At 45.2% G+C, this 71,240-nt stretch overlaps 4 protein-coding genes and 1 long non-coding RNA gene across 12 annotated transcripts; 2 read left to right on the top strand and 3 right to left on the bottom strand.

Moving 5' to 3' along the window:
- Positions 1 to 17,001: 17,001 nt before the first annotated feature.
- Positions 17,002 to 18,413, bottom strand: LOC124660305. The gene is made up of 2 exons (XM_047198117.1): positions 18,280 to 18,413; positions 17,002 to 17,183 (listed from the first exon to the last, which is right to left on the bottom strand). Exons 1-2 carry the CDS (start codon positions 18,411 to 18,413, stop codon positions 17,045 to 17,047), a joined length of 273 nt encoding a protein of 90 aa, XP_047054073.1. The 3' UTR covers positions 17,002 to 17,044.
- A 1,681-nt stretch (positions 18,414 to 20,094) lies between these two features.
- On the bottom strand, positions 20,095 to 24,800 carry LOC124667851. 8 transcript variants are annotated; one of them, XR_006991432.1, is made up of 6 exons: positions 24,658 to 24,800; positions 24,005 to 24,145; positions 23,117 to 23,309; positions 22,125 to 22,307; positions 20,687 to 20,849; positions 20,095 to 20,449 (listed from the first exon to the last, which is right to left on the bottom strand). It is a non-coding gene; the product is annotated as an uncharacterized LOC124667851 (long non-coding RNA). The 8 variants fall into 8 exon arrangements; XR_006991433.1 differs by lacking the exon at positions 24,658 to 24,800 and adding an exon at positions 21,568 to 21,779 and having other exon boundaries at positions 24,005 to 24,647; XR_006991437.1 differs by lacking the exon at positions 24,658 to 24,800 and adding an exon at positions 20,606 to 20,651 and having other exon boundaries at positions 20,731 to 20,849; positions 24,005 to 24,647.
- A 16,375-nt stretch (positions 24,801 to 41,175) lies between these two features.
- Positions 41,176 to 43,097, top strand: LOC124668402. Its single transcript, XM_047205549.1, has 4 exons — positions 41,176 to 41,323; positions 42,462 to 42,573; positions 42,847 to 42,900; positions 43,024 to 43,097. The coding sequence occupies exons 1-4, from the start codon at positions 41,178 to 41,180 to the stop codon at positions 43,036 to 43,038; spliced, it is 327 nt and encodes a 108-aa protein (XP_047061505.1). The 5' UTR covers positions 41,176 to 41,177; the 3' UTR covers positions 43,039 to 43,097.
- Positions 43,098 to 52,397: 9,300 nt separating this feature from the next.
- LOC124664376 lies at positions 52,398 to 53,867 on the bottom strand. The gene is made up of 2 exons (XM_047201911.1): positions 53,734 to 53,867; positions 52,398 to 52,667 (listed from the first exon to the last, which is right to left on the bottom strand). Exons 1-2 carry the CDS (start codon positions 53,865 to 53,867, stop codon positions 52,529 to 52,531), a joined length of 273 nt encoding a protein of 90 aa, XP_047057867.1. The 3' UTR covers positions 52,398 to 52,528.
- Positions 53,868 to 56,704: 2,837 nt separating this feature from the next.
- Positions 56,705 to 62,698, top strand: LOC124664375 (DNA (cytosine-5)-methyltransferase DRM2-like). Its single transcript, XM_047201910.1, has 12 exons — positions 56,705 to 56,710; positions 57,284 to 57,376; positions 57,467 to 57,575; positions 57,658 to 57,704; positions 57,793 to 57,909; positions 58,697 to 58,801; positions 58,881 to 58,989; positions 59,077 to 59,123; positions 59,217 to 59,372; positions 61,196 to 61,295; positions 61,372 to 61,430; positions 61,520 to 62,698. The coding sequence occupies exons 1-12, from the start codon at positions 56,705 to 56,707 to the stop codon at positions 62,696 to 62,698; spliced, it is 2,127 nt and encodes a 708-aa protein (XP_047057866.1).
- Positions 62,699 to 71,240: the final 8,542 nt, after the last annotated feature.

The following is a 71,240-nucleotide window of genomic DNA, read 5'->3' as shown; positions in this document are numbered from 1 at the left end:
TTTTGTTCTTCGTACTCTGCGTTTAGATTCAGTGTTTGGGGCCAGCCCCGGCCGATGCGCATGCACCGCGCTGACCCACGCGCTTTTCCTTCCGTCGGCCACGCGTCGCCCGCTCAGCTCAGCCCTGTAGGAGCGCCAACCGATCCGTTTCCCTAGCCCGCGCGTTGCGCTGCTTCATTTTCTCGCTGCGCCCCTCTCGCTTCGTTTCTTTCATCCTCTCGCTTTGCTCGGGCAAGAGGCACGCGGTCGATTCCACCTCCATGGACGTTATGGTTGGATTGACGACCACCGGCACCAGAATCGGGCCGGATTGACCCGTCTCATGGCCGCCAGTCTCGTTGCCATGCTCGCAGGAGGCTCATATTCATGGGGATGAAGACATAGGAGAAAAGAAAATGAAAAGTGATGACCATCTGACATGTAGGCCCTAATGTAGATTCGTTTTAGTCTCTAGTTTTAGGATTGCTATTATCCGAAAGCTACAAAAGTAGTGTGGATACTCTTTCTTTCCTTTTTATATACTTCCTATGATCCAGATTAATTGAACACAAGCTCACCCAAAACACACCCATACACCACCCTAGAGAAGAGAAGCCAAAAATACCATGGTATAAGAATAGGCGTCGAGTGGCCATTGGCGTAATAGAATGAAGCAGCCTCTAAGGACACCTGCTTTTAGGCAGCTTTGAGGTTCAGAATAATGGCATAGATGGAATCATGGAAAGCATGACTGTGTAACACAAATTTCATAAGCAGTATACGATTAAATCATCTATATACAGATATATGAACATGTAGTTGGCGGTATGTGATGTTTCTTAAGCAGAACTATGCAAGCGTTGGGGAAATTCATGGCGTACTCCACCATATTAACGACAGGGAAGGGGTGTGTGTCGACCTTCATGGCGTACTGGTTGAAAATTAACCGCCCTTTTTCTATCGCCATTTGGATCTGCTGACGCCACACCCTGCAGTCGTTAGTGGTGTGGGTGAACGTGTTATGCCACTTGCAGTATGGCTTTCCGTTCAGCTCCTGCACCGTAGGGATCTTGTGGCCTTCGGGTACCTTTATATGCCGCTTCCCGCGCCGGTCTCGCGAGGTGCTCCGCCACGTCAGCCTGCCTCCACACGGTGTGGCGGCATGGCCCACCACCGCGGCCGCCACGTCAGCATGCCTCCACACGGTGTGGCGGCATGTCCCACCACTGTGCCGTTTCCCGCGCTGGCGTAACATGCTGCCACCCATGCCGGCGGCAGGTCCTGCCACCACGGCACACGGCGGCATGTCGCCACGTGTCGCCTGGGATCCTGCCGCCACGTATAGGGTGGTCTTTTTTGGCAATTCCGTTCACAGGCAAGTGGTCCTTTTTGGCAAAACTTCCAAAAAGTAGACCTATTATGATAAAAAAAATACTCACAACCAAATTTAGATAAATCTAAGACAACTTTCATGGAAGGAAGGGAGTCATGCTAGTTGAACATGCGCGATATCCTTATTTATTCATCCACTGTACCAGAAAACTAATCTACAAGGACGTAGTCATGCTAGTTGAACCGCGGTGATTCCAGCTGAAAATCCAATAATCTCTGGAAAATTTGCAGAATTCTTCAGGAAAAAAGAAATTAGTGAGGTTTTACGTTTGAGCAGAGTAGTAGACTAGTACAACAGCCAGTTTCTTCTTTTCTCATGCAGTCGCTTGGCAACTCACCCTCTTCCTGTCCTCTCTCGGTCAAATAGCTAGCTGTTTTTTCTCAAAGAATTCAAACAAAAACCTTTCATGAACAAGTCATGCACGTCACTTCCGCTGTCACAAATAGTTTAAACAAGATAGAAAACATTATCTGATTCAACTGATGTTTCACCATCACGAAACGGCCTGGATGTGTTGAAACTTCAAAGCGCTTAGGAAAAAAATGTGTTCAGTTTACTTGTTCGTCCCGAACAGGGAATTAGGGGCTGAGGGTTCTTTTTTCATACGATGGTAGAAAGATTTTATTCATTCAATGATAAGTACAGGTCAAAGGCGTACATAAAGCCTTTCAGATCTAGATGTTCAGATGTTCTTTGAGTTGAGCAAGCTAATCTGCATCTCATGGGTGTCTTATTTATGTTTTTGCGGGAGGACTGACATGTGTGTCCATGTATGAACAACGGTACAACGTATTATGGGAACATCAACACTATGATCTCAAGCACTGCCATTGCTGGAAATGTGAAGCGTTATATAAAATTAACATCTAGATATCAACTGAACGGAACACAAAGTCCGACAAGTTTGACGCCGCCAAAGAAGCAAAGAAGCATCAAGTGCATCCCTCTGACCTGAAGAAGACGATCAATGCGCAGGCAGATCTTGCTGTCGCATAGGAAGGTGCGCTCTTCGAGTTCCCCCATGAGCGCTGGGAAATATTTGCATGGGAGCCATCCGACATGCCAGGTATTCCCAGGGAACTCGCTGAGCATGCCCTCAATGTTTATCCTAAAGCCAAGCCTATCCAACAGACACTGCGTCGTTTTTCAGAACCAAAAAGAAAAGCCATCGGAGAAGAAATTAATTGACTTCGTAAAGCCGGGTTTATTCGGGAACTTAAGGAGGCCAAATGGGTAGTCAACCCAGTCATGGTGCCAAAGAAGGATACGACGGCTCTTCGCATGGGCATCGACTTCACAAGCCTCAACAAGGATTGTCCGAAGGATCATTTTCCATTGCCTCGCATCGACCAGATAGTTGATTCTACAGCAGGATGTGATCGCCTCTCCTTTCTAGATGCTTACTTAGAATATAATCAAATCAAGCTCAAAGAAGAAGATCAGGAGTTAACAGCGTTTATTACACCAGATGGTGTCTACTGTTACAACGTTATGACTTTTGGACTAAAAACGCGGGTGCAACCTGTCAACGATGTATGCAAGCTTGTCTTGGGAAACAAATTGGCCGGAATATCAAGGTTTATATCGATGATATCATCGTCAAGACCCGAAACGCCGCCACATTAATGGACGACATGCGTGAAACTTTCGACAACCTCGACCGCTACAAGATAAAGCTGAACCCGAAGAAATGCTTTTTCGGAGTACCAGGAGGCCAAGTACTCGGGTACTTTATTTCAGGTGGAGGAATAGAGGCAAATCCTCTGAAAATCAAGGTTGTCCTCGATATGGAACCACCAAGGAACTTGCAGCAGGTGCAGCAGCTAGCAGGACGCGTAGCAGCTCTCAGCAGGTTCATCGCAAAGTTAGGAGAAAACGCATTGCCCTTCTATCAGCTAATGAAGAAATCGGAAAAGTTTGGGTGGACCACAGAAGCACTGGAAGCTTTTGACAATCTGAAGAAAGTTCTCTCGACCTCGCCAGTTCTCGTAACTCCGCATGATAAGGAGTCGATGTTACTTTATATCGCTGCAACCACTCAAGTTCATAGTCGAGCGCTTGGAAGTAGGAAAAGTTCACGGCGTGCAGTGCCCGTCTACTACCTCAGCGAGGTACCCACATCAGCAAAGCAGCGATACCCTCACCACCAGAAGCCGGCACATGCCGTCTGGAGAATAGCACGGAAACTACGGCACTACTTTGCTGAACATCCGATAATCATTGTCACTGAAGCTCCACTTAAAAACATACTCACCAATCCATATGCCATAGGCAGAGTGTCTCAATGGGCTATCGAGTTAGCACCATATGACATTTCTTACGTAAATCAAACAGCCATCAATTCCCAGATCCTTCCTGATTTCTTAGTCGATTGGATTCAGTCACAAATTCTGCATGCACCCGATATGTCGGCTCTTGGATAATGTATTTCGACGGTTCAAAGCAAAGTACAGGCGTAGGAGCTGGAGTAGTGTTGATTTCTCCGCAAGGCGACAAGATGAGATACGTGTTGATGATGAACTTCGCTCCGCCGACAAAACAACGAGAAGGAATATGAAGCACTCGTTACACGGCATGCGTATGGCTAAAGCATGTGGTGCTACTAGACTCGGATATTTAGGGAGATTCAAACCTTGTGGTCAGAAGTCGATGAATTTGTGCGATGTCCTCATCGATAATATGATTGCTTATCGACAAATGTACCAATCAATGGAAGCAAAGTTTGAAGGTTGCGAGTTAAAACATATCGGCAGGGCCAGTAACGAAGAAACAGATGCTTTGGCAAACATCGGTTCCACGTGCTCCGTGATCCCTAACAGATTTTTCTATGAAGAAATCAACCAGATTTCTATCAAGGTCAAAACATCGGCACCTCTAGTAGAGTCGATCATCGGGTTACGCCTCAAGGTGCTGCCGAAAACATTATTACTCGGACTCGAGCAACAAGTTCTTCTCCTTGAGCCTATATGGACTAAGGATCTGCTAACATATTTACTTCGGCAGGAGTTACCGGATGATCCGGTCGAAGCAAGGCGTACTCGTACGTCGCTCCAAATCATTCACTATAGTAGCTGGTGAACTTTATAAATGAAGCATTTCTGGCATCTTCCAACGGTGCATCGCCATCAACGATGGAAAGGCTCTGTTGCGAGAGATACATGAAGGCACATGCGGACATCATGCAAGAAGTCGAGCATTTGTGGCTAAAGCTAGCATACGGAGTGTTCACAACAGCACGAAAATTGCGCCACTATTTTTCGGCACATCCGATCATAGTGGTCAATGAGGCTCCTTTATCAAATATACTGAACAATCCAGAAGCTACGGGTCGTGTCTCCCTTTGGGGAATAGAACTTTCCCCTCGGGACATCATGTATGAAAAAAGAAAAGCAATCAAGTCGCAAGTTTTGCCGGACTTCATCGCAGAGTGGATGGAGCTGCAGAACACAGGACCCCTGCCCTGTCGAGAACTTGGACCATGAATTTTGACGGGTCCAAAAGAGTAGAAGGAGCTGGAGCAGGAGTCATACTTATATCACCTGAAGGCGACAAATTGAAGTATATCCTTCGGATGACGTTCCCTAACGCATCTAACAATGAAGCGGAATACGAAGCCCTCATACACGGGATGAAGATGGCAAAAGCATGCGGCGCAACTCGACTAAAAATCTTTGGCGACTCACAATTGGTGGCCCAGCAAGTTATGAACCAATGTGATGCAGTCAATGATAGCATGATAGCATATAAGGAGGTGTACAATGAACTCGAGAAGCTATTCGATGGATGCGAGGTAAACCACATCAGTAGATTGAGCAACGATGAAGCCGACGTCCTCGCAAACATCGGGTCGCGAGTGTCTCCCGGTCCCGCCAGGAGTGTTTTGGGAAGAAATATCGGAGAGATCTACAAAGTCAAAAAAGGTGCGAGAAAAGGAAAAACCTCGACACCCCTCGCAGAAACCACGGAGGATGAAGATGAACAAGAGCTTGTGATGATGGTACAGGTTCCTTGGATGCAAGCATATGTATCATACATCCTCAGGAAAGAAATACCCGACGATCCAGTTGAAGCAAGGCGAGTAATTCGACGGTCTAAAGCCTTCAAGGTGGTCAAAGGAGAACTATACAAGCGAAGTATTTCAGGTGTTCTGCAAAGGTGTGTAACACCTGAAGAAGGAAGAGTAATTTTGAAGGACGTGCACGAAGGAATATGCGGCCACCACGCGAGTAGTCGAGCTATCGCGGCCAAGGTTTTTCGGGCGGGCTTCTACTGGTTGACAGCAATCGAGGACGCCAAAGAAATAGTAAGGACTTGTGATGCGTGTCAAAGGTTCGCCGCAAAACCTCACTCTCCAGCAGCAGAACTAGCACCAATACCTTTGTCGTGGCCCTTTGCACAATGGGGACTCGATATGGTGGGCAAGTTACATAAATCATGGCCAGGAGGAAAGGAATACATGCTAGTAGCTGTCGACAAATTTACAAAATGGATAGAAGCGAAGCCGATAAATTCGCCAGATGGAGCATCCGCAGTAAAATTCATAAAAGGCCTCGTCTTCAGATTTGGAGTGCCTCATAGCATCGTCACGGACAATGGCAGTAACTTCACATCCAACGAATTCAAAGATTACTGCAAAGAAGTGGGTATCAAGCTGCACTTTGCGTCGGTTGCACATCCTCAAACCAACGGGCAGGTCGAGAAAGCCAATGGCATTATCCGCAATGGCATCAAGAAACGTCTGTTGGGACCACTAGAAAAAGCTCGACATACCTGGCCTGAAGAACTACCAAGTGTGTTGTGGAGCATCCGAACAACACCAAATACAGCGACACAAGAAACACCGTTTTTTCTGGTCCATGGCGCGGAGGCAGTCCTTCCAATAGAAATAGAGCACGACTCCCCTAGAGTCACAGCATATGATGAAGAAGCGTCAAGGACAGCATTGGAAGACGATGTAGATGCACTCGACGAAGCTCGAGACGAAGTATTATCAAGGGTCACCAAATATCAACAGGACTTGAAGAATTACCACGGTCGACGTTTGCGGCCAAGATCTTTTCAAGTGGGGGACTTAGTTCTTCGGCTCACGCAAAAAAGTCATGAAAAACTCGAGTCACCATGGCTTGGTCCCTATATCGTCACGGAAGTAATTGGAGGAGGAGCATACGGGATAAAGGACAAGAAGACGGGGGTGGAGGAGCAAAACCACTGGAACGTGGCGCAACTCAGGCGGTTTTACGCCTAGAGCTAAAATATAGTCCTTGTAAAAACTTCAATGTACTGAAACGCCCACGAGTTTTCAGACGCACTCTTTTCCTTTTTCGGGGCACCGAGTGGGGCCGGGAAAGGTTTTTAATGAGGCGGGCTCGTGGCGCTGCAATATAATAAAGATAGTGGAGATATACTTCTTATTTTTCGACACGCTCGGGGGCTCAACGCCCAAGTCTCAAAATATATACAGTATAGATTCACTGAAATATTTCGCCTTGGTACATTAATACCTCGCTAAATATAACAAAATCGAAAGCCAGCAATCATAAATATAGTGTACACATCAAAAATCGTAAGTGCCTTGGTTTAAAAACCTCGCCATGTAAATATAGAACTTCGACATCAAAGATACTCGAAGATTGGCAATCCATCCAAAGGACAAACAAGGATGTCTTATTACAACAGACAAGATAGATTTCAAGGAGGGAAAATAGTGCAACCTTCGCTCAGTTAGGCTCGGGGGCTTCAACAATATAAAGGACCTCAGCAATATACAACAAATTCCTTCGGAAATATAAAAAGAGGAGGGAAAACAAAAAAGAGTGAGATACAAGGTTTCCAATATAATACAAGTCAGTTAAATCCCAAGATAGTATCTACGGACAAGCCCCTGGTTGTCTTATGTTCAGCATAAGAACCCTTGGTAAAAAACTCCGAGTCCATCCGAAGAAGTTCATCTATCATCGATTCAGCTACAGGAGCTACCATTGCATCGATTGAGTCAATATCATTCTTCCGACGCGTTTTCTTGGCCAGGCAACCAGCAACAATCTTCGTCAGGTCCAACTTTGGATAACAAATGTTTATCATAATCATGGCAAATCTCGCTCCAGCAGTGAGTTGAGCCCGCACAAAGTTATGGATGCGAGGAGCATCTCTGAATACCTCCAATAATTCGGGAAGAGTTTTTGGAACCTCGTTTCGCGGAAATAGATTCCTATAGACAAGGGTTAATGTCGCCGTGCAAAAGCTGAGAAAGTCGCGCACTTGGCAAGCACGATCTTGGAACCTAACAATTTGTTGGGTTCGTTCAGGAGTGGCCCAGAATAAACACCCATGATTAAGAGAGAGATTAACAAGAAGATTTGTCCTCTCATTCACTCTCTGATCTTCGGCAGCAGAATCAAGAACTGAGCCTGTTAAAAGCGACAGGGCAAGAAATTGGAAGAAAGGCACAGCAAGATAAAGAGGAGGCATCAAAAGAAAGCAAAAACATACCTAGCATATCTGTGCTAGCTTCCAGCATTAGCTCAAGCATACTATTTTCTCGGGTTGTGGCTCCCTTTGCTTCCAGTATAGCAGCGTCCTTAGCAGCCATAGCTTCTTGGGCTTGTCGCAAAGCAAGTTGTTCTCGTTCAGATACTTTCCGAGATTGTTCCATCATGGCCAAAGTTTGTTTCTTCATAGACTGAAGTTGTTGTCGAAGTTCTTGCAAATCTTCCGACAAATGTCCGCTTGGTGAACTCTCGAGGAGACTATGGTCGACTAGTAATTTCTTCGAGAAGGAAGATGCAGGTGAAGCAGCGGCAGAACAAGGAGGGGTCGAGTAATTATCAAATATTAACTGGAAAAGAAAGACCCAGGATCAATGAAAAGCACGAAGAGAAATTTCATTACTTGCTAGAAAATTTACACAGATATTACAAACGAAAGTTTCCTAGGAGGACTAAGAGAGTAATTGTCGCCAAGGCTAAAATGGCGACAAGAGCAAAAGAAACAGAAAAAGAAACAAGGAGGCATGCAACTAGACCTCCGGCCTCGAGGAGCTAGGAGTCGAAGCTGGCTTGATCCCGAGATACGCCAAGATCTTCTTTGTGTTGGGCTTGGCCGCCTTAATCAGTGACTTCCATCTCGACTGTTCTATCTGATCGGTGTCGCCAACTTTCATCCAGTCAACAGTCTCTTGGCTGTCAGCAACCAGAGCAACAGTATTTTCAACAGCCACCTTCATATTTTCATGGCGCATCTTCAGTCCAAGGTCTTCCGACGAATTGAAAAGCTTGGCAAGGGCAAGGAAAGTCGAAGGTTCCTCTTTCTTCGGAAAGAAGTAGGGGAACAACGCCGACAAACCTGCACTGGCATTGGCCACGCCTTCACGAATTTCGCGCCCATGAAACTCCAAAAGAGAAAGTGCGTCAAGGAGAGGGTCATTGACGGGATTCTCCAGATCAAAATCTTGGTCTGTTTGGGCTGCCACATGAGACAAAACATTAGTCGAAAACCAAAACACAGGAAGTGCAATAAAATAGAAGGAATTAAGGATATTACTCAGCGTACGTCGACTTTGCGATTTCAAACGCTTGATGACCCCTTGCTCACGTGCAGCTTGTGCAGCCTTCTGCTCGTCTAAAGCAGATTCAGCATCTTTGAGCCTTTGCTGCAGTTCCTCGACACTAGCGGCCTTTGCTTTGGCATCATCAGCCTCAGCTCTAGCTTCGCTAGCGGCAAGTTCAGCTTTCTTGCGAGCCGCCTCACTTCGCTCAAGTTTTCGAGCAAGTGTGTCGGCGCGTTCGTTGGCCTCTGCAAGTTTCTCTGTCAAGATATGGAAAAGAGAGCGAAGAAAGATCAAAAATAGCGACAAGCAGCAGGAGTAAAAAATCAAGGAAAAACAGCAAGTATAAAAGTCGTTACCTTCGGCTCTACTGGCATACTCGCGGTACCCAATAAATTGGGACCCGATGCGGATAAGATCCTTGATCATAGGCTGTCAAAGAAGAAGAACGAAGGGGAAAATACCGGCATTAAAAAAAGTAAGGGTCCACAAAAGCAAAATAGAAGAAATATAGACATCGACAAACTTACATCATCCAAGAGCTGCGACGAAGAGCTGCTCAATGGAGGAGGAGGCTCAACGATCATTTCAACCCTTGCCCTTTTTGGCGAAGGGACAAGGGGGCTTGAAGGAGGAGTAGATGTATCAACATTCTGTTGAGGAGGCGACGATTCTTCTCCTTCAACAGGCTTCTCTGATATAACTAAAGTGTGTGACGTGCTCGTCCGAGGAGCTACGTCATGAGGTGGTACTTCTTCCTCATCATCACTGCGAGTAAGGATCAATAGCATAAAAAGCAAGATAAGAAAAAAAAAAAAACTTCGACTACAGAAATAAGAGAAAATCAAGGTAACTTACGAGCTGACGAGGGATGCAACATAAGGATCATAAGTTGCCTTCGGATGGGAAGGAACAACTTCCTCGGCTTTGGATGCGCCAGAATCTTCGACATCGTTCCTCCTCCTTTTCCTTTGTGGGGAAACAGCGGGAGGAGGAGATTGGACTGACGTGGTGTCCTCGGAAGATCCTGCAGACTTTCGAGAATCCACGGGATCATTCACAAAGGATGGAGCTTCTTGATTGTCGTCAGTAACAATGCCCATTTCTTCGACTTCTCCATCCTCAGGAAGAGGAGGAAGGGAAGCCATAGTAGGGTGATTCTACAAGAAAATAGCGACAAAGGGAAAAATAGAGAGATATCAATGCAATGAGATGCAGGGAAAATTCAGAACAAGATAAAATTCGAGAAGACAAAATACCTCGGGGAGAGGATTGGTGGAGCTGTAGGGTTCCACGCGACAAGAGGAAGGAATAGGATCCCTCTTACTCAGCGAGGTAATTCTTCGAATAAGCTTCTCCAAGTCCTTCACAGAAAGATCATTGGAGAGCCTATTGGCGTCATTGGCACCAGAGTACGTCCAGAGGGGATTTTTGCGAGCCTGAAGAGGCTGCACTCTAATCCTAAGAAAATAGGCAGTGATTTGGACACCAGATAATTCTTTGCCTCGAGTATTTTGAAGCTGATGAATACGAGACATAAGAGCTTCTGTCGCCTTTTTCTCTTCTTCGGAAGCTTCAGCGTCCCAGGAGTAGCGGCGTTGAATTTTTGCGTTTCCGTCGAAAGGAACTATGTTGTGTTCCACGGAATTGGCGCTTTCTTCGTGTATATAGAGCCACCTTTTGCGCCATCCTTGGACAGAGTCGGGAAATTTGACGTCGAAATAATCGACATCGGTTCGGACACGGATAACTACGCCACCTATGTTGTAGGTGGCGTTGTGAGCGCCATTGCGGCGAAGGCAGAAAATGCGCTTCCAAAGAGCCCAATTGGGAGCGACTCCAAGAAAGCATTCGCAAAGCGTGATAAAAATAGAAATGTGAAGGATGGAATTGGGGGTCAGCTGGTGCAGCTGAATCCCATAGACAAAGAGAAGACCGCGGAGGAAATCATGGATTGGGGTAGAGAGGCCGCGGATGAGATGATCAACGAAACTAACCCGATACTCCATTGGAGGCTTGGGGTAGCTTTCTTCGCCGGGAAAGCGGATGGCGTCTTCCTTCTTCATCGGGCCGAGCCTCTTCAGCATATTGACATCTTGGTTGGAGATTTTCGATCTCTCCCACTCAAGATCCTCGGCGGCCATCTTGGATTCCGGAGTGCTGTGGCGAGTCAGACGCGCACGCGGTGGCATCAACGGCAATGGGCAGAGCAATGTATGCGAGTGCGGAAAATCAGAGAGAGTTGGGCGCAGGGGAAGATTTGCGAAGAGGAACAGGTGAGCGGCGCAAGCGAGGGGATGAACGGAGGTTGAAGACAGGTTTATATAAGAATTGGGTGAAGCAGTGGGCCGTTGGATGAAGAAATCGTGTGGTGAGAATAGATCTTCTAGATACAAGGGTAAAACAGTATTTTTACTGAGATAGGCGTTACCGTTCGTGCACCAGAAAAAGCGGAGGACGTGTGTCCCCCACTTGCACGACGTGTCAACGTGGTGGGAACAGTGGACCCACAAGGCAGAAAAATTTCGACTATTAACAGAGCTGAAGAGAATTTGACAAAGTAAAATATGTCGACAAGGAAAATAAAAGGAGAATGGCGACAGGAGAAATTATTTGAATATTTCGGGAGCCTTTGGTCAGAAACAAGTTTTTGCCCAAATGCTCGGGGGCTACTTCGAGAAAAGAAATATTTCGACTGTGGCAAATATAGAAATTGTGGGAGCCTACAACCAAGCACAAGTTCTTGGCTGTAGCCTCGGGGGCTACTCCCATCGGGAGCGCTGTTCGCGCACCCGATAGATAAAAAAAAAAAAAGAAGAAGAAAAGAGAGAGAAAGAATATCGGGAGATAATGGCAATACAGCGACAAGGTGGACTAAAATGTTGAGCCTACAACCAAGCACAAGTTCTTGGTTGTAGCCTCGGGGGCTACTCCCATCGGGAACGCTGGTTCGCGTGCCCGATGAAATATAAAAAGGAAAAAGAAAGAAAGATAGAAAAGCAAGAGAGTATATTTCGAGTTATAATTAACTCTACATATACTCCCATCGGGAGATTAATATAAGTCATATTTGACTCGATAAAATGTGCCATTCCAACAGCCGGAAAAGCACTCGACAATATATTCTCGTAACGCCAATGTTGCGATCAATTTCTGAATGCCGCAAATTTGCGAAGGTAAGACCCCGGATCCATTCTCGCTGGGCGTGGCATCGCCGAAGACTGCGCTCTGCTACTTTTATCCGTATCAACGGATACGAAGAAAAATCCTAACGGACGCGTTAGGTACTCGATAAATTTAACTCGGGACTCGACGGAATGGTAAGACCTTAAGCGGCACCTGTCGAAGTTTGCACCAGTATCCCGAGATCATGTCCAGGGACGTGATCTTGAAGTAGGTTTTTGCGGATTGCCACTAGAGCAGTTAACTAGTACCTGATCCGTCAGATGAACTAGCCCCAACTACCAATATCCCTGTACAAATATAGAAATTTATATAAAGAAATATAGAAAAGTTTACATTGTGGAATAAGAATAAGCAGTGGAGATTTTCCCTGATTCTACGATTCAAGCAAAATCTCGGGGGCTACTGACATAGGCATCCCAAATGGGCCTGCCAAAGATAGTACCCGGGGTTTAACGAAGGCCCACTACCCGAAGAATAAGAAGGTTCGAGAGCCCAAGATATATTAAGGAAAGTAGAATTGTAATAGGAAGTGTTGTTTGTAAATCTGGCGGGATGAGTTAGAAACCGTCCCGGACTCTGTAACTTGTACAAAACGAAACCCTCGGCTCCGCCTCTTATATAAAGGGGGAGTCGAAGGACGAGGAGATCATCGAATCATTGTCTGCAAACCCTAGTTTTCATAATCGTCGAGTACTTTTCGGCTGAAACCTTCGAAATCTACTTGCCCTCTACTTCTAACTAAACCCTAGCCTACAATCCATAGGCATTGATAAGTTAATCCCTTGTCACTTATGCACATCTATTGCTCCACCTGCTACTACAGCAGAATTCTTTGAAATTAAACCTGCTTTACTAAATCTTGTTATGAGAGAGCAATTTTCTGGTGTTAGTTCTGATGATGCTGCTGCTCATCTTAATAATTTTGTTGAACTATGTGAAATGCAAAAGTACAAGGATGTAGATGGTGAAATTATAAAATTAAAATTGTTTCCTTTCTCCTTAAGAGGAAGAGCTAAAGACTGGTTGCTATCTCTGCCTAGAAATAGTATTGATTCATGGACTAAATGTAAGGATGCTTTTATTGGTAGATATTATCCTCCCGCTAAAATTATATCTTTGAGAAGTAGCATAATGAATTTTAAGCAATTAGATAATGAACATGTTGCTCAAGCATGGGAGAGAATGAAATCTTTGGTAAAGAATTGCCCAACCCATGGACTGACTACTTGGATGATCATCCAAACCTTTTATGCAGGATTGAATTTTTCTTCACGGAACCTATTGGATTCAGCAGCTGGAGGTACCTTTATGTTCATTACTTTGGGGGCGGCAACGAAGCTTCTTGATGATATGATGACAAATTACTCTGAATGGCACACGGAAAGAGCTCCACAAGGTAAGAAGGTAAATTTTGTTGAAGAAACCTCCTCCTTGAGTGATAAGATTGATGCTATTATGTCTATGCTTGTGAATGGTAGATCTAATGTTGATCCTAATAATGTTCCTTTAGCTTCATTGGTTGTCCAAGAAGAACATGTTGATGTGAACTTCATTAAAAGTAATAATTTCAACAACAATGCTTATAGGAATAATTCTGGTAACAACTATAGGCCATATCCTTCTGCTAATGGTAATAGTTATGGTAATCCTTATGGGAATTCTTACAACAATAATAGGAGTGTACCCCCTGGTCTTGAAGCCGTGCTTAAAGAATTTATTAGTACACAAACTGCTTTTAACAAATCTGTTGAGGAAAAGCTTGATAAAATTGATATTCTTGCTTCTAAGGTTGATAGACTTGCCTCTGATGTTGATCTTTTAAAATTGAAAGTTATGCCTAATAAGGATATTGATAATAAGATTGTTACTACAGCAAATGCCATCCAAGTTCGAATTAATGAGAATATTAGATTGATGGCCGAATTGCATGCTAGGTGGGAAAGAGAAGAAAATGAAAAACTAGCTAAAAAGAATAATGTAGCTAAAGTTTGGACTATTACCTATCATCCAAGTAGACCTATTATGATAAAAAAAAATACTCACAACCAAATTTAGATAAATCTAAGACAATTTTCATGGAAGGAAGGGAGTACTTCTTGGTGGATCTCACACAATTTTTCTTCTGAAACCATTTGTGATTGTCTCCTACATTCCACACCTTTTTACAAAAAATAATCCGTGTGTGATGCATCATGCACGATTTTTCCTGAAGGTACACGGCTCTCTGATATCGCAACCCAAAAAATGCAAAGGGTATGCGACTCCTAACATTCTATAAGGTTTAGCCCTTTCCATATGCGAACAGGGACCTTAAAAGGGCTGATATGTAGCACTACTGTAGGAAGATAGATGATGTTTTCTGATGAGATGATCATCTTGTCGTACCCAAACCAACCAATGATATTTTAGTGAGATGGAGAGCGACACAAATCTATAAAAAGAGGCGCAAGAAAGCGGCGATTTGGAATCCTAGTAGTGGCGCCGCCGCCAACTCCACTTGCTCTTTGTATGCAACTATAAATTCTGGTGGAGTAAGTATAGCCATTTCTTATCGATGCCTCTTTGGAAAGCGACACAAACTCTATAAAAAGGAGGATCTATGTAAGCAGCGATTTGACAATACATTTGTTCGAACCATTTGCATTGACAGCAGCGCAGATACAATAACTTTGATGTATTGACCAAGAACTTGAAGATCGGCAGAATTTGGTGCCTGTGGTGTGTACAGGGCAAGATGCTAATACATGCGCGATATCCTTATTTATTCGTCCACTGTACCAGAAAACTAATCTACAAGGACGTAGACATGCTAGTTGAACCGCGGTGATTCCAGCTGAAAATCCAATAATCTCTGGAAAATTTGCAGAATTCTTCAGGAAAAAAAGAAATTAGTGAGGTTTTACGTTTGAGCAGAGTAGTAGACTAGCACAACAGCCAGTTTCTTCTTTTCTCATACGATGGTACAAAGATTTTATTCATTCAATGATAAGTACAGGTCAAAGGCGTACATAAAGCCTTTCAGATCTAGATGTTCAGATGTCCTTTGATTTGAGCAAGGTAATCTGCATCTCATGGGTGTCTTATTTATGTTTTTGCGGGGAGGACTGACATGTGTGTCCATGTATGAACAGAGGTACAACGTATTATGGGAACATCAACACTACGATCTCAAGCACTGCCATTGCTGAAAATGTGAAGCGTTGTGTAAAATTAACATCTTGATATCGACTTAGCTGCTTCACTGAATCATTGTGGTGTCACTTTGGCTCCAGATAGATTGTTGTATTTGATCCTGACCTTCCAGCATACGCCGTCGACTACCTAATTGCGTGGTCCATACGACGGAACACACACTCGTGCGGTCCGTGGCTCGACGAAACCGATAAAACCAAACAGGTGACGAGCAGCTAGCTGAAGAAGTGAAGAGCTAAACTGGACCTATATACAGCACAACAAGGTTATTCAAGCACAACAAGCTAACTGAGATTTTCTGAAGAAGTTTTTCCTGTTCTGAGAGGTGCCAAAGGCCTTTTATGTGTTGGTTTGGAGGTTTTAATGCATTTTGGAAGTGTTAAGTTTTAACCCAAGCAGACAAGGAGGTTCAGCTCACCTTGGGAGACAGAGTAAACACTAAGCAGAACACCAAATAACCTGATGGCACTAAGCGAGGCAGTAAACAATGAAGAAAAGCTGTGAAGAGTAAGCTCTAAGTAGGGCATTTTGGTAGTTATCTTCCGGTTTGGTGTTCAGGTGAGTGTTGGGGCACTAGCTGAGTTTTTATGTTGTCTCTTTCGTTTGTGCAGTTGCTGAACTGCCTGTAAGACTCTTTATTTGTGTTCCGTGACTTGTTTGTATTCTGGCCGTTGAGGCTTTATTAATTTAAAGCCGGGCTCTGTCTAATTAAGTATCAATTGAGATATTACGAGTAGAACACATGTACAAGTCTGCAGGAACAAATATTAGTGCAGACCTGGATCACCAAATGAGTGTCCCTTCAGGAAAGGCCTCCAAGCACATGTTCAGAAAGCAAAACAGAATGTAATATTCATCGTCGAAATAGCCAAATCACTGTTACTACAGGGAAGACGTCGTAGCACAACTTCAGAAAGCTATAGGTAATACAAGATGATTAATGTATAGGTAATACATCGTCGAAATAACCAAATCAGTGTCACTACAGGGAATGTAACATTTAGATTTGAGTATATACCTGAATATGGAGCAGTAACTCCAGAGGACCAGCAGCAAAGAACGGCAAACACTGATTAACTGGAGAAGGAGCCAACAAAATCTTCAAATATATCTTGAGTTCCGACAACTGGAGGGGGTGAGAGGCAATTGGAAGAGGCCGGGCTATTAAACTCACCTGCTAGCGGATTTCTTTTCTCAGGCTTGAAGCAAGAATGAGCTGGTGGTTCAGCTCGAATATAATCGTAGGTGGTGACTGGGCTTTCTTCCTGCTAGCTGGGAGAAGAGAAAAGAGGTAAGGATGATGATATATACACTGTGTCTTTGTTCTTTGGACACGGGACCAACTAAAGATTCGTTCCATCCAACTATTTGCAGCAATATCAAAAGAACTGAAGGAGAACTTCCTTTTGATTTCTTGATTTGATTGAACCTGATGCCTTGCCTGAGCCAGTACCGAGCAAGCGCAAAGCACTTTCTGGAACTCGGATGCCCAAACTACATTAGTTCATCGGTTTTCACAGCAACCATTCACCAAAACCAGTACCAGCAGACGTGACACGACAAACGTCAGCCAAGGGCACAGAAGCAGTACCATAGATTTATGATTCGCGAGAAAATATGTATGGCACGATCTGCTCGTACCACAATTGCCGACATGCATCCCCTAAAAGGGAGTCACGATTGTACAGTTTTACAAACGGCTATCGCAGTTAATCTAAGCTTGTGAACCAAATTAAGAGACATTGCACAAGCTAGTCGTCGTCCTTGATCCTCTTGAGCAGCCTGGCAGCCCACCTGCGCAGCCTTCTCTTCAGCGTGAAGCCCACTGCAACCCCGACCACGAAGCTGATGGCACCGACCTTTGTGCAAGTGGACAGAGACACAACCCGGCTGCAACACAGGAGATTTACCAAATGTATATCAGCTTACAGAGAGCTATAATAAGCATGAGCTCTGCTGCTGTAGGTTTACATGGACACTAGCTTACAATTGCAGTTTAAATCTAGAAAACAAAACTCGAAAGTTGATGGAAAGGTGGAAAACAAAGCAGGACTCTACTAATTAACATGGATGGACGAGTCTATCCGGCGGACATCAACAACTAATTTGTTCAGGAGATGTAGACCACCCTCCACAATGCCCCTGCTACTTCCCCAGCTTTCGACCGGATGTTTGAACTTGTGATTAGATTCTTCACAATGCTTCAAACTAGGGAATTTTGAAGAAAAAAAATCATGCTAATCCAAATCAATAATTTCAAACAAACCTCATAAAACCAAACTTTCACCTAGGGATATCGAGCAACTTTCAATCAACAAGGATCCCCACAACAAGTTTCTGCTATAATTCAAAATCAATCAGCCAGTCAACATATTTTGGGTGTGGTTTGTCGTAGGTTGAGGATGCCAATCCACCATCCTTGTCGAAGCAGGACTTATGCAGAAGCACCGCAGGGTGCTCGAGGATGAGTATGGGGCACGAGGGGCGGGGGCATAGTGGGAGTGTTAGTGGCTGATAAGACTAAATGTTCATTAGGGAAGGCAAAGGAAAAGTAAGAGGCTACCATTGTAAAACTGGGATAGAGAACTTTTTTTGCAGGAATCATATAGGAGCGAGGGCATCGTGATCTAGTGTGAGTCTGGCATCTGCAATCACCTAATGTCTCATTGCTACTGAGAACTAAATGTCAAATATCTCATGTTCAGAAGTTCTGCCGGTTCAGTATACAGAGTATATTTCCCAGTCCAAATCTGGTTACCAGGTTTACCGTTTACGGCTGAGCATGGATTAAGTTACAGAAAACTGTATAGCATCATGCGGATTAAGTTACACACCCAAAGATCCTCGACATTCTCTTGGTCGTGCCTAATCTTCATTACCGCTAGATTGCAGAGCATAAACATCTGAGTCGACCACCCAAATTAGCCAAAGCGAATAAATCGACAGAGAGAGAACCGATCGAATCAGAGGAGGAGTTGGAGCATACCCCGCGGCCCTGGACACGAGGACCTGGTCGGGGAAGGCGGCGGAGCCGGAGCGCGAGGAGGAGGAGGAGGAGGAGTTGGCGGCGTCCTGCGCCGCCGCCTGCAGCCACCCCACCGCCGGCGAAGCCGTAGGCATCTCCGCGGATCCTGCGTGCTCTCTCCGCTCTAGAGGCTCGCCGGGGTTGAAGCTTTCGGGTTTAGCGGAGAGTAGATGGATTTTTTCTTCTGTATTATGAACACCGGCTAGCAGATACGTCGACGGTACAGACATAACCCAAGGCAGCTTCTCCACGGAGACCTCGCCGGGCCTGTCGGTGCTGGTTATGCTGCCCGTGGCCGCGCAGCTCGGCTGTGTAACACGGCTGGGACGTCTCTCCCGGTCGCATCCACCCGCGCCCTGCCAGGGTCGCATGGATCGGCGCCCTTCGTGCCGCTGCGTCTACTCGGTCGGTGCACGTGAAACTGGTCCATCAATTCGATCGCGAGCCGAAACCGCAGGCGCGCGCTGGATTCCTTCAGTCACACGTGCGTGCGGTACTAGTACTAGTTTTTAACTTGCGTACGCGACCTGCCAGCTGCCTTTACTTCCGGCTCGCTCCACCTGACTGCACCCCCCGTACGTGGCTCAAGTCCAAATCCTCAATTATTTTCGTTCCATCCATACGGCCCAATCACCTATATACAGTACTACTCCTACTACTAATCACGCAAGTTAATCAGGGACGCAGATATATCTATCTACTCCAGGGAGTTAAACGTCTCCTATCCTACCGTGAAATAAACCCGATAAACGTACGCTCATCAATTCCTTTCCCTCTTTTCTCTTCCCCTGAAAAATCAAAATTTGTCTACTTCCAAATACGTACACATGTATTTCCTTTGCACTTGTGTATTATGCAAGTAATAATAATCTACGTTACTCCCTCCCTCAGTGTCCTCAAAACCCATGTCTTTACTTTATCTAGATAACCATGCCGTTCAACTCCAGCGCCGCCGAGACGGACACCGAAAAAGACATCGAACCTCCACCGTCGCAAGATCCAATAAAGCGTCATCACCAACAAGGCTTAATTTGTGAATCGATGAGCATCAAGGCACGTTTCGATGTGGCACGTCAACCAAGACCCGCCGCCTCACATCAACAAAGTTGAGACAGCTTTTTCGAAACAAAGGGACAACAGATTTCCAGAGTTTCATTACGTTCCTAATAATATGCAACTAATAGATCAAACGGAAAGGGAAACCCTTTTCTACCGATAGGCTGCTCATCGGCGCTACAACACGGATCCAGGGTCATTCGTCATATGTTTTAGGAGCGCGATACTAAATGGTGGATCTCAGCAGCAGCGGTGTCAAAATACAAGGCTTAACAAAAGACGGTAGCCTTAATTGGTCACTAATGTTCAATCGGTGGGTAGTGCAAGGAATGAGGATGGTTTTTACGGTAGAATTTAGTCCTATGGAGGAGTAGTATTTTGAGGGGTATTTTAGGAGATTCATGTGGTAAGAAAATCATGACATAGATTTAGGTTGATTTGTTACCGCAATCAGTGCCACGTTACAATTTAATATTTCAATGATACTACTAGGAATGGATGCATGCATTGACTCTATTTAGTCCACGACCATTTATTTTGTCCACAATATTTTAACCGTACACACCCAAGTGCACTTTCTCGATGACTTTGTAATCTACAATGATTATTTCAGATCGGCGGAATATTCCCAAGAGAATACAACTTAGCAATCCAAAAATTTGGCAGAACCAACCCTTTTTTTCCGGACTTTCACACTCGCATCATCAGAAGATTAAAACGAAAACCTCTCAAAGCGCATTTTTTTTCACATAGCTTCTCGACCGGAGCATTACAATACACCAATATTACAGCAACTGAAACATTTTTTCACATACAAAGATGCACCACTGCTGCTGTCGAGACAGCCAGACCAAAACAGCACAACTGACAGCACGCGCAGCACATACACAGCTTTGTGGCAAGCTTTCTCAGCATGTCAACTATATTACAACCATTCAAAACATTATTTCAAATACACGAACAAGCAACAGCAGCACAGCATCCGCCACATGGACGCCAGACTGAACCAGCCAAAGATGGGCCACGGAACATACCCTGGACATGTCATCCTCGCTGGCGACTCGCCATCCCTGCACTAGAAACGACCATGCAGAGTTTCAGCATTGATTGCAGCACTCAGACATCCATTCTTCATATCACTAATTGTGCATATTCTTGCTAGCATTCATCAATTAGCTCCGGTAATACTTCATACCAGTACTGCAGTACAACTAGTGAAAATATTCATCACCTTTGATATACATGCAAAGTTCTGAACATGAAAACAACTCCACTCGCTGAAAATGAAAAGATGAGGCATAAGAGGTCTCACGGGCGGATGATCTGCATGGTGTGTTTGATGATGAGAGGTCTCACCGGAAGACAAACAAGCAGCCGCGCAACAGCCCAGAGATGGATGCCCGACTAAATCAGACAAAGATTAGACACAGCACATGGCCCTGGCCATGTCGTCCTCGCCAGCGACTCGCCATCCCCTGCAGCAAGAACGACCATGCAGAGTTTCAGTATTGCAGCGCTTAGACAACAATTCAACCACATATATACAAATACAACTGTTTTTGTAAACATCAAGGGATTGTTTTCCTCCTACCAACAATAAAAACTCATGGATTCCGGACAACCTGACATTACCAACAACCAATTTACTTAACATCATATTTCAAACAAGCTTAATGCGGATACAACATATTGCAAAACACATGGGCCCTATTTTTTCAAAACCAAAAGAAAGCTACAATCCTGAAATCAAACATTAAGGAATCCGACCAATAACAAAATCAATCAACTAAAACACTACTTATCAGTGCCACAACCAACTCCTACAAACCAAAGCAGGTCACCGCGTTTAGGATTGCAGAGTTATCAAGAAGCTCAAATTGTCAATTCCTAAACTAGTTCGGGCCCTAAATTCTTAACAGAGCCCAACCACAAGTCACAGGGGCATAGAGAAACATGTCAACAAGGACGTCATGATCATTAACCACTATTGTATAGCAAGCATGGCTGCAATCCATTCAAGGGCAACCAAAGATTGACCAGCAATGATGTAGACACAAAACTGGAGACTCCAGGCCAGCATGAGCATGTTACTGTAAACATCAAGGTATTGTTTTCCTACACACGACTAAACATAAAGATTCGGTAGAGTCAGGCCTGATCTTTAGAACACCTGAAACTTAAGGGGATAGCTACCTGAGTTGGGAAGTAAGGATCACATTACTAAATCTTCGCCCTTTTTTGTTTGCTCAAAGCAGACACCAATACCCTTGTATGGCTTAGAGAGCCATCCAAACTTGATTATCTCATCCAGCCAGACAAAATTATAGTTTATCATATAGAAAAGTTGCACTACATGCTTGTGAGGACTGAGTGATGCAAATCCTTCAAGTCATCATCCTGGTGCTCTACATTTTAAAGAAAATGCAATTATATTTGTAGGCAGTAGCAACATAAATTCTGCAAGTAACACTTAATCTCCTTTAACAAAAGTGTTCATAAAACCCCTGAATCAAACAACTTTTGTGTGTTTCCATCAAAGTATCAATCCAGGCTTGCCAATTACCATCACATCCATTGTTCATATAAATAGTTGTTCATATTTTTGCTAGCATTCATCAATTAGCTCCGTTAATAGTTCATATCAGTACAACTAGTGAAATATTCATCAGATTCGATGTACACGCAAAGTTGTGCACATGAAAAGAACTCCACTCGCTGAAAATGAAAGGATGAGAGATGAGAGGTCTCACAGGTAGATGATCTGCATGGTGTGTTTGATGATGCCAGTATGGTTGTAACCAAAGAAGAACACTGTCGTCACCACAACAGCAACCACTTGACGCGGCTGTTGTATACAGCACCATCATAACGCCAGAACATACACGGTTGCTGAGTTCGGATTCAGCCTTGGCCAACAGCTTCTTCAAGTTTCCCTGACGAAAAAAGAAAAAGACACGATTGGAGTAAATTCCACACGAAAATTTCAACCTCGTTGACTAAAAGGGGATGTTTATCGGAACAAGACATATCAAACAGAATATATCATTGTAAAAATAAACAGCGCCATCAATCTGTTCTGATGAAGCACTTAATAAGAATCACCTTGAAGAAATCGTTTGCTGCAATGCATAGACAAGAGGGTGATGTTTAGAAAACAATATTGACTGTTCACTGCATGTACCAGAAATTACACGCTAGCATTTTTTGCAGCAAGTTAGGCTCCTCAAGTTAATGAACCTCAAAGGTTGTTCTCATCTAACGTGTGGATTAACTTGTCCTACTGAACGTACAGACAACATATTATTGACCATTCCTTGGAGTTAATTAAACAGGCAAGATTAACATTCCAGTTTGACAAAGTACTCATATTTAGCTAGAGTGTACTGCTGCAATTTGAATCAAAAGCACAATGGAACCATTAAATTCGGATCAAACCAATTGAATTATTGATGTGTCCTTGATTTGCTTCTTCCAGTTAACTAACCTCAAAGCTTGAAATGATCTAATCTATGAGTAAACTAGTACTGACAACAAACAAGTGTTCCTGGAACGTAATGACAAAGAACAAAAATGCTTGCTGAAATGTCACAACTTGTTCATATTCTAGCTAGCATTCATCAATTAGCTCCGTTAATTGTTCAAATCGGTACAACTAGTGAAAATATTCATCGCCTTTGACATACACGCAAAGTTCTGAACATGAAAACAACTCCACTCGCTGATGAGGAATAAGAGGTCTCACCAGCAGATGATCTGCATGGTGGTGTGCTTGATGATGCCACTATGGTTGTAGCCGAAGAAGAACGATGTCATCAGCACAAAAGCCACAAGCTGAGGCTGAAACCGTTGTGTACAGCACCCACCATAACGCCAAAAAAATATACGGCAGCTGAGAGTTTGGATTCAGCCTTGGCCAACATCTTCTTCACGTTTCCCTGAAGAAAAAAAGAAAAAAATCCATGATTGGAGTAAATTCAACACAACAATTTCAACCTTGTTGACTAAAAGGGGAAGTTTATCGGAACGAGACATATCAAACAGAATATATCATTAGTAAAAATAAACATCCCCATTAATCTGCTATGGCCAAGCACTTAATAAGAATCACCTTGAAGAAATAGTTTGCTGCAATGCATAGACAAGAGGGCGATTGTTCAGAAAACAATATTGACTCTTCACTGTATGTATCAGAAATTACACACTATCATTTTTTTCAGTAAGGTTGGCTCCTTGAGTTAATGAACCTCAAAGCTTGTTCTGATCTAATATGCAGATTAACTAATCCTACTGGGCGTGCTGATAAGATATTTTTGATTAGTCCTTCAAATTAATTAAACAGGCAAGATTACCATTCTAGTTTGACAAGGTACTCACATTTAGCTAGAGAGGCTGCAATTTGAGTCAGCGCACACAGGAACCATAATTAGGAAATCATACCAATTGGATTATTGATGTGTCATTGCTTTGCTTCTTCCAGTTAATTAAACTCAAAGCTTGAACTGATCTAATCTATGACTAAACTAGTACTGACAAAAAACAGGTGTTCCTGGATGACGTACTGACAACAAGCAAAAATGCTTGCACATGTATCATCATTTCACGTTCAGGAAAACCACGCCGCTGTGCTTACCCATATCTCACAGCCACTCGAGCACTCAAACTTGAGGCACAACAGGGTAAGTATGTAGAAGTAGAACGCGCGCATCGTCTTCCCATCCTCCAGCGCAAAGATCTTGACCCGCCCTACCTCCACCACATAGCAGTGTCGATTCTTGTGGGCAACAAATATGATGGCAAGAAAATGTGTTATCAAGAGGTGAACTGGACAGAAACAAGTATAGTGCTTGCATAGCACAACACCCAGGTTGCATCCGGTTTCAACAAGGTACTCCAAAAAAGAAGATACTAGCATTTTATTGTTTGCAGCAACGTTGATTCCTCGAGTTAATTAACTGCAAGAGTTTGTGCTGGTCTAATCTATGGAGAAACTAGTACTCCTGGGTAACGTACTGACAGACAGCACATAAGCGTGCTGTGAATTTTCGTTGAACCGAACCAACAGACATCAATCTAGGTAATTTAGGTATCACGTACATGGACAACCAAAAGCTCCCGAATTCTGATCTAAAAAACATCTACGCACTGATATTGAGTTTCCTGGCGCACACACACGGGCTGCAATTCCCAAATGAGAACCCAGGTCCAATCAAATCGAGATCAGCAAAATTATTTACTGGTTCGTTTTAGGGATTGGAGAGAGGGGGAAGAGGAGGGGAGCCTCACCGGCCACACGGGGGCGGACTAGTTCCCGGCGAGGTCGTGGGAGGAGACTGCCGCCGGGACGCATCACGTCGAAGTAGTGCTGTGGCAGATTGGCCTCGTAGAGGACGCCGGGAAGGAGGGCTCCCCGAGGCACGCGCTGCGCGTGGAGGACGACGGCAGCCAAAGCCCTCCATGGCCTGCGTCGTCGCCGGCGCGTCCTGGTGGCCGGCTCGCCGGCGTGCAGCGGCAGCCGCCCTCGTCCACGCAAGTGACGCAGGCTTGCGAGGTCGACGGATCCGCGCGCGACGTGCACGCACGCGTGCGCCGGCGGACGGGCCTGCCGCGCCACCGTGGTTCGTGGGCGACCGGCGCCGCCTCTGTCGCGGGAGATGCAAAGGAAATGGGAAATTTCGTTAATTTGGCTGATTCATTCCAAGATGGAATATTTATACGGTGATTAATCTAAAGATTGACTGCTTACTATGGTTGAAGAAAATGTCAAATATAGGTAAGTTTCTTAATTAAAAAATTACTCTCTCCAATTTAATTAATAGCCGTAATCTATGCTAGTGTTAAAAAGGTATTCCAAAATTACGCGACTAACATTTTGTGTAAACAAGCATACCATTTGAAGCTACTCCCCCGGATTGCAAGGCTAGCTAGAAGGTCAAATCCCGTGAACCAGAAAAGTAATTAACTCTCACCGGAAAATTTGTTAAATAATCGGTAGAATTCAATTCGTGCCTAAAATGTTGGGGAATTTATTAAGTGAGCAAAAATCAATCAGGGAACTAATTTTGGAGCGGAATTAGAGGGGATCCAAGCGCGCGGTTATTCTCATGCCCAATCAACTAGTAGCATGTTTGTAGGAAAAAAGTAATAACGGAGATTAATTAGGGGCGCATATATTTGGATATGACAAGAATATTTGGAATGCTAGAGGGTCAAATTCCGTGAATTAGGAAGAAAAATAACTTTCACCAGAAAATTTGGTGAATTTAAAACTTTCCTAAAATGTAGGAGAATTTACTAAATGGGCAAATAAAAAAACATTCGAGGAATTGATTCCGGGCGGAATTATAGGGGGTCCTGGGCGGGCGGTTCCCGCCCAATCTTTGTAGGAAAGTAAAGGGAAATTAATTAAGGAGCAGGTTACTTGGGAATTAAACCTCTCTCCAACTTTTTTTTTGCCAATACCTCTCTCCAACTTCCTACTTTCCAATTTAATTGACTCCAATCGGCACCATGGTTTGCTCATTGTCTTCTCTCCCCATGTGGCAGTTTAATAAAGACATAGTCGTAGTATATACTACCCATATAGGAAACGATATCTTTGTCGGGTATTTACTAAAAACACTCGGCGAAGACAACAAAACAAAGACCTGGCCGACGAAGAATCTTCATCGGGTGTTTTTTTGCGGGTACATGGCAAAGAGCATTTGCCGGGTATCAAACGCAGACACACGGCGAAGAAAAGCACCTCTCCGTTTTCATTCCATCTAACGGCGTGTTTTCTTCGTTGTGTCTCTTTTTCTTGGTACATGGAAAATAGTAGAAACCGGTCACGTCATCTCCCACTCTTCACCGAGTAGCTCTAAGAGTGACACACGGCAAAGACCAAGAAAAGCCACGGGCGGATGTTTTTTGGTAGGGTACACGGCAAAGAGTTGTTTAAGGATTAAAAAAGTACAAACACCGGGTGTTTTCCGGTGAGGATACACGGCAAAAACTTGTTTAAGGATTAAAAGAAGTACAAACGCTGGGTGTTTTCTCGGTGAGGACACATGGCAAAGAGATATTTTAGTACTAAGAAAAGACAATGCATGCGGAATAGCCGGAGCAGCAACCGCATTGATATGCCATGTCTCCGTCGCCCGTCGCCACCGCTCGAGGTCGCGTTCGGCTGAGGAGGTAGATGACATTAGGAGAGGGCTCCGGCGCTCAACGCCGCGGGCTGTAGGTACGGCGGATAGAGCTCTCTGTCGCGGGAATATGGCGGGGCTTTCCGTCATGGGCTGCAGGGGAAAGCGGCGACGGCGGGGTGGAGCAATACCTCGCGGGCGGCATGGGATGGCGACCTCGAGGCGGAGACTAGTGCAAGACGGCGGTGACCAGCGAGGAGGAGGAGCTTTCGCGCGATGAGGCGGCGGAGTCGCAAGGCAGAGTTGGCCGTCACGCGGTGCCGAGGAAGGTCGTGGCCTCGCAATACTGGGTAGAATCATGGGGCAAGGAAGAGGGAAGGAACCGACCGTATAAGAACAGAAGAAAAAGGAGAGAGGGAATAAAGGGGAAAAAGGAGCCCTGTTGCAATCTGTTTACCTCGATCCATCGCGTTGCTTGCAATTGATGAAGTCGACGATCTTGAACGTGCCATCGAGATCAGATCCTTGACGCCTCTAATCCCCACAGACGGCGCCAATTGACAAGGGATTAACTTGTCAATGCCTACGGGTTGTAGACTAGGGTTTAGTTGGAAGTAGAGGGCAAGTAGATCTCGAAGGTTTCAGCCGAAAAGTACTCGACGATTATGAAAACTAGGATTTGAGAGACAATGATTCGATGCTTTCTTTGCCCCTCGACTCCCCCTTATATAGGAGGTGGAGCCGAGGGATTCGTATTGTACAAGTTACGCAGTCCGGGAGGGTTTCCAACTCATCCCGCAAGATTACAAACATCATCTCCTAATACAACTCTAACTTTCCTTAATATCAACTTGGGCTTCCGATTCTTCTTATTCTTCAAGTCGTGGACCTTCAGTAAACCCTGGGTACTATCTTCGGCAGGCCCATTGGGGATGCCTATGTCAGCGGGTGAGGGTATACATAGTTTTCCGGAACAAGGCCATATCGTGCACATGCATGTGCCCAGGGACAGGAATCAACGTTGTGTGCCATGAAAAACATGTTTTCCATTTTTCCGAGTACCAAAACAGTTTTTTTTGTGTGAAGTAGGTACAGGGGCGCGAACTAGGGTTGAGGGAAACCAATGCACAACGATAGAAGTACGCCTATGCAACGCGCTCGATACACCCGCCCCGCGCGTTAGCTCTCCGGGAAGCCGTATGATCCCTCGCCGTCTCCAGCCGATGCCGCTAGAAACATGCCAGATTTAAACTACGCGCCCATCCTTTTCGGTTTTGCACGCCTCCCAACAGGTGCACTGCCGCACTCGACGCGGCGAAACGGGACGTCCCATTTTGAGAACAACTAATTGAAAAAAATCTGAAAAATGTGAGAACATCGCGAGGCGTCATTCTATGTGACGTAGCCGGAAGCGGAAAAATCAAACTTGGAATCAGGCAGTTATTCCAAAAAAACTTTCACGAAATGAGCTATCATCAACATAGTTCTATGGCTTTTAGGTCAAAAGGGCTAGGTTATGGACAATGGGCATGCATAGTTTGCTAGAACGAGGTTATATCGCGAACATGTGTGTACCCCGGGACGGGAATCAATGTTGTGTGCGGGGTTTTGACATCGTGGCCACGGTAAAACCGTTTTCCATTTACCAAGTGCCCAAACGGGGGTTTTTGTGAAGCATGTACAGGGGGCGCAAACTGGGGTTGAGGGAAACCCATGCACAACGATAGGAGAACGCATACGAAAAGTATTCCTCACACCCGCCCCGTGCGCTAGCTGTTCGGGAAGTCGTAGGATCCCCCGTCGTCTCCAACCGATGCCGCTAGAAACGGGCCAAATTTGAACTACGCGCCTACATTTCCCTATCCTGAATTTCTGAAAAAAAAATCATTTATTGCTTTGGAACATGTCATTTTATATGCCCCTCTTTTCTGGTTTCGCGCGCCTCCCAACAGGTTAACCGCCACGCTCGACGTGGCCAAACAGGGTGTCCCGTGTGTCCCATTTTGAGAACAACTAATTAAATAATTCATAAAAATGTGAGACCTTCGCGAGGCGTCATTTTATGTGACCCAGTTATGAGGAAAAAATCAAACTTGAAATACAACAGTTATTCCGGAAAAACATTCATGAAATGAGTTATCCTCTACAAAGTTCTATAGCTTTTAGGTTAAACGGGCTAGGTTATGGCCAATGGGCATGCATAATTTGCTGGAACAAGTTCATACCACACACATGTGTGTGCCGTGGGACGGCAATCAACACTATGTGCGGGGTTTTGACATCATGGCCATGGAAAACCGTTTACCATTTTCCAAGTGCCGAAACGGGGATTTTTTGTGTGAAGCAGATACATGGTCGCGAACTACGGTTGAGGGAAACCCATGCACAATGATAGAATAACGCCTACATAACACATTCCACACACCGGCCACACGCGCTAAATCTCCAGGAAACCGTAGGATCCCCCGCCGTCTCCAGCCGTCGCCTCTAGAAACGGTTCGGATTTGAACCACTCGTCCACTTTTCCATGCCCCTAATTTTCTGGAAAATCATTTTTAGCTTCGGAACATGTGATTTTATGTGCCCATTTTTTTTGGTTTAGCGCGACTACCAACAGTTGCATCGCCATGCTCAACGCGACGAAATGGGGTGTCCCGAAACTTCGCAGAATCCGCCCCCGCTGAGCTCAAATTCCAGCGGAACCAACATTCAGCAATGCATGTTATGCGCACCTACAACTTCTACTCATTGATTAGAGGTCGCACGACATGGCATTTTCCCTCGAAATCGTAGTACTGTAGTAATAGTTGTACTACTTAGTATGTACCTTTTTGTAAAGTAATTTCTTACATGTATTAGAAACTAACCCTCTCCTTTCTGGATGCACCCGTGACATTGTCATCCAGCCCTCTTCTGGACAAACCCCCTCGGGAAGGACAGTATATTTTGCACATTTCGCTACTAGTACTTCTAATTCCACCGCTTATTTTTCTAATCCGTTAAATCATTAATTAGATGCGCTACTAGTACTTCTAATTCCACTGCTTATTTTTCTAATCCGTTAAATCGTTAATTAGATGACCAACTGATGGAAGCTGCGATATATTAGACCAATAAGTGGTGAATTGTGCAAAAGATATGTTTGTGTTTTATGCAAAAGAGTGATATGCAGATCTGGTGGAATCTTGAATTTCCTCTTTAGTGGTAGGCATGCTTCACTTATAGCTGGAGTACATTGCGGACCAGGTGCATTTCGTCAGTACCGATCATTTTATGTGACCCGAGTTATGAGGAAAAAATCAAACTTGAAAAACAACAGCTTATTCCGGAAAAACATTCATGAAATGAGTTATCCTCTACAAAGTTCTATAGATTTTAGGTCAAACGGGCTAGGTTATGGCCAATGGGCATGCATAATTTGCTGGAACAAGGTCATACCGCGCACATGTGTGTGTGCCGTGGGACGTCAATCAACACTATGTGCGGGGTTTTGATACCATGGCCATGGAAAACCATTTACCATTTTCCAAGTGCTGAACCAGGGATTTTTTGTGTGAAGCAGATACATGGTCGCGAACTACGGTTGAGGGAAACCAACGCACACGATAGAATAACGCCTACGCAATGCATTCCACACACCCGCCACACGCGCTAACTCTCCAGGAAACCGTAGGATCCCCCGCCGTCTCCAGCTCGACGCCTCGAGAAACGGGTCGGATTTGAACCACTCGCCCACTTTTCCATGCCCCTAATTTTCTGGAAAATCATTTTTAGCTTCGGAACATGTGATTTTATGTGCCCATTTTTTTGGTTTAGCGCGACTACCAACAGTTGCATCGCCACGCTCAACGCGACGAAATGGGGTGTCCCGTGCGTCCCATTTTTAGCACAACTAATTGAAAAAACAAATCAAAAAAATTTGAGACCTTCGTGAGGTGTCATTCTATGTGACCCAGCTGCGAGGAAAAAATCAACTAGGAATCAGACAGTTATTTCGGAAAAACATTCACGAAATGAGTTATCACCTAAAGAGTTCTATGGCTTTTAGGTCAAACGGGCTAGGTTATGGCCAACGGGCATGCATAGTTTGCCGGAACAAGGCCATATCACGCACATGCGTGTGCCCTGGGACGGGTGGGCGGGATTTTGACATCTTGGCCACGAAAAACCCGTTTTCCATTTTCCAAGTGCCGAAACAGTTTTTGTGTGAAGCAGGTACATGGGCAAACTAGAGTCGAGAGAAACCCATGCACAATGATAGAAGAACACCAACGCAATACGTTCCACACACCCGCCCCGTGCGCTAGCTCTCCGGGAAATCGTAGGATCCCCCGCCATCTCCCGCCAATGTCGCTGGAAATGGGATTTATTTGAACTATGTGCCCACTTTTCCCTGTCCTTCATTTTCTGGAAAAATGTCATTTTATGTGCCCATTTTTTTTGGTTTTGCAGGACTCCCAATAGGTTAACTGACACACTCAACGCGGGCAAGTAGGGCGTCCTGTGCATCCCATCTTGAGCACAACTAACAAAAAAGTTAAAAACAATGTGAGACCTTCGCGAGGCGTCATTTTATGTGACCTAGCTGCGAGGAAAAAATCAAACTTGAAATACAATAGTTATTCCGGAAAAACATTCACGAAATGAGTTATCACCTACAAAGTTTTATGGCTTTTAGGTCAAAGGGACTTGGTTCCGGCTAACGGGCATGCATAGTTTGCCGGAACGAGGTCATATCACGCACATATGTGTGACCGGGACGGGAATCTAAGTTGTGTGTGGGATTTTGACATTGTGGCCACGGAAAACCCGTTTTCCATTTTCCAATTGCGGAAACGGTTTTTTGTGTGAACCAGGTAAATGGGGCGCGAACAAGAGTTGAGGGAAACCCATGCACAACGATAGAAGAACGCCTACGCAGCGCGTTACGCACACTTAGCTAGAGCGCCAACTCTCTAGGAAGCCATAGGATCCCCCGCCATCTCCCGCCGATACCGCTACAAATGGGCCGGATTTGAACTACGCGCCCACTTTTCCATGCCCCTGATTTTCTGGAAAATCATTTTTACCTCCGGAACATGTGATTTTATGTGCCCATACTTTTCGGTTTCGCACGCCTCCCAATAGGTGCACCACCGCGCTCGACGCGGCGAAATGGGACGTCTCGTGTGTCCCATTTTGAGCACAACTAATTCAAACAAATTAGAAAAACGTGAGACCTTCGCGAGGCGTCATTCTATGTGATCCACCCGCAAGGTCAAACTTGGAATCAGGCGGTTATTCTGGAAAAACATTCACGAAATGAGCTATCACCTACAGAGTTCTATGACTTTTAGGTAAAACGGGCTAGGTTATGGCCAACATGGATGCATACTTTGTTGGAACGATGCAATATCGCGCACATGCGTGTGCACTAGGACGGGAATAAACGTTGTGTGCGTGGCTTTGACATCGTGGACCCAGAAAACCCGTTTTCCATTTTGCAAATGCCGAAACGGGTTTTTTTTTGTGAAGCACATACATGGTTATGAACTAGGGTTGAGGGAAACCCATGCACAACGATAGAAGAACGCCTAAGCTACATATTCCACACACCCCCACGCGTGCGCTAGCTCTCCGGGAAGCCATATAATCCCCTACCATTTCCCGCCGATGCTCGTTGGAAACGGGTCTGATTTGAACTACGCGCCCACTTTTCCCCGCCCCCGATTTTCTAGAAAAATCATTTTTAGCTCCAGAACATGTGATTTTATTTGCCATCCTTTTAGGTTTCGCGTGCCTCCCAACATGTGCACCATCGCGCTCGACGCGGTGAAACGAGACGCTCGGTGCCTCCTATTATGAGCACAACAATAGAAGAACGCCTTCATGAGGCGTCATTCTATGTGACCCAGCTGCGAGGCAAAAAATTAAACTTGGAATACAACAATTATTCCGGAAAACATTCACGAAATGAGCTATCATCTGCAGAGTTATATGGCTTTTAGGTCAAACGGGCTAGGTTAAGGGCAACAAACATGCATAGTTTGCCGGAACGAGGCCACATCCCGCGCATGCGTGTGCCCTCGGACGGGAATCAACGTTGTGTTCGGGATTTGGACATAGTGACAACGGGTTTTTTTGTGAAGCAGATACATGGCCGCGAACTAGGTTTGCGGGAAACCCATGCACAATGATAGAAGAACACCTAGGCAATGCGTTCCACACACTCGCCACGCGCGCTAGCTCTCCGGGAAGCCCTAGGATCCCTCGCCATCTCCAGCCGACGCCTCTAGAAATAGAACGGATTTGAACTACTCGCCCACTTCTCCATGCCCCTAATTTCCTGGAAAATCATTTTTAGCTCTGAAACATGTGATTCTATGTGCCCGTCCTTTTCAGTTACACGTGTCTCCCAACAGTTGCACCGCCGCGCTCGACGCGGTTAAACAGGATGTCCCGTGCGTCCCATTTTGAGCACAACTAATTGAAAAGAAATCATAAAAATGTGAGACCTTCGTGAGGCGTCATTCTATGTGACCTGGCTGCGAGGAAAAAAAATCAAAACTTGGAATCAGGCAGTTATTCCAAAAAAAAAATTCACGAAATGAGTTGTCACCTAAAGAGTTCTATGGCTTTTAGGTCAAACGGGCTAGGTTATGGCCAGCGGGCATGCATAGTTTGCCGGAACAAGGCCATATCGCGCACATGTGTGTGCCTTTGGATGGGAATCAACGATATGTGGGGGGATTTTGACATCGTGGCCATGGAAAACCCGTTATTCTATGTGACCCAGGTGCGAGGCGTCATTCTATGTGACCCAGGTGCGACGAAAAAATAAAACTTGGAATCTGGCAGTTATTCTGGAAAAACATTCACGAAATGAACTATGACCTACATAGTTCTATGGCTTTTAGTTCAAACGGGCTAGATTATGACCAACGGGCATGCATAATTTGTTGGAACGAGGCCATATCGCGCACGTAGGTGTGCCTTGGGACGGGAATCAATATTGTGTGTAGGGTTTTGACATCGTGGCCACGGAAAACCCGTTTTCCATTTACTGAGTGCCGAAATGGGGTTTTTTTTGTGAAGCGGGTAAACGGGGCGCGAACTAGGGTTGAGGGAAACCCATGCACAAGGATAGAAGAACGCATGCGCAACACACATACGACCCACGCTCTAGCTCTCCGGGAAGTCGTAGGCTCTCCCGCCATCTCCAACCGATGCTGCTAGAAACGAGCCGGATTTGAACTACGCGTCCTCTCTTCCCTGCCCCTGTTTTTCTAGAAAAATCATTTTTAGCTCCAAAACGTGTCATTTTATGTGCCCATATTTTGCGGTTTCGCGCGCCTCCCAACAGGTCAACCCCCGCGCTCGATGCAGCGAAGTAGGACGTCCTGTGCATCCCATTTTGAGCACAACTAATTAAAAAATCAGAAAAATGTGAGACCTTCGCGAGGCATCATTTTATGTGACCCAACTGCGAGGGAAAAAATCAAACTTGGAATACAACAGTTATTATGGAAAAACATTCACGAAATGAGTTATGACCTATAGAGTTCAATGGATTTTAGGTCAAATGGGCTAGGTTATGGCCAACGGGCATGCCTAGTTTGCCGGAACGAGGCCATATCACACGCATGCGTGTGCCCTAGGGCGTGAATCTTTTGTGTGCGGGATTTTGACATCGTGGCCACGGAAAACCCATTTTCCATTTTCCAAGTGCCGAAACGGGGTTTTATTGTGAAGCAAGTACAGGGCCGCGAACTAGGGTTGAGGGAAACCCATGCACAACAATAGAAGAATGCCTGTGCAACGTGTTCCACACACCCACCGCACGCGCTAGCTCTCCAGGAAGTCGTAGGATCCCCCGCCATCTCCCGATGATGCCATTGGAAACGGGCCAGATTTGAACTACACACCTAATTTCTCCTTCCCTAATTTTTTGGGAAAATCATTTTTAGCTCCGGAACGTGTCATTTTATCTATCCATCTTTATCGGTTTCACGCGCCTCCCAACAGGTGCACCGCCGCACTCGACGCGGTGAAACAAGACGTCCGTTGACAAGGGATTAACTTGTCAATGCCTACAGATTGTATACTTAGGGTTTCGTAGAAAGTAGAGGGCAAGTAGATCTCGAAGGTTCAGCCGAAAAGGTGCTTGACTCAGAAAATATGGTGTGTGTTGACAATAGATTCGATCATTTCTTTCACCCTCGGCTCCCCTTTATATAGGAGGTGGAGCCGAGGCTTTCCGTGTCGTACAAGTTATAAACTGTCGAGAGGCGCGTTGGGCCTTTCCTATATTGCTACATGATTCCTAATACAACTCTATTTCCCTTATCGGGGATCTATGGGCTTATGGGCCTTCAATTCTTCGGGACGTGGGCCTCCAGATAACCTCACGTACTTTATTCGGCGAGGCCCTTCCGGCATGCCTATGTCATCCGTTGTGTCCCATTTTGCGCACAAAAAATTCAAAAAAATAAGAAAACTTGAGACCTTCACGAGAAGTCATTTTATGTGACCAGCTACGATGAAAAATTATCAAACTTGGAATTGGGAAGTTATTAGAAAAAACATTAAGGAAATGAGCTATCACCTACATGGTTCTATGGCTTTTGGGTCAAACGGGCTAGGTTATTGCCAGCGGGCATTCATAGTTTGCCAGGACGAGGCCATATCACGCACATGCATGTGCCCCTAGGACGGGAATCAAAAATGTGTGCGTGGTTTTGACATTGTGGCCACGAAAACCCGTTTTCCATTTTCCGAGTCCCGAAACGTGTTTTTTTGTGTGAAGCAGGTACATTGGCGCGAACTAGGGTTGAGCGAAACCCATGCATAACGATAGAAAAACACTTACTCAACACGTTCCAGACACCTGCCCCACACGCTAGTTCTCCGGAAGCCGTAGGATCCCCTGCCATCTCCCGATGATGTTGCTGGAAAAGGTCCGTATTTGTACTAAGCGCCCACTTTCACCGCCGCTGATTTTCTGGAAAAATCATGTTTAGCTCCGGAGCGTGTCATTTTATGTGTCCATCTTTTTTGGTTTCACGCGCCTCCCAACAAGTGCACCGCCGCGCTCGACGCGGCAAAACGAGACGTCTAGTGCGTCCCATTTTGAGCACAACTAATTCAAAGAATCAGAAAAATGTGAGACCTTTCCGAGGCATCATTTTATGTGACCCAGCTATGAGAAAAAATCAAACTTGGAATCAGAAGTTATTACGGAAAAACATTTACGAAATGAGCTATCACCAAAGTTCTATGGGTTTTTAGGTCAAACGGGCTAGGTTATGGCCAATGGGCATGCATAGTTTGCCAGAACGAGGCCATATCACGCACATGCGTGTGCCCTATGATAGGAATCAACGACGTTTGCGGGTTTTTGACAACGTGGCCCCATAAAACCCGTTTTCCATTTACCGAGTGCCAAAAAACGGGTTTTTTGTGAAGTGGGTAAATGGGGCGCGAACTAGGGTTTAGGAACCCATGCACAAGGATAGAAGAACTCGTGCACAGCGCGTTCCACACACCCGCCCCACACGCTAGCTCTCCGGAAGTCGTAGGATCCCCCCGCCATCTCCAGCCGATGCCGATAGAAATGGGCCGGATTTGAACTACACAACCACTCTTCCCTGCCCCTGAATTTCAGGGAAAACATTTTTAGCTCCGGAACGTGTCATTTTATGTGCCCATCTATTTTGGTTTCGCGCGCCTCCCAATAGGTTAACTGCCGCACTCGACGGGACGAAACATGACGTCTTTGCCTAGTACCTTAATGTAATGCGTGTCAAAGAGGTTCTTTACCGTGTACCATCCAGAATACACATGGCAAAGACTTCCAGAATACACACGGCAAAGAAAAACATAGTTGGGCGGGAAAGCTCGCGCCTTCCCGGAAATTTTTCTTTGCCGTGTATCTTAAAAAACACCTAGCAAAGACGCTCTTTGCCGGGTGTCTAACTAGAGACACCCGGCGAAGAAAGGCGCCGTTATGCTCTTGTCAGCCGTAGCGTTACTTGCCACATGGCAGTCCTCTTTGCCGTGTGTTTTTCTTTACCGAGTGTATTTTCCCTATTGTGTCGGGTTCTTATTCTTTGTCGGGTGTTAACACTCGGCAAATTATTCTTTGTTGTGTACTGGTTTTTGGCACCCAGCGAAGAGCGTCTTTGCCGTGTACCCGAGAAAAACACCGGACAAAGAATAAAGTACGCGACAAAAGATGTGTTTTCCTGTAGTGATATTTGGTACTCGGTGACATTTTAAGAATACTATGCACTTGCTCCTCACTTGAGTGAGCACTCCATGTAGAAGTACACCACTAGAATCTAGCGAATGAATACGCATATACATATTTTAGACCTACTTAAAAGTAGAGATGTATTTACTTGCACTTGTATTATGCAATAAATCTATGATATACCCTCTGGCGTGAAAATGTTGGCTGAACTTTTTCTAGATAAGCATGTATGTGGGCATGTTTTATTAAGTTGATTTTAGATGTGCGGCGCTGATGGTGGAGCTCGGCAACGGTGTCGAAACACATGGATCATCTGAGGAGGGTGGGCCTGGAGGCCGGTGTTCAATCGGTGGGTAGTGGGAGGGAAGGAGATGGTTTTACTTGACGGGAGGCCACTCCCCACCATCGACGTCGAGGTATCTCACCTTGAAGGAGCACACACGTCCGTCCATCGAGGCCAGTGGTTCACGTCCATGGTCTCCTCGTAGTCATTGCGTGTGTGACTATCAGATGACATGACGCTGCCACAACCCACAATGTACTTCCAATATATCCACTTCATTGGGAAACCTTTGGTTGACACCTCTACTGTGAACGTGCTCATTTAATGGTCCCATGCCTTCCGCAAGGTCGCCAAAGTAGGCGATGGAGTAGAACCGACCATTGCAGTAGACGCCTTCCTCGCCACCTTTGCGTGTCGGTTACGCCCGCTAGACTCCTCACCACACCGTCGATGGCGAAGGCTGTGATGCGAAAGCCGGAGCATGTGATCGATGCATGGAACCGGCCGTTGGCTATGCCTGTTTTCGCGACTCCCCTGACTCCCCTGTTCTATGAAGAAAAGGTTGTCACGCCTCATAGATATGTGTACGGAGATATGTGTGCTCCATTTATTTAACCCATTAATATTAAGAGGGAGGATAGACAATATAGATGAAATTAAGTAACATTTTTCCAAACTGATTCATTAGCTCTTGCATAGATTTACTCATTTACATATGAAACATTAGATAGAGTGAAGAGCATCTACATACTTAGCTAATTAATCATAATGGAGCCGATCGAACAAAAAAAAGAAGTCACCAAGCTATATGGGCAAATAGCCAGCGATTGTCTGACCCAAGGAATCGTACCCACCTGGTAGATGCATGCATGCGTACATTAGTCATTAGATCCATCTTGCGCGCAGCCGGATAGGAAAAGGAAATCCGTGCGACGATCTATCCGAGATTAAAGCAACAAGCCAATTAAGGTAAATCATAACCAATCCCGTAACTCCGCGGACACTTCCATTTCTTCTCCCAATAACGCGGCATCATGTGATCCCTTGCGGCTGGATCGGAAGAGAAAATCCAGGCGAAGATCTCTCCACAATGAAATCAAATCAGAACCAATTAAGGCCATGCAAAGTCAATCAATATCCTGGGTGCAGCCCTGTGCTTGACGCGGCCTCTCCCGCGATCGATCCGATGGCTGCAGCTTCACCTCGCGCTCGTGACACGGATCGCGCTTCCATCCGTCGTCTCTCCGCATTCCCCGCTGTTCGTCCCGCCGATGCGCTTCCCGCGATGGCGCTCTATAAATCCCCTCATTCCTCCAATGTCGCATCATTCCTTCTCCGGCCACAGACCTCACGACCTCTACCACGAATTCCTTCATCTTCAGCTCATGAAATTCATGTAGAATTAGCCATACACGTTTTCGGGCACGCGAGACAGTCCGGCAACCAAAGGCTGGAACACAGCCGTGCATGGCCAATTTGCTTAAACTCATATATCTGCCTGTCTTGCCACTTGCTAAGCAGCATAGGTTGTTTCTTGTTGTTCTCAGATCTTCTTCTGTTATTGGTCTCTCTTTCTGCATTGTTCCTCTTAATTTTTCTCAGTTGACTTGGTTGGATCTTGAGGTTTCCTCTTAATTCGAAGAACGTATTCACTTCCCAATCCCAATTCAAGTGGCTAATCCTCTGGCACAAATGTTGCAGCCAAACTATTTTATTGGGCACTTGTGGTGGTGGTTTATGATGCAGTGTTTATTCAGTGTGTCCTAAACATAGGCAGGCCATCTTCACCTGTGATAGTTGAACAGCTATCTGAACTTCATCTCTCGAACCTTTTTTGCATCTCTGAACCTGTTTGTCTTTGAGTTGCTGCCTTCGTCGAAAAAACCGAACCTGGTTTTCTTGATCTGATATAATTGTGGTGGTGTCACACGGGTTTGTTCCGTGCTTCTTCGGGGTAATCGCTTGGTGGACTCGTGGTTCAGCCAGCGGTTGGAGACATGCATGGTGCGATCTGTCTGTCCGCGTGCGCTCGCTGCCTCGCTAATCAATCAGCGCACGCGTGCGCGTACGGAGGTGGTCTGTCTGTCCCTTCTTGATTGCTATCCGATCTTCTGTTGTTGGTCTCTGTTTACGCATCGTTTCTCTTTAATTTTACTCAGTAGATTGACTTGGTTGGATTTTTTTATGGAGGAGACGAGCTTGTGTTCCTCTTAACCTGAGCGAGATGAACAGCTAGCAGAACTTCATCTCTGAACCTGGTTGCTGCCTTGGTAAGGAAAAACGAAGTCGACAGAACCCGATGTGTATGATTCAGTGTTTATTCTAAACATGTACGATTACTGCAGATTGTGCCATCTTCACCAATTTTAATGGATGCGATGATGTAGTTGCCTAAATTGGCAAGCCATTTTCTTACCCCCGGTGGTGCAGTGTAATTATCAGCTCCGTAATTGTAGCGTGCACAACAAAATCGGGGAAATATTTTCCGTGCCATTTAGGTACCGTGTTTTTGGGCTGGAAACGTCGGAGAAACGTAAATCATCCGCCTGAAATAAACTTTGCATCTCTGTACTTGTCTTCGTAAGGAAAAACAAGGTCTAAACTTCATCTCTGAACCCGCTGTAAAGGCCCACTCAACCTTCCCACAGCATCTCCACCGCCGCCGCTCACCTCGCCGGCGTACCCTCCGCGCGCGGCCGCCTCGTCCGCCCCAACTCCGGCACTTCATCCCCTCCGAGTCTTCCGCTCCCATCTTCCCCCATTCCTCCCCCACTCGCCCCACCCACCATCAGGTCGACCGCCACCGCCCAAGACTCGCCGATGGGAGACGCGCGCGGCGCCGGCCAGGAGCCATGGCATCGCGCCCGGCTTGTTCGCTGGTGCGGTGCGCGCGCGGCGCCGCCGATCTCGCCTGCCCGCATCACCCTTACGGCATAAACAGTTCGGTCCATCGTCTTCACGCCGGCCAGGGGTACGGGACCGGCCACGAGGACGCGCCGGCGCCCGCGACGTGAGCCGTGAACGTCCTTCCTCCGTGGCACGCCGCGGGGACGGAGTTTCCCTGCAGCATCACTGCCCATGGAGTTTCCGCTACTCGAAGCGGATGCGGTTGTAGTTGACGCCCGAACAGGACTTCTCTGAACCTGTCCAATTCTGCTACGTATGCACTACTAGGTAATTCATGAGCTGATCTTAGAGCTATCCAGGACCATGCGCATTTGATGTTTTTGAGTGGTGGACAATGACTAGATTGTGGCAAAAATGTTCTCTCGTGAACACTGCCATGTCGTACCTAATTGATGAAAAATTTCTCCGTGAATCCGACTGTATGGCCTGCATGATAAAAATTCACATCATCTCCTAGTTGTGCATAAAATTAGCGTCTTCATTATCCTGGTTTTGAACCTGTGATCATGTTGCTGATTGGTGTTTGTTTTGATTGCATTATAGGCAAGTAGGCGACTCTGGTTTCTCATTATCATCATCCGCCGTACCACGGCTCGGATGGGCCTACGTAACGCCTCTGGTCCGCGCCGCCGCCACTAACATCTTGATGCTAGTCGTCACCTGTCCTGCTGGTTATTTCGGGAATGCATGCGCCGATGCCAGCTCTGGGCCGGCTGAGGTGCGGGATGTGATGGCGGCTTGCGGGATGCAGGAGGACGAGTGGGTGCCGTCTGCCTAGGTTGAAGCAAGTCTCGTGGTGAGCTACACATTTTATATGTGACCTCCATTCAGTGTTTATTGTAGCAACTATCAGCTCTTATTCTATTTAGGCTAATTGGCTGCTATCCTTAAGTTTTTTTTCCACACCAATTATATATTGTCAGGTTATAACACTAAGTTGGAATCTTGTATCGCCATTTCAATTTTTTTAGAGTCACTTTTGTTGCTGAAACTGAGATTTTTTGTTGCTATATCCAGGGCATGAACATTCTGTCTCTTTCAAAGCCATGACGTTTTGCATCATCCAGCAACTAGCACCGTTCTTAGAGGATCTATAGCGAATCAATGATGATGATCTATATTTGCTTTCTTTGTTCTTAGAGCTGCAACATTCTTTCTCTTTCAAGGCCAAGACATTTTCTTGCAACTACCATCTTCTTGTCATTAGCCAAAATTTCCCATTTGTATTATGTTGTAATTTTATAGTCTTTGTATTTGCATGTACACCAAGGTGGTTTTAGACTGCACCAAGCGGGGGTTCCAGAACATGCTGAAGGAGTTCTTCGCCGGTGACGTCACTATGCAGGTTCTCATGGGCCAGATGCGTACAACAGCGGCTATGGCGTCAACAACAATGAACATAATGTGAGCCCATACTTTTGTGGAATCTGGGGTGAAAAGGGATGTTCTTTTACAAACCCAAAAAACATTGAGATCAAAGAAGCTCAATCCGGATATTAGCTTCTTCAGACAGTTAGTTAGTGAATACTAAAGATTTCGGTGTGTTTGATTGTGTTGCTCTATCGCACAGAAAAAAGAATCATGAGAATGTCTCATAAAATTGACACAACAAAATATATGCTAATTCCAAAGTTTCCTGCATGACATCTTCCTGTTACTAGACGGAGTAGTTGACAACAATTCTGCATCTCTTGTCTTTTGTATCTTTGATAGCAAGAAATTTGTGTTAGTCTCACTAGTTAAGTTGGCCAAAATAGTCACAGTAGAAAATGTTGTTCTTTTCTTGTGTTTTTTTACTAAACCAGAGAAATGAAGCTTGTCCTACTATGGAGTCCTTCACCTTAAGACCACTTCTTGTATAGCGCTGATAATATTTTGTCTGAACAATTTACTAATTGATAGAAACTGAAGTGTTATCCCAAATTCACAGGTGCAGAATGATAGTTATACAAATAGAAGCATGAGATATCTGCTATTGGATCTATTTAATGTTGAGCCCAATGGTTTGAAGAAAATCAACAACTTATTGTGATAGATGAGTGGTGAACTTGCACAGGAGGTAGCTGATGTAGTTACTAACTCTAGTTCTGATGCTTTCTGGAGCAGTTTTCTCTAGTATACCCATGAATGAGCAGATAGAGGCATACGTAGGCAGACACATTGAACCAGGCTATGATATTTTTTAATCCAATTATTTTATGTTCAACATTTTCTTTTGGCTTTGTTTTCATGGGCGTACAAACAAGAAGTTGCGTGAATTACCGTGCTAGCCTTAGCCTTGCTGGTGCCATCTGCTATAAACAAATGGATTTCCATATTTTGCATGTGTGCTTGAACTAGAGTCCTCGTGTAGGCACCGATGAATTACATATCTGTGTCACTAAGTATAATCTATTATTGGTTCTCCTGAAATCTGAGATAGTCAATAAAATATTATAATTCACGGTGTACATGTAGTCATGGATTATTCCTTCTATCTAGAGTTTTTTTTTTCTGATATTGTGCTTAAAAGAAATATGTAATATTTGATGAAAGTTTTTAGATCCACTGCAGATGTTAAATGGCCGACGTTGAGGATTTTGTATGACAAACAAAACTTCGTGTTTCTCCCATGTAAAGGTGTAGGAAGCCTTTGCTTAAATGCATTGCATAAGGTACTCGCAGAGAATTAGCCCAGGCTAAAAAGTGACGATATGTGACAGGAGAATTTAATTACTTGTGTTTTCTCTTGCAACTAGTACTAGCATCATGGATAAGAAATTTAGTTCAGTTTTCAAGCATGGACACCTTCCACATTCTGTACCTTCTGATGCTTTTGGTCTTGTACAGTTTTCCAAGCAATATAAGGGAGTAGTGCAACATATGTATTGGAAATTCTGTTTTGGTGCTTTGGTGTTTCCATGATAAGAATTCTTCTTTGATATCAGCAATATCTCCATAGCTCTGTTGGTGTTCCTGTGGCAGCTGAGATTGTAGAACTAGTATGTATCTGTGGTACTTGAGTAAATGGCTACATGCACTTGTCTTTCATGATATATCTTCAATATGGCCCTCGGGGACCATACTAACTTTAACTAAGGAAAGTATCTTACTATCACATCCAGGTCATGAAGCCATAACCAGAAATAACAATCAGAAGGTCATGACCGGAGGAGAGGGCAAGTTGGAGGAGAAGATCCAGGAGCCCAAGATGGCCGGTCTTGGACGATATGCTTGCACATCATATCCAGGTAGAACTTGAGCAGCCCTTACCGCTTATTAGTTGTGTGTTGTTCGGCTGCCTTACCTATTTTACTCTTAGCAACGGTAATAATTGGTGAGCATTTTGTGTCCGCTGTCCTGCAGGTAATTGGCGAGCTGAGCCTTTTTTGACCAGTTCTAGCTGAATGTGATGCTGGAGCTGTCAGATGTTGTGGCGCTCGCGAAGGGGAGAAGTAGAGTCGGCCTTTATGCAGTGATAGTGGAGGAGCAGAGGTGGCTAGGAGGGAACCTTGGCTGCGGAAAGTATAATGCTTGTTTTGGGCCTGAGAATGGATAGTTCTTCTCTGATCTGGGCAGGTTGCATGTGTCAAGTAGCTAATATATATGTTGGCATAATCTAGCTTGGTTAGTGCTTGAGACAGTTTGGTTCCCGTGGCTGCTAGCAAGTCCGTATCATTGGAATGTAACTTTCTCAGATTTTCTCTAATCTAATAATATGCACTCTTTTTTTAATGATTTTCCATAATAAATTGTGTAGATACCGATTATTATACCTTCACTTTGCGGAATTGTCTTTTTGGCGGTGTGGGTGTTTTGAGCATTTCGTCTAGTCATGTATGTGCCAAAAAGCTTGTGTGGTTGACAACCTGATTTTTTTGTATGCGATGGTAGTTGTGTATCGATCCAAGCAGTAGATTCTCGCCAAGTTGTGAAAGGATGACCAGATGTTGGCTCCTCCTAATCACCGGAATGTTCTATATGAGGAACACCCCATTTGAGCTAGTTACTGGATGTTCAAGAAACTAATCCCCGCGATACTGTATATGAGGAGCATTCCATTTGAGCTAGTTACTGGATGTTCAGAAACCAATTAATCACCGGAATACTGTGTATGAGAACCACCCAATTGAGCTAGTTACTGGACGTGGTCAGGAAACTAATCACCGAATTTTTACGAAAATAAAACCTGAATAGCTGCATGAAACTTACTCCCTCGATACCGGTTTATTGGGCTTAATAGACCCAGCGCTGACCAAGGTGCTACTGGATAGGTTGAAGAAAATTTTGTCAAAGCACTATGAGTCTGTTTATCGATGCAGTGGGAAGCCAAACAACCAAGGAGATGCCCATCTTTCGCTGTGCATGCAAACCAATTGAAACCCATTGAGCGCATGCAAACCACATGCACCGGTCCTTCCCCTTTTTTTGGCTGATGAATTACCGCCAGTTATTGCTGGCTGGGAGCGATTTTAGGAGAAGTGGGTATAATTCTCGCTAATTATGGCTAATATGAGCCTAACTCTTCGGTATCTTCCTATTTTTCTAGTAAGCCCAATAAACCGGTATGGAGGGAGTAGTAAGAAAAAAATCATCGGTCTTAAAAGGAAGGCGAGCAAGGAAAGCAAGTCCTTTCCAAGCAAACGATGTAACGTACATAAATCCCGTTTCTCTTGCCTTACTACGCTCGGCATAAATTTCTCTGGAGTTAATGATCTTCCAAACAAAGGCACGTCCAAATCAGGCGTCCTGCCGGCCGGTTATGCACGATTTCTGGGAATGACATTAATCGCCCCACGTAAATAGCTAGGAGGTTCCTTATTTAACATGCCATGTCATCAATCCGTGGCAACACACCATGTGGACGGTCCATCATAGCATCTGCTTAATGGTGATGGACGGATGGATTGGAACATGAGCTATTGGCAAGAAACGGCGGGAGGCGAAAAGTAGCGACGAAAAAGTGGCGCCAGTTTTTCGACTTTCGAACCTTAATCTTGCCTATAAATACGAGGAGGGGTGTAGCTAACGCGTGCGTCGTGTGTGACGACTTAGACTTTGACTCTTTACTCGTCGAGGAGAGGAGAGGAGATGATACTCTGCTTTTTGGCCATCATAGCTAGTCGCGACTCGAGAGCCGCTCTTCCCGGCCTCTCACGGTCGTATATTTGTTTTCTTGTCGGCTCGATCGGTATGTATTTCTTCGGTTGATTTGTTTGATAGTATATCAAAGGATGGATCCGTGGAGTTTGCTGTAGTCGCGTTGCAGAGGATTTGATGGTCGTTTTTTTGTTCTGTTTTGGTTTCCGCACAGGATAGGTTGGAGCGGGAGAAGAAAAGAAGGAAGAATAATGGATGGATGGATGCCGGCGTACGTCCAGCGACCGAGAGAACCCGACGCGCGCGGTGCGTTTTCTGAAGTAGAGGTATTTTGTTCTTCGTACTCTGCGTTTAGATTCAGTGTTTGGGGCCAGCCCCGGCCGATGCGCATGCACCGCGCTGACCCACGCGCTTTTCCTTCCGTCGGCCACGCGTCGCCCGCTCAGCTCAGCCCTGTAGGAGCGCCAACCGATCCGTTTCCCTAGCCCGCGCGTTGCGCTGCTTCATTTTCTCGCTGCGCCCCTCTCGCTTCGTTTCTTTCATCCTCTGCTTTGCTCAGGCAAGAGGCACGCGGTCGATTCCACCTCCATGGACGTTATGGTTGGATTGACGACCACCGGCACCAGAATCGGGCCGGATTGACCCGTCTCATGGCCGCCAGTCTCGTTGCCATGCTCGCAGGAGGCTCATATTCATGGGGATGAAGACATAGGAGAAAAGAAAATGAAAAGTGATGACCATCTGACATGTAGGCCCTAATGTAGATTCGTTTTAGTCTCTAGTTTTAGGATTGCTATTATCCAAATCATAGGCGCCTTGTTCTGACTGATGATATCAAACGGCTGATGAGGCGTGTGCTAGCATTAATGCCAGACCCTGAAACTAATAACATATGCTTCTTCAAGTTGAAGGCTAACAATGTTTTCGTTGACCTGCTGTCTGGAAAACCTTTTCTCCATGCTGCATCCTGGACAGCAAATTATGACGGCAATCTTGCGAAGAAGAACTATGCAAGCGTTGGGGAAATGTTCAGACAGACAATCTTCAGTGGAGCAGTATCTTTGCCTGCTGATTTCCAGCAACTCCTTAGCCTGATGAAAACCAATGGAGACACAGCTTCCTATGCTATTCAGCATCATTGCTCCCTCATTTGGCGCGTCGACAAGAAAGAGCTTTTTACTCGTATATATGATTTTTCAAACGATATTCTCCAGAAGTGGAACTATACGTCGTATACAGAAGTTATGAATAGTTTGCACTTCCCTGCAAACTGGGACACACTCATTCAGCAAAACCCATACCTGAATATGTTCTACAGAGGAAGTACCTATTACCCCGATGCTGCAAAGGACGTCCTGCGATTTAAGAGGAACGCCTACACCCATTGTTTGCAGTATGCATGGGACATGGCAACAATGCAGAAAATATATGACCAAGCAGATATGGGAGAGATGCTAGAGACCGCACTGTCCCTTGTCCTTCATAGTTTTCAGCTTGAGCTGGATAAACGTGGACTTCTAAGGCACATAAGGCTCGAGTCTTTATTTCTTTAGCTAATTCAACAGGTAAGTTGTTTACTTTTATATTCAGTAAGATTTAACATTTCCAATTGAATATTTTCTAATTGATATGCATACATGATGCAGACCATAAATCCGTGAGCTGTTTCCTGTTGAGGGCTGGCGCTTGGATAGAAGTTACCTGTTGAGGAATTTGGCTATGGTTGTGTGTTTCTGTATGGTGAACTCCTTGTTTCCAGTCTTAGTGTTGATAGGTTTTTGTCCCGTAGAAGATGTTTCGATGCCGATTCATTTGTCAGCGGGTTTCCTATCAGTGCTAGGGCGCTCTATCTTTCTCGTTTCCTTTGTTTACTTTCCGCTTTGACATTTGAATAATGTATATTTCCGTTGTGAAAGTAATGGAAAGTGGAGTGGCCCGATTCGAAAAAATGAGCCAATCTTTAAAGTCCCACAACTGCAGCCATCATGTAGGCATCACACATTCACACAGGTGATCTGGAAGTCAATATCACAATTTCAACATCTGTGTTCGATGATTCAGAGAATGAGACTGCTTCTGCTTGATATTTGTTTGTATTTTTTTCGATAAATGAGCATAGCCCCAAAATCTGCATCAATAGATGCACACGGCTTGCTTTATTAATCATAGTATCAAATCCGGAAGAATCCATCCTCCCTTATTACAATTATGGAAAAGCTAAGGTCGATAGGTGAATCAACCAAAAGAAAATACGGCTAACAGAAAAGCTATGCATTTGCTATTCTATTAAGATGCCGCCACCCAGTAGAAGTCTTGAGCAACCACTTGCATCCAGTTGCATCCAATAACCATATCATCCCGCTGCTCCGACGGGAGAAGGAAAATCCATTGCTGAATTGTATGAGCAGCTCGCCGGATAACCTACAAAAAGTTAGTTCCACTTTATTTGTTAAAAATAATATCATTTCTAGTTCTCCAAATAGCCCAACAAATAACCGAAACACCAATCCAAATCTTCTCTTTATTACTTTTCCCACACCGTTCAGCCATCTACCAAATATATTAAATAAATAGTATATGGATGCTAGTGCCCTTCCGAGGTTGCTCCCACTGCTTATTGTGCTAGCTGCTTAAACCATTTTTGTGGAGTACTTATTTATTACTTCTCCCGTTCGAAAATAACCACCGCAGATTTGTCGTAGATTCATTCAAATCTACATCGTTAAACTTGCATAGTGAGCCCACCTTTGCAACATAAGAGGGCGGCATGTGCTTCGCACAACCAAGACACGAGCATGTTTTCCACCTTTAATGGTTGGCCTCAATTGGAGTCCATGACGACTCAGCTTCTCCCCTCCCTTCCCTTTCCTTGACTGCCACCATACCTGTTGATCGTCCCCCTTCCTTGACCTTGTATATGTCCTTGTCACTTTCTCAGCATGATATGTCACGAATTGCCTGAGAGAAAAGTTAACATAAAATCTGACTCGTCAGTTGTCCGTACCTGCGTGTTTTAACCCAAGATAAAAAGAAAGAGAAGGTTGTTCGTACTAGAAAGTCACGACCTCGTGGACTCCGAATCTCTCGAAAAGAAAGATCACGCATGAGACATATGTGGACCATACACGTTGTGTGACCGCGAGAAAGATAAAATCCTAACAATATTTCTTGCCATGCCAAGTAGACCTATGTGCTGAATATGAGCTTAATATCATAGACTATGCCGACCATATGTCCATGAACTTGGTCATTTTGCCTGAAACCTATGAATCTTCATACATGATAGTCCATTGTGAAGAATTTCTTTAAGGATTTGTAATAATACAAGTTCGGTATTTTTACTTGCATCTAGTACACATATAAGGACTCTCTATTCGGAAGGATGTTTTAAAATTTTCTTCGTTTTCTTTGATTTGTTTTCAAAACAGGGTGAAATGGTCGATATTGCTATTCATAACAAGGCATTGAATGTTTCAAAAATATTAGTGGTTATTTGATATAATGACTACTAGTGTAAATTGTTTTACAAAATTTTCAGGAGAAAAGTATCATCCACTTGCAGTCCAAATTTGAATTACTTTCGAAAATTCGACATAAGGTCATTTAAATGGGGCAAAAGTAGATTGATAGCTTGAAAATTCATAATAAATTGGCATTCTCCTTCCAATATGCCTGAGTTTGTGTGAAAATTGAGTGATGTAATTTTGCATCATATTCTCTATGCTTCACCAAAAACCAAAATTTTGTTCCTTCGAAGATGGATCTTTTTGTGTTTGCAAAAGTCGGCAGCTCACTTTGATAGTTTCATTTTCCATGGCAATTTACACCTCCATGCAAAACATGGGACTCATTACCATGAAAATTATTTTTTGGTGCATCGCTTACTATGTTTAATCTAAGACCGTTTTTTATTGTCTCCTACACCGCACACCATTTTATCGTGTGTGATTTCCTCATACATTACATACCATTTTTCTTTTGGCAAAAACCGTGTGCCACGGAGAAAACCTTTTAGCATTTAGAAAATGGAAAAACATTTTTCTACTTCGACACTATAGGTCAGTATGGTACAAGATACCTTGGTGCAAAAAGTAGACCTATTATGATAAAAAAAAATACTCACAACCAAATTTAGATAAATCTAAGACAACTTTCATGGAAGGAAGGGAGTACTTCTTGGTGGATCTCACACAATTTTTATTCTGAAACCATTTGTGATTGTCTCCTACATTCCACACCTTTTAAAAAAAAAATCCGTGTGTGATGCATCATGCACGATTTTTCCTGAAGGTACACGGCTCTCTGATATCGCAACCCAAAAAATGCAAAGGGTATGCGACTCCTAACATTCTATAAGGTTTAGCCCTTTCCATATGCGAACAGGGACCTTAAAAGGACTGATATGTAGCACTACTGTAGGAAGATAGATGATGTTTTCTGATGAGATGATCATCTTGTCGTACCCAAACCAACCAATGATATTTTAGTGAGATGGAGAGCGACACAAACTCTATAAAAAGAGCTATGTAAGCAGCGATTTGACAATACATTTGTTCGAACCACTTGCATTGACAGCAGCGCAGATGCAATAACTTTGATGTATTAACCAAGAACTTGAAGATCGACACAATTTGGTGCCTGTGGCGTGTACAGGGCAAGATGCTAATACATGCGTGATATCCTTATTTATTCATCCACTGTACCAGAAAACTAATCTACAAGGACGTAGTCATGCTAGTTGAACCGCGGTGATTCCAGCTGAAAATCCAATAATCTCTGGAAAATTTGCAGAATTCTTCAGGAAAAAAAGAAATTAGTGAGGTTTTACGTTTGAGCAGAGTAGTAGACTAGTACAACAGCCAGTTTCTTCTTTTCTCATGCGGTCGCTTGGCAACTCACCCTCTTCCTGTCCTCTCTCGGTCAAATAGCTAGCTGTTTTTTCTCAAAGAATTCAAACAAAAACCTTTCATGAACAAGTCATGCACGTCACTTCCGCTGTCACAAATAGTTTAAACAAGATAGAAAACATTATCTGATTCAACTGATGTTTCACCATCACGAAACGGCCTGGATGTGTTGAAACTTCAAAGCGGTTAGGAAAAAAAATGTGTTCAGTTGACTTGTTCATCCCGAACAGGGAATTAGGGGCTGAGGGTTCTTTTTTCATACGATGGTACAAAGATTTTATTCATTCAATGATAAGTACAGGTCAAAGGCGTACATAAAGCCTTTCAGATCTAGATGTTCAGATGTCCTTTGATTTGAGCAAGGTAATCTGCATCTCATGGGTGTCTTATTTATGTTTTTTGCGGGGAGGACTGGCATGTGTGTCCATGTATGAACAGCGGTACAACACATTATGGGAACATCAACACTACGATCTCCCATTGCTGAAAATGTGAAGCGTTGTGTAAAATTAACATCTTGATATCGACTTAGCTGCTTCACTGAATCATTGTGGTGTCACTTTGGCTCCAGATAGATTGTTGTATTTGATTCTGACCTTCCAGCATACGCCGTCGACTACCTAATTGCGTGGTACAAACGACGGAACACACACTCGTGCAGTCTGTGGCTCTGACGAAACTGATAAAACCAAACAGGTGACAGCAGCTAGCTGAAGAAGTGAAGAGCTAAACTGGACCTATATACAGCACAACAAGGTTATTCAGCACAACAAGCTAACTGAGATTTTCTGAAGAAGTTTTTCCTGTTCTGAGAGGTGCCAAAGGCCTTTTATGTGTTGGTTTGGAGGTTTTAATGCATTTTGGAAGTGTTAAGTTTTAACCCAAGCAGACAAGGAGGTTCAGTTCACCTTGGGAGACAGAGTAAACACTAAGCAGAACACCAAATAAACTGATGGCACTAAGCAGGGCAGTAAACAATGAAGAAAAGCTGTGAAGAGTAAGCTCTAAGTAGGGCATTTTGGTAGTTATCTTCCGGTTTGGTGTTCAGGTGAGTGTTGAGGCACTAGCTGACTTTTTATGTTGTCTCTTTCGTTTGTGCAGTTGCTGAACTGCTTGTAAGACTCTTTATTTGTGTTCCGTGACTTGTTTGTATTCTGGCCGTTGAGGCTTTATTAATTTAAAGCCGGGCTCTGTCTAATTAAGTATCAATTGAGATATTACAGTAGAACACATGTACAAGTCTGCAGGAACAAATATTAGTGCAGACCTGGATCACCAAATGAGTGTCCCTTCAGGAAAGGCCTCCAAGCACATGTTCAGAAAGCAAAACAGAATGTAATATTCATCGTCGAAATAGCCAAATCAGACGTCGTAGCACAACTTCAGAAAGCTATAGGTAATACAAGATGATTAATGTATAGGTAATACATCGTCGAAATAACCAAATCAGTGTCACTACGGTGAATGTAACATTTAGATTTGAGTATATACCTGAATATGGAGCAGTAACTCCAGAGGACCAGCAGCAAAGAACGGCAAACACTGATTAACTGGAGAAGGAGCCAACAAAATCTTCAAATATATCTTGAGTTCCGACAACTGGAGGGGGTGAGAGGCAATTGGAAGAGGCCGGGCTATTAAACTCACCTGCTAGGGGAGGTGGCAATTTGGCTCATAGGAGCAAATGCTCTCATTATATAAAATAATTAAAAAACAATTTTAAAAATGTTAAAAAATTCTGATATAAATTTTTTGGTGTACATCGTGACATTCTATGTTAGTGCACAAATTTTCGCGGAGAAACAACATTTTATATGGCGTGTACAAAAAAGACAAAAAAAAATTGCTGTACGTAGTCGTGTTATAGCATCAAAACTTGTCTTTTTTACAGGAGCCACAATTGTTTTTAGTTTTTTTTGAAAACTTGTGTACCAATATAAAATGTTTAGATGTACATGTAAAAATTTAGTTTAGAATTTTTTGACACTTTGAAATGTGCATTCACATAATGGGAGCATATGCTCCTATGAGCCAAAGTGCATTTCCCCCTGCTAGGGGATTTCTTTTCTCAGGCTTGAAGCAAGAATGAGCTGGTGGTTCAGCTCGAATATAATCGTAGGTGGTGGCTGGGCTTTCTTCCTGCTAGCTGGGAGAAGAGAAAAGATGTAAGGATGATGATATATACACTCTGTCTTTGTTCTTTGGACACGGGACCAACTAAAGATTCGTTCCATCCAACTATTTGCAGCAATATCAAAAGAACTGAAGGAGAACTTCCTTTTGATTTCTTGATTTGATTGAACCTGATGCCTTGCCTGAGCCAGTACCGAGCAAGCGCAAAGCACTTTCTGGAACTGGATGCCCAAACTACATTAGTTCATCGGTTTTCACAGCAACCATTCACCAAAACCAGTACCAGCAGACGTGACACGACAAACGTCAGCCAAGGGCACAGAGCAGTACCATAGATTTATGATTCGCGAGAAAATATGTATGGCACGATCTGCTCGTACCACAATTGCCAGTACAGATCCCCTAAAAGGGAGTCACGATTGTACAGTTTTACAAACGGCTATCGCAGTTAATCTAAGCTTGTGAACCAAATTAAGAGACATTGCACAAGCTAGTCGTCGTCCTTGATCCTCTTGAGCAGCCTGGCAGCCCACCTGCGCAGCCTTCTCTTCAGCGTGAAGCCCACTGCAACCCCGACCACGAAGCTGATAGCACCGACCTTTGTGCAAGTGGACAGAGACACAACCCAGCTGCAACAGAGGAGATTTACCAAATGTATGTCAGTTACAGAGAGCTATAATAAGCATGAGCTCTGCTGCTGTAGGTTTACATGGACACTAGCTTACAATTGCAGTTTAAATCTAGAAAACGAAACTCGAAAGTTGATGGAAAGGTGGAAAACAAAGTAGGACTCTACTAATTAACATGGATGGACGAGTCTATCTGGCAGACATCAACAACTAATTTGTTCAGGAGATGTAGACCACCCTCCACAATGCCCCTGCTACTTCCCAGACTTTCGACCGGATGTTTGAACTTGTGATTAGATTCTTCACAATGCTTCAAACTAGGGAATTTTGAAGAAAAAAAATCATGCTAATCCAAATCAATAATTTCAAACAAACCTCATAAAACCAAACTTTCACCTAGGGATATCGAGCAACTTTCAATCAACAAGGATCCCCACAACAAGTTTCTGCTATGATTTAAAATCAATCAGCCAGTCAACATATTTTGGGTGTGGTTTGTCGTAGGTTGAGGGTGCCAATCCACCATCCTTGTCGAAGCAGGACTTATGTAGAAGCATAAAGTGTGCAGCAGCACCGCTGGGTGCTCGAGGATGAGTATGGGCACGAGGGGCGGGGGTATAGTGGGAGTGGTAGTGACTGATAAGAGGCTACCATTGTAAAACTGGGATAGAGAACTTTTTTGCAGGAATCATATAGGAGCGAGGGCATCGTGATCTAGTGTGAGTCTGGCATCTGCAATCACCTAATGTCTCATTGCTACTGAGAACTAAATGTCAAATATCTCATGTTCAGAAGTTCTGCCGGTTCAGTATACAGAGTATATTTCCCAGTCCAAATCTGGTTACCAGGTTTACGGCTGAGCATGGATTAAGTTACAGAAAACTGTATAGCATCATGCGGATTAAGTTACACACCCAAAGATCCTCGACATTTTCTTGGTCGTGCCTAATCTTCATTACCGCTAGATTGCAGAGCATAAACATCTGAGTCGACCCCCCAAATTGGCCAAAGCGAATAAATCGACAGAGAGAGAACCGATCGAATCAGAGGAGGAGTTGGAGCATACCCCGCGGCCCTGGACACGAGGACCTGGTCGGGGAAGGCGGCGGAGCCGGAGCGCGAGGAGGAGGAGGAGGAGGAGTTGGCGGCGTCCTGCGCCGCCGCCTGCAGCCACCCCACCGCCGGCGAATCCGTAGGCATCTCCGCGGATCCTGCATGCTCTCTCCGCTCTAGAGGCTCGCCGGGGTTGAAGCTTTCGGGTTTAGCGGAGAGTAGATGGATTTTTTCTTCTGTATTTTTTGAGATTATATGGTTAATAAGATTTGGGATTTCTTGGTGGAGGAGAATAAGGAAGGGAAGGGAGATGGGCCGAGCCTGCTAAACATCCTCATCGAACTTGTCTGTGTTAAACATCCTCATCAATTCTAATTTGGAATCCTCTGATTTTTTTTTTTTCCGAAACCCAGCACAGATGCCCATACAAACGTATATACACTTACCTTTATAAACGCACGTACAACCAACCTCTTTAGGCATAACCAAGAGTCCGAGTCTAAAAATCTGATCCGACGAGTTTTAAGATTGATGAAATCACCACTACCACCTTATTGTTGACGGGCGGAATCCTCTAAGCTTAAATCCTCCCAGAAGAAAGAAACATTGGAGACTCTTGGATGGCGATAACTTTCTCAAATGGTAGATGCAGCGCCATTGGATGGCTACTCCAAGGTTACAAAAGAGTTCACATTTTTCAGACATAAACATGCTTCCCAAAATATGCAGTTAATGCTTGGTCAAATGCATATAAATTATAAACATATTTTAAAACTGAATGAAATTCAGAAACTCAATTTGGCTCTTGGGTGCATATGCTCCCTCTACCAAAAAAATATATTTTGAAGTGCCAAAAAAATTTAACAAAAAATCTACATGTTCATCTCCACAATATATGTGCGTTCGTTAAGTTTCGAGAAAAACCGATATTTTGTATGGTCTATATAAAAAAGAGAAAATTTAAGTTGCAAAAAGCATTACTCGTAGCCCAAAAAGTACGTCTGCTCTTCCTGTTACCAGGCAAGCATACGCAGGAAGTTTGGGTACCCTTCATTCGATTCAAATATACTTCCTCCGGTCTGAATAAATTGACGCAAAATTACATAGGTAGTAGCTCAGTTCCGCATCAATTAAACAAGTACGGAGGTAGTATTTCGCAACGTTGTTGCGTGTTACAAAGTGCAGCACATCGATCGTGCTTTGCGTTGTGCTGCAGAAGAAGATAAATGCTTCCCATCAACCCCGACTAGGGCCTGCAACTTGGAGATGTGTAGTTATGAGTTAATTACGGATTAAGATTTTTGTTGAGTCAATGTGAGTACCGCAATCGGGAACGATCGTGTATGTAGAGTGTCTAAGGGCATCTCCAACGCTACGACCCAAACGGACACGATTTCGCGTCCGATTTTGGCTGTTTGGGTCGGGCTCCGAAGACGCGGACAGACGAGAACGTCCGTGCCTTTTTTTATCCCCCAACGCGCACTGACCCAAATCACCGTTTTTTCTCTTCCTTCTCCTAGTAGTACTAGTACTAGTTGGCAAGCACGCACGCGGCGCTGGTGTCTGTCCCCGGCGAGCTCGGCGCCAGCGCGCAGCACGACGTGCACGGCTGGGACGAGCACCACGCCGGCGACCAGCTCCGTCCCGCCCACGCCCGCCCGCCCGGCCACGGCTCGCCCCGCCCCGGCGACAACCGCGCCCCGTCTGCCCGCCCGTGGCCGAGCTGCAGCTGCTGCCTGGCCGGGCCTGCTCGCCCGTGCCCGCGAGTGGCCGGCGCCGTGCCCGCCCGTGCGTGGCCGATGCGGCCGGAGTCGAGGCACGCAGGGACAGCTCCGGCCGGCTCCACCCGCCCACGCGCCGGAGACGCGCACGCCCGGCTTGCCCCGCCCGCTCCGGCCCGCTCCATCCCTTGCTGCCGAGTGCCGACGCCCCCGTGCGGCGAGGCTAGAGGCGCGGCTTGGGCGCGGACAGAGATGCGGCGCGGCCAGGACGACGCTGCGTGGTGCGGGGGCGTGAACGCGCGCGGTGGCGTGGCTCGCGACGCGCTCGGCGTGCAGGAGCTCCGGCCCCGCCCATGGCCGACGCGGCCGGCGGCGCCTCCGCCCGTACCCGCCCGTGGCTGTGCTCCGCCCCCGCCCGCCAGCCTCGAGCTCGCGCAGCACAGCTCCGCCGCGTCCTCCTCACCGCACCTCTCCTCTCGCGGCGAGCTCCGCCCACGCCCATGGCTCGCGCGGCCGGCGCCCATGCCCGCGCCATCGACGAGGTTTGTCGCCGGAGCTCTTTTTGGAAGCAGCAACTTCCGGCATGGATGAAAAAAAGTGAGGAGTCGGCGCCGGGGTGCGGCCGGCGTGTGCAACGGCGGCAGTTGTCAGGCCGGTCAAAATCCGGTGGCTATTTCGGCCATCTCCATGGGAGAAAGAAAACAGAGGAGAGGGAAGATGTGGGGTCGGGCGGACATAAACGGATGTCCAGAGCCGCACGAAGTCGTCCGGGAGGACGCAAAAGCCTCCCAAATTTAAGCCAGCTTTGGGTCGTGCCGGACCTCACGGGCGGTCCGTTTTGCATTTGGGTCTGCGCGTTGGGACGCGTTTTTACCCAAACGGACGCACGCGGTATCCGTTTTAGCTTTTGCGTACCCGCGTTGGAGATGCCCTAAGCCTCGAAAAAAACGAACCCCACTGAGGTGTGCCCGTTCGGGCTGTTTGGGCTGTGCAGGAGGCCAAGGCCCACGAGAGGAGACGAACAACCAACTTAATCTAACATAGCCGCACGAGAGAGCGGCGGGATCCCTAAAAGAAAGCGGCGGTGGTCTTCCAGCGACTGCATTCGCCGTGATTGTCGCCGTAGCTCTCTCCTCCGCCGCCTCCGCCGCCAAGAGCTCTGCTTCTTGTCGCCGTCTAAACTAAAATAAAGAAAGGGAGCGGACAAGGCTGCGCCGTCGCTCCTTCCTGGCGCGCGCCTCGCCGTCGCATCTTGCATTATCGATGGCGGTAAGCTCTCCTCCCGGCCGATGTTATTTTTTGAATGCGTCCCTGCTGAAATTTAGGGCCTCCTATCTTTTGATTTTTTTTTAGGATCACACGAGTTTTACAATGTTTTTACAGAACATGTTATTTTTTTCTTTTTTCAAACCGGGCAGCTTCAGAAATTTAAGAAAGCCATTTTTTTCGATAAGAAAGCCATGGCAGGAAAAAAAAGGTCTGATGTTTTCTAGCTGTCCTGTTGCCGCGGGGTACTGTACTTGCACTGCTAGGGCTTGCTATGCTTGATGCATCCTTCTGTGAAGCAACGAGTAGTATGACTGAAAATTCAAGTGCTTACATCTGTGTCACAGATATGTATATATTTTGGGTATTTGCTTAATGTGTTGTCGTGATGGGGATGGAGGGGATCGATGATTTGCTAAATAAATAAGACGATGGTCATCTTCCTCTTTTATCCACTCTACCTTCTGTGATGGAATGCCCTGCTGATTTGGTGCTAGAGATTTGGATTGCGATCTCAGTGGTTCTCATTGTCTTGTGATGCAATATTGATCCGTGCGTGCTTAATTCATGTCACAGGACTGGAGTAGCGATAGTGATGATGCTTGGGAAAGCGATCGTGACGCTGAGCCCTTATCGGCGCTTGCCTTGAGTAACCCCGATAACACCCTGGTACGTCGAGTAGTACCTGGTAGAATAATTTCTCTTTCATCATATTACATTTTTTCTTAATCTGGTGTTTGACTGTGCAACTGTCTACAGGATGCGAATGGGTGGGTATATGGGGAAGTGCCATCTTCTTTTTTAATTGAGGAATTTGTGGGAAAGGGTTTCCCAAAGGAAATGGTCTTGAAAGCCATCAAAGTGATTGGTAATACTAAAAACAACCAATTTAATTTCATTGTATTGTTTCTGTTTGCACCTTTTGTTTCTACCGATATTTCCGCTCCCAGGAAACAATGATGCAAATGCATTGCACGAGCTACTTCTCACATACAAGGTATTTTTTCCATGTGCTTCTTTCATTCAGTTTATTTATCGTGTTGCATGATTGCAAGGGCTGTGTTACAATTCTCATGTGAATTCAGGCACTAGGTGATTACCCATTGTTGGGTAACTGCTCTACTTCTGGCTGCACCCCTTACAATATTGAAGACGACCGTGCTGGTGTGAGGGAAGACAACTCTTATGATTCTATTGCCGAGGTAGATTATTATGTTTCTTCAACTTGATACCTTAGAATTCTATGGGTATATGTGTGATGATATGGGCCACCGAATCAAGGCTGGTTGGATGAAGTGGCGCCAAGCTTCTGGCGTACTATGTGACAAGAGAGTGCCACAAAAGCTAAAAGGAAAGTTTTATAGGACAGCTATCCGACCTGCGATGTTGTATGGCGCGGAGTGTTGGCCAATGAAGAGACGACATATCCAACAGTTAAGTGTAGCCGAGATGCGCATGTTGAGATGGATATGTGGCCACACAAGAAAGTATCGGGTACGGAATGACGATATACGGGAGAGAGTTGGGATAGCACCGATTGAAGAGAAGCTGGTCCAACATCGTCTCAGATGGTTTGGACATATCCAACGGAGGCCTCCGGAAGCGCCAGTGCATAGCGGACGGATAAAGCGTGTTGAGAATGTTAAGAGGGGTCGTGGTAGACCAAACTTGACATGGGAGGAGTCCGTTAAGAGAGACCTGAAGGTTTGGAATATCGACAAAGATTTAGCCATGGACAGGGGTGCGTGGAAGTTAGCTATCCACGTTCCGGAACCATGACTTGGCTTCGAGACCTTATGGGTTTTCAACTCTAGCCTACCCCAACTTGTTTGGGACTGAAAGGCTTGGTGGTTGGTGGTTGGTTGATTTTTTTAAGTATAGTTGGTACGAATGATAGCTCTAGCATTATAGTTGGGTTATTACTCTCCAAAAATAATACATTTTCCGTTATTACATCAGCAATGTCCCACTGCTTAATTGATGTCACAGGACTGGAGTAGCGATAGCTATGACTCTTGGGAAAGCGAATGTGAGGCTGATCCCTTGTCGGTGCTGGCGTTGAGTAACCTCGATACTCCTGGCATGTACATGCTGGTACGTCGAGTAGAACAATTTCTCTTTCAGCATACTACCTTTTTATTAATCTGGTGTTTGATTGTGCAACTGTCTACAGGATGCTAATGGGTGGATCCATGCGGAAGCACCATCTTCTTCTTTAGTCGAGGAATATGTGGGAAAGGGTTTTCCAAAGGAAATGGTTTTGAAAGCCATCAAAGTGATTGGTAATACTAAAAGTGCCCAATTTCATTTCGTTGTATTGTTTGTGTTTACACCTTTTGTTTCAATTCAACTGATATTTGTGCTCTCAGGAAACAATGATGAAAATGCATTGCGCCAGCTACTTCTCACATCCAAGGTATCTTGTACATGCATGTGCTTCTGTCATTGGGTTTATTTATCTTGTTGCATAATCACAAGAGTTGTGTTACAATTGTTCATGCTAATTTAGGCACTAGGTGATTACCCATTGCTGGGTAACTACTCTACTTCTGGCTGCACCCCACACAGTATTGAAGATGAAGATAATCTTGATTTGGATAACTGGGATGACGACGACGATCACGCTTGTGTGAGAGAAGCCAACTCTGATGGTTCTATTGCCGAGGTAGATTATTATGTCTCTTCTCAACTTTATAATTTATAATTCTATGAGTATATGTGTGATGATATGTGCAATATTTTCTTTGTCTATTTTTGTTAGTATTAGTTGGTATGGATGAAAGCGCTAGTATTACAGTTGGGATATTACGCTCCAATTTTTACATTTTTTTGTTATTAAAGTAGCATTGTCCCACTTGTTTAAAACGATCACCAATAATAAGTTGATGTATGTTAGAAATAAAAAGCTACTTGTTCAACCAGCACACACAAGAAGGAGGTATGGCAGGACTGTTTACGTCAGAGCAGAAAGCATTGGTGAGATCTTGGACATCTCTTGCTTCAGTGAAGTGTCTCTTGTTTAGTGTGTATCTGTATCCTCTTATGATTTCTATTCTGGACTCCACTCAAACGATGGACCTCTTGACATAATGTTTAATATTCGTTGTAAGGTTTTGAGCACCTCTGGACATAATGTTTAGTATTCGTTGTAAGCCTTTCACCAATATGGTGTATAATTGAATTGTAAGGTTTGAAAACTTGATTTTGATTTACATAGTATTCATGATATGTTGAAGTTGTTTCACGTAAGACTGTAATATTTAATAAGTGAGATTGAATAAGATAAAACCAACACCTCCTGATGCACTAGGCAACGGTGGGGACTGTTGGTCAGCTTGATCTCGGTTAACCTCTGGCAAGCTTCGCGCAAAGCGGAGTCCGCTTGGGAAACAAGGTGTTGAGCAATAGGATCTGCATGCGCAAAAATGAATGTGGGCACATCGTCGTGGATTGCACGGAGACCAGAGGAGCGGCGGAGACGACTCCATGGCTGGCGAGACGGTGGTTGTAGCAGGACGAGACGGGGAGGCGGCTGAAGCATGCGTCGGTGCTCGACGAGGGCTTTGTAAGGATCAGGTCGACTCTTTGGATCTCTTGGGACTGATGAAGAGTACCTAGGGTCTGCAATTGTGTGAATTCATCATGGTCGACGTCATGGAAGACGACGATGCATGGTGGCGGTGATTCCATACACGAGATCAATTCTGATGGAATTGAGAAGCGGAAAGATGCGGTGGAGACGAGGGCTAGTAGGAGCGGATTTGGGTGGTCTGCAATGGACGCGATGGCACAGCAACGACGTTAGCTTGAGAGTGTGCATGGAGCTCCTTTTCTCGTGTGAACTTGAACGATCATGGACCAGATGAGTACTATGGTAGGATGTTCTATGCAAATAATATCTCGTTGTTTATCCCTTGGACCGAGTCAACACGCCACGTGGATAGAAAAACTGCCAGGGGGCTAATTCGTGACCAAATACCTAGTAAATGAGAGTTCGGTGATCGGCTTTCACATTTTGAGACATATGTGACCAACCCACTCATCACGGAATAGTTCAATGAGCAATGGTGTGATTATCTCATAAAGATGTATTAGTTCTGTCCAAGCCACACTCACTTATTATTTGGTTCATATGCATCTAATATTATTTGCAAGTTGGCATGTGCTATAACGCAACGTGAAAATCATATGGCTACTATAAGTAGTTTTGTCAGTTGTGCTCTTGTATCAATTTCATTCTTGTATTAATTTCATTCTCAAACAACACTGAAGAGTTCCTACATTTTCTCATTCTTTTAATTCTTGATTAATATATTTTTTCTTGATTCTTGGGCAGTCTCTGCTATTCATTTCTTGATCACTAATGAGTTTTTCCCCAACCTTCTTTTTACTAGCATCACAGACATCACAATACACTGCCCATTTAGTTTACTATAATGTGATATAATAATTATACTTAATCTCTACATTCTCTATGATTTAATGCAGGATTTCAAACAAGAGTTGTTACAGAAGGACAAGAATATCAAGTCCTTAGTGAACGTGGGCTTTCATGAAGATGAAGCCAATATGATTATCACTAGATGTGGTAATGCATCTATTTTATGATTATTACCAGATGAAAATGCAAATTACGTTATATACTTTTGTTTAAATTTTCCTAGGTGTGGGTGTGTCCTTTTTTCTATTAGTTGATGATTCCAGTAACTTTTCTCACCATGAGGTATGCTGTGGTCTGACTTTACAATGAACACGAAAACTCTTTCACCTTTTTTCAATACAAGGAAAATAAAGTTTATTATAATTTTTTAGGTTACAAATATGTCCTTCAATTCCTCTGGAGGGAAAATGAAAGAAAGATTCAAGGAAGAGAGCAAGAAAAAGAGGAAGCGTTGTGGAGATCGAGAACAAGGAAGTAAACCCCCAGTGGTTAGTAGCCACGACGAGCCAGTGACTCTTCCAAATCCAATGGTTGGTTTTAACTTGCCTAATGGCATAGTACGGTCAGTTAACAGAAGACTTCCTAAACAAGCTATTGGACCACCTTTCTTCTACTACGAGAATGTGGCTCTAGCCCGTAAAGGTGTATGGGGAACTATTTCGAAAACCTTGTATGGTGTTAGGCCAGAGTTTGTGGACTCCAAGTACCTATGTGCTGCTGCCAGGAAAAGAGGTTACATCCATAATCTCCCAACTAAGAATAGGGCACCTCTCCATCCAGCCCCTCCAAAGACTATATTTGAGGCCTTTCCTCAATGTAACGCTTGGTGGCCTTCCTGGGACAAGAGAAGGAAGCTCAACTGCTTGACAACATGTGTCCAAGGCCCAAAGATGGCAGCACAGATCGAACGTGTTCTTGCACGCGCTGACAATCCACCATCTGCTATGGTTAAAAAATATATTATGGACAGGTGCAGGAGATATAATCTTGTGTGGGTTGGCAAAAACAAGGTTATTCATTTGGATGCTGATGAGATGGAAAAACTACTTGGTTTCCCAAATGGCCACACAAGGGGAGTTGGCATAAAGGCAAGGTACAAATCTCTCGGCAACTCATTCCAAGTTGATACAGTTGCTTACCATCTGTCAGTTCTGAGGGACATGTTTCCTGATGGTATTAAGATATTATCCTTATTCACCGGTATTGGAGGGGCAGAGGTAGCTCTACATAGGCTTGGAATCCACATGAGAATAGTGGTTTCTGTTGAGATATCCAAATTGAACAGAAGGATTTTCAGATGGTGGTGGAAGGAGACACAAACGGGCCAGCTGATTGAGATTAAAGACGTGCAGAGTCTCACCGATGATATAGTTGAGTCACTGACTAGAAAATTTGGCGGATTTGACCTAGTGATTGGGGGCAGCCCATGCAACAATCTTGCTGGTAAAAACCGGTTCGACCGTACTGGTTTAGATGGCAAGCAGTCTAGTCTATTCTACCACTACAGCAGAATTTTGGATGCCGTCAAGTCAGTTATGGCGAGGATGTAGCATCATCATTGTAATGTATGTTTGTTCAATCAACGAAGTTTACGTGCGAGTTCTGAATGATGAATTTCACATGTGATCTAATTATTGTTTAACTGATGACACATGACACATCATTTTTTTTTTTGCTACACATTAGTGTTGCTGCAGTTCTGGCACCCATGTTACCAGTGACAACATTTTGGATTTTCTGATATGATATCTTTAGTCTCCATCATTACTTTGGCATTTCTAAGTTAGGCAAAGTTCTCATTACAGGAATTATCTTTGGAAATCACCATTTGCTTTTGGCGATGGAAAATTGTAATCTCATTGTACTACCTCTTATTAAATACAAATTATATGCTACATAATTATACCATTGGAATCATATTTGAAAGAAGTTTTCAACAGTATTATTTTTGTGACAAATAAATTATATTTTATTAGTTAATTTTATGTTAAAGTTGGGCTTAAATAGCTTATATGTTTTCTGGTTTTGTGTGTGTATCGCGAGGTGACATGGTTGGAGAGGAAAAGAGGAAAAAGTAGTTTCTGCCAAACGGTACTACCGGTACCAGGAGCGGTAGTACCGCTACCCTACTGGTACCGCCCTGCCGTACCGCTCTGGAGATTTGCACTGAAAAGTCTCACAGAGAGCCTTGCGGTACCTCTGCGGTACCTTGAGCGGTAGTACCGCCTCGGTACCGCTTAGGTACCGTAACGCAAGTTACGGCACCAACGTTGTGGTACCGCTTAAGTACCGCGCGTGGTCCAATAACTCACAGAGGTCTTTGCGGTACCTCAAGCGGTACTACCGCTGTGAGTCCAGGTGGCTAGATCTGTGGGGGATTTCGAATCCAGAGCGGTACTACCGCTTTGGTACTACCGCTTGCCAAAGCGGTAGTACCGCTTAGGCGAAAACTACACATAACGGTTGGATCGGAGGGACCCTATAAAAAGGCCCCTTCTTCCCCAGCTCATTTTTATCTCTTCTCTCTCTCTCCTCCATTGTTGATGAGCTTAAACCTTGAGGATCTCCCCACCCATCCAACCAATCTTACCCAAACTTTGAGGAGTGGTGGAGGAGGCACCGATCTATAGTTCTACCAAGAGAGATTACACCAATTCGTGCTAGTCCTTTGTGGATCTTGGAGTTAGGGTTCCTATGGTGGGATCTTAGAGGAAGTGCTCCTATTGAGGCTAGCTTGGAGTTATGCTAGCCCCATAGGGTGTTGGGAGCCTCCTAGTGTTGTGGAGCTGGCCCCAACCTTGTGAAGGAATCACCGCCTTGACCGGTGCCTTAGTGGAGAAGGGGGAGCCCCTTTGTGCAAGAAATCTTTACCGTGCGGTGTGTTGGGTCATTGCCGTGGCTATTTCTTTGACGTGCGCTATCTTTAGACTTTGCCGTACAATGTTTCTTTGCCATGCGCTCCTTTCAGATGTTGTCGTGCTTCTTTTCTTTGCCGTGAGTTCTGCTCTGTGCGCACGGCAAATAAGCGTTGCCGTGCGTGGGCTCACGGTAAAGATTTGTTGCACGGCAGCCCCTGTTTTTTCCGTAGTGTATCAAACCTCTACATTTTTAGTGTTTTTATTTAGTAAAAAATAAAATGTAGATTAATATGGAATAAAATTCTAGTGCAGAATGTAGACTAAATCATAACACAGGAAGTAGATATAGAGATTGAGATATTTTGGCAGGTATATACACCAGCACGGTGCAATTATATATAGCGCGTGTTACCCAGCCGGTGGGCTGGTGGTACCTCGATTCACGCCGCCGCCAATCAAGCATTGACTACTGCTGCATGCCGCTTCATATAGCCCGGCTTTCCTCTCCTGCAAACCCTACTCTTCTTCCACCTCGTACCGAGCTAGTATTTTTCCCCGAGAAGTCCTTCGTGGGAGACGACAATGAGGCAGATGCAGGGCGCGGCGAAGAAGGCGAGCGTTGATGCAATCTACCGCCAGGGGAGGCCAGACGTCCTTCGCCTTGGAACCGCGAGCCGAGGAGAAAAAGGCGGCTCGTCGCCGTCGAGAGGGAGGGGTGTGTCCATCGTGGAAGTGGACATCAACTGGTTCAGCTGCCCCATCTGCTTCCGCCTCCTCAGCCCTCCCGTCTTTCAGGTATAAATTCTCGACAACTTTTCTTGACCTTCCTCAACATCAGATCAGATTTCTTCATCTATTCGCGCACCCGTGCGTGCCTGCAGTGCAAGAGGGGGCACCTGGCCTGCGGTGGCTGCCGCGCTGGGAACTGCCGGAAGTGCAAGGGCGGCGGCAAAAGATTCCTCGCCCGGAACATGGTGGTGGAGGACATTATCTCCGTGTCCAAGTTCAAGTGCCCCCACATCGGCTGCCACGAGTTTTTCTCCTACCCAGACCTTCTCGCCCACCGCGACGGGTGCCACCTCGCGCCCTGCTTCTGCGCGGAGCCTGGGTGCAACTTTGAGGCGCCGCCGCCCAGGCTCTTCATCCACCTCGACGTCGAGCACTCCTGGCCCGCGTACCGCTTCACCTACGGCAAGGACAACTGGATCACCTGGCCCCTATCGAAGCAGCGCCGGCTGCTGCTCGCCGTGGAGGACGACTGCGTGTTCGTTCTCGTCGTGGGCGCGCTCGGGGCGGTCACCGCCGTCTCGGTGGTGTGCGTCAGGAAGGTGGGCGGCCCGTCCCAGCCGCGTTACACAGCGGTGCTGGGCGCCAGTGGCCCGCCGCTGCCAGGCGGGGCCGCGGGACGCACAATCACGTCGCCCATGGAGACGGTAACGAGCAGCGACAGGCCCGGCGAGGTCGCCGTCGACAAGCTGCCCTGTGTTCTGGCCGTACCGTCGACGTATCTGATGGCCGGCGTTGATGGGGCGTCCAAAGAGGTGTCCCTGATGATCCAGATTAAGAAAATTCCCTGATTTTTTTAGCAAGTAGTAATTCGAATAGATTGTCATATGGTCGATTTGGGGCAGTTGTAGTCTGCTGTACGGTTTATGAGATCAAGTTGTATTCGACCAAATTGTACGGTTTGTCATGTCAAAAAAAGATGTCGCGTTTGTGTTCTGTTGCATCGTAATCAAATATTTTACTACCTCCGGTTCATATTAATTGACTCAAATATGGATGTATCTAGACACATTTTAGTTCTAGATACATCCATATTGAAGTCAATTAATATGAATTGGAGGGAGTAACTGATTTGCTAGTTGAAGTTACTTTTCGTTAGGTCTTAAACTGTCTGATTGCATTGTATAATGATAGATTGCAACAGACGTTTGTTCAGTTGCAAATAATTAAGGTTGCAACTGAACTTTTTAGGTAGATGATGCAGCCTTTTTTGTTCACTATCTATAACTTAAAAAAAGAACATTGATCAGAATATACCAATTTTGACATTACAGTGATAGCAACTCATTTGTCTTTACTATTAAATGGAAGTTGGTCGTTTGACACTCAACGCACTTTGGTGGTCGTCATTGAAAGATCCTGACCATCCAATCTCGTTTCGTCCGATCTAATTAGGAAACAATGTTAGAGGTGGTATCAATTAATCCCGCACGGGTATTAAAATACTTGCCAATCCTTTTTGAACGCTTGCCATAATCTGATTATCATCTAATTAGGAAACAATGTTAGAGGTGGTATCAATTAATCCCGCACGGGTATTAAAATATTTGCCAATCTTTTTTGAACGTTTGCCATAATCTGATTATCATTTCCATAATTTTTGACCCCTTCCTTCTACTGTTAGCCTTAATTAGTCAGGCTATCAATCAAATCGTTACTTAACAAAAATAGCTTCATCTCGGTTGGCTAGAACCTCGACCAAAACGTCGTGACTGGCCTCATTTCAACTCCATCTTCCTGGTTCCATTTTCTTTTCTCGTGTCCTCCCCGTCCCGCGGCGATGTTGGACTGTGTCGTGCCGTCGAAGAGTTGGCTAGAAGTTCCCTGCTCCACCTCCGCCTACGCACATCCTGATTTCACGGATCAATTCAACTACTGTAGATTGCTTTGACAAGCTAGCTGGTCAACGCCAGCAATTCACCCTCCTCGCGCGCCGCACCACACCTGAACCCTGTCTACGCCATCCATGGCTGCCGCGGCCGCCCTATCCCTTTCCCGCTCCGCCTCAGCCTGCGTCGGCATGCCCACCGCAGGCCCCCTAGCCACGTCCCATTCCTCATATCCCCTTCTCCGTCCAACCCTGTACCACCATCTCGCCCAAGGCCGTCTCACTTCACCGTGGTGCCGCTCCATGAGGAGCGAGCACGCAACATCGAGGCGTCGAGCCTGGCGCGCCCTGGAGGCATCTTGGAGAGCGACCGCCTCCCCGCAGACATGCACGACCATGCCATGGACGTTGCCTCCACCGCCGGCATGTAGATTGATCAGGCGGAGGGCGTGCTCCAGGCTTTGATGGCGGACAGTGGGGCTTCCTGCAGGTGCTACTCTCTTAATGCTCCCATACCTACTTCATGGGTAGTTGTCGTGTATGTGACGATCTGAGCATGCAATTTTTGTCGGATGTGGACTTTGGTGGAAGTACAGGTGCTTTACGAATTCCCAAAAGCAATAGGGAGAAGGTCGCTGGAAAATCATCCATAATGTGTGGGTCGAGCCACTGGTCGATGAGGTGACCAAAACAGCTGCATATGCTTTCATGTTTCTGAAGGGCATAACTTAAATTGGCTATTTTTGTTGTTCATGTGATTGTTATGCATGTATTACTATATCTGATCTGATATGGTAACTGTAAGACCCCGACCAACCCCCGACCGGGCTTGTTACCCCTGGCAGCTCACTAGGATCTCTAGACTAGCCCCACAGACCAACACATGTCTTTCCTGCGCACTTTGTGCTCACTCGTGCGCACCCGGGAACTACTTCCCGGTCGGTCACCCATCCTGAAATTACTCCGGGCCAAGCACGCTTAACCTCGGAGTTCTTTGCTGATGAGCTTCCGGAAAAGAAGTTGCAACTTGTTGGTATGGGTATCCTATCGATCCTATTAAGCCCTAGGCCAGGATGTCACACTCATCCCCCCTTAGAAGATCGACGCCCTCGTCGATCAGCCCCAGGCCAGGAATGTCCCCTCTTGGCACACGTCCATGCGTTCAGTGTCGGCACATGTGACATACCGTGTGCCACAACGGGCCACACTAGCCATGCGCCACATGCCCGAACCCCTGACCCGCACACGCCCGTGTAACCGCGAAGGTCGGCTCTGATACCAAATGTAACACCCCGACCACCCCCCGGCCGGGCCTGTTACCCCTGGCAGCTCACTAGGATCTCTAGACTAGCCCCACAGACCAACACATGTCTTTCTTGCGCACTTTGTCCTCACTCGTGCGCACCCGGGAACTACTTCCCGGTCGGTCACCCATCCTCAAATTACTCCGGGCCAAGCACGGTTAACCTCGGAGTTTTTTGCTGATGAGCTTCCTGATACGTCTCTGACGTATCGATAATTTCTTATGTTCCATGCCACATTATTGATGATATCTACATGTTTTATACACATTATATGTCGTATTTATGCATTTTCCGGCACTAACCTATTAACGAGATGCCGAAGAGCCAGTTGCTATTTTCTGCTGTTTTTGGTTTCAGAAATCCTAGTAAGGAAATATTCTCGGAATTGGACGAAATCAACTCCCAGGGTCCTATTTTGCCACGAAGCTTCTAGAAGACCGACGGAGAGTCGAAGTGGGGCCACGAGGTGGCGACACACTGATACGCCTCCGGCGTATCGATAATTTCTTATGTTCCATGCCATATTATTGATGATACCTACATGTTTTATGCACACTTTATGTCATATTCGTGCATTTTCTGGAACTAACCTATTAACAAGATGCCGAAGTGCCGACTCGTTGTTTTCTGCTGTTTTTGGTTTCAGAAATCCTAGTAACGAAATATTCTCGGAATTGGACGAAATCAAGAACCAGGGGCCTATTTTGCCACGAACCTTCCAGAAGACCGAAAGGGATACGAAGTGGGGCGACGAGGCGCCGCCACCATAGGGCCGCGCGGCCTAGGGGGGGCCCGCGCCGCCCTATTTTGTGGGCCCCTCGTCAGCCCTCCGACTCTGCCCTTCCGCCTACTTAAAGCCTCCATCGCGAAACCCCTGATGCGAAAAAACCACGATACGGAAAACCTTCCAGAGACGCCGCCGCCGCCAATCCCATCTCGGGGGATTCTCGGAGATCTCCTCCGGCACCCTGCCGGAGAGGGGATTCATCTCCCGGAGGACTCTTCACCGCCATGGTCGCCTCCGGAGTGATGAGTGAGTAGTTCACCCCTGGACTATGGGTCCATAGCAGTAGCTAGATGGTTGTCTTCTCCTCATTGTGCTTCATTGTTGGATCTTGTGAGCTGCCTAACATGATCAAGATCATCTATCCGTAATACTCTATGTTGTGTTTGTCGGGATCCGATGGATAGAGAATACCATGTTATGTTAATTATCAAGTTATTACATATGTGTTGTTTATGATCTTGCATGCTCTCCGTTATTAGTAGAGGCTCTGGTCAAGTTTTTGCTCTTAACTCCAAGAGGGAGTATTTATGCTCGATAGTGGGTTCATGCCTGCATTGACACCTGGGACAGTTCTAAGGTTGTGTTGTGCTGTTGCCACTAGGGATAAAACATTGGCGCTATGTCCGAGGATGTAGTTGTTGATTACATTACGCACCATACTTAATGCAATTGTCTCGTTGCTTTGCAACTTAATACCGGAGGGGTTCGGACGATAACCCGAAGGTGGACTTTTTAGGCATAGATGCAGTTGGATGGCGGTCTATGTACTTTGTCGTAATGCCCAATTAAATCTCACTATACTTATCATGACATGTATGTGCATTGTTATGCTCTCTCTATTTGTCAATTGCCCGACCGTAATTTGTTCACCCAACATGCTTTTATCTTATGGGAGAGACACCTCTAGTGAACTGTGGACCCCGGTCCATTCTTTTAATACTCGAAATACAAATCTGCCGCAATACTTGTTTTACCGTTTTCTCTCGCAAACAATCATCTTCCACACAATACGGTTAATCCTTTGTTACAGCAAGCCGGTGAGATTGACAACCTCACTGTTTCGTTGGGGCAAAGTACTTTGGTTGTGTTGTGCAGGTTCCACGTTGGCGCCGGAATCCCTGGTGTTGCGCCGCACTACATCCCGCCGCCATCAACCTTCAACGTGCTTCTTGGCTCCTCCCGGTTCGATAAACCTTGGTTTCTTTCCGAGGGAAAACTTGCCGCTGTGCGCATCATACCTTCCTCTTGGGGTTCCCAACGAACGTGTGAGTTACACGCCATCAAGCTCTTTTCTCGGCGCCGTTGCCGGGGAGATCAAGACACGCTGCAAGGGGAGTCTCCACTTCTCAATCTCTTTACTTTGTTTTTGTCTTGCTTTATTTTATTTACTACTTTGTTTGCTGCATTATATCAAAACACAAAAAAATTAGTTGCTAGTTTTACTTTATTTACTGTCTTGCACGCTATATCAAAAACACAAAAAAATTAGTTACTTGCATTTACTTTACTTGATTCATCATGTTTCCTTTTAATTTTACCACAAAAGACATACCGGTAGGACGCGGGTCTATCATTGGGAGAAACAATATAGAAGAATTCTTCAGTCATGTTAGTACCGTTGAAGATTTTGAAGATAGACACTTGGTAGAACTTGCTCCTACTTATGAAATTGCTGCTGCTGCTTTAGTTCGCATGTTGGAAACTAAATTTGTTAATCTCAATCCTATAATCCAACACATGTTTCTTACACTTGGTGATTTGGAAGAGGGGGAAAAGAAAGATTTTGTTTTAGAAACCCTTCTTAGAGAATTTGGTGGTCTAGCAAGAGAGGCTAGAAAGGTCTTTGCTAAATTTAATATGCTTGGTTCTCATACTAATTTTGTTGGTCTCCTTGAAAAAATGGACATGGATAGAATAAGGTACACTAATAATATCAATGATGGTGGGGAGATCAAAGCACCAATACCATGTAAACTCCTAGCTATGAATGATGCACTAGAACATAACTATGCTTGGCTTGTTCCTGAAAATTTGTTCGATGAGAGTAGCAAGCCCAAGACTAATGAAAAGGGAGACGCTGAAACTTATGTATCCAATATACTATGCATGGTTGAGAAAACTCCAAACCCCGCTGTAGGTGCACCACCCTTCGATAACACTTGATATACACTTTCTGCGCCTAGCTGAAAGGCGTTAAAGAAAAGCGCTTATGGGAGACAACCCATGTTTTTACTACAGTATTTTTGTTTTATATTTGAGTCTTGGAAGTTGTTTACTACTGTAGCAACCTCTCCTTATCTTAGTTTTGAGTTTTGTTGTGCCAAGTAAAGTCTTTGATAGTAAAGTAAGTACTAGATTTGGATTACTGCGCAGTTCCAGATTTCTTTGCTGTCACGAATCTGGGTCTACCTCCCTGTAGGTAGCTCAGAAAATTAAGCCAATTTACGTGCATGATCCTCAGATATGTACGCAACTTTCATTCAATTTGAGTATTTTCATTTGAGCAAGTCTGGTGGCCTAATAAAATCC

The sequence above is a fragment of the Lolium rigidum genome, chromosome 6 (assembly GCF_022539505.1).
Source record: "Lolium rigidum isolate FL_2022 chromosome 6, APGP_CSIRO_Lrig_0.1, whole genome shotgun sequence".
Taxonomy (NCBI): Eukaryota; Viridiplantae; Streptophyta; class Magnoliopsida; order Poales; family Poaceae; genus Lolium; species Lolium rigidum.
Note: the sequence above shows the minus strand (reverse complement) of the source record. Positions and strands in the feature narration are given on the sequence as shown.

Excerpts from the sequence above, each read along its gene's own strand:
- LOC124664376 (XM_047201911.1), bottom strand. The coding sequence starts at position 53,867 with ATGCCTACGGATTCGCCGGCGGTGGGGTGGCTGCAGGCGGCGGCGCAG. Across the intron at positions 52,668-53,733 it reads CTCGTGTCCAGGGCCGCGGG|CTGGGTTGTGTCTCTGTCCA; the intron begins GTATGCTCCAAC and ends CCTCTGTTGCAG.
- LOC124664375 (XM_047201910.1), top strand. Across the intron at positions 57,910-58,696 it reads CTTATGATTCTATTGCCGAG|GACTGGAGTAGCGATAGCTA; the intron begins GTAGATTATTAT and ends TTGATGTCACAG. Across the intron at positions 58,990-59,076 it reads GAAAGCCATCAAAGTGATTG|GAAACAATGATGAAAATGCA; the intron begins GTAATACTAAAA and ends TTGTGCTCTCAG.
- LOC124660305 (XM_047198117.1), bottom strand. The coding sequence starts at position 18,413 with ATGCCTACGGCTTCGCCGGCGGTGGGGTGGCTGCAGGCGGCGGCGCAG. Across the intron at positions 17,184-18,279 it reads CTCGTGTCCAGGGCCGCGGG|CCGGGTTGTGTCTCTGTCCA; the intron begins GTATGCTCCAAC and ends CCTGTGTTGCAG.
- LOC124668402 (XM_047205549.1), top strand. The coding sequence starts at position 41,178 with ATGTACACCAAGGTGGTTTTAGACTGCACCAAGCGGGGGTTCCAGAAC. Across the intron at positions 41,324-42,461 it reads TCAACAACAATGAACATAAT|ATCCACTGCAGATGTTAAAT; the intron begins GTGAGCCCATAC and ends GAAAGTTTTTAG. Across the intron at positions 42,574-42,846 it reads GCTTAAATGCATTGCATAAG|CAATATCTCCATAGCTCTGT; the intron begins GTACTCGCAGAG and ends CTTTGATATCAG.